The sequence below is a fragment of the Pyrus communis genome, chromosome 2, assembly GCF_963583255.1.
Source record: "Pyrus communis chromosome 2, drPyrComm1.1, whole genome shotgun sequence".
NCBI lineage: Eukaryota > Viridiplantae > Streptophyta > Magnoliopsida > Rosales > Rosaceae > Pyrus > Pyrus communis.
In genome coordinates, this window is record NC_084804.1 from 10,676,955 (window position 1) to 10,749,043 (window position 72,089).

General features: G+C 35.8%; 3 protein-coding genes and 2 long non-coding RNA genes across 7 annotated transcripts; 4 read left to right on the plus strand and 1 right to left on the minus strand.

Moving 5' to 3' along the window:
- The first annotated feature begins 1,110 nt into the window (after nt 1-1,110).
- Nucleotides 1,111-2,956, plus strand: LOC137725500 (cytochrome P450 94A1-like). Its single transcript, XM_068464213.1, has one exon. It carries the CDS (start codon nt 1,242-1,244, stop codon nt 2,766-2,768), a length of 1,527 nt encoding a protein of 508 aa, XP_068320314.1. The 5' UTR covers nt 1,111-1,241; the 3' UTR covers nt 2,769-2,956.
- A 19,967-nt stretch (nt 2,957-22,923) lies between these two features.
- LOC137725896 (transcription factor MTB3-like) lies at nt 22,924-25,286 on the plus strand. Of its 2 annotated transcripts, XM_068464733.1 has the most exons (3): nt 22,924-23,209; nt 23,339-23,433; nt 23,470-25,286. In XM_068464733.1, exon 3 carries the CDS (start codon nt 23,534-23,536, stop codon nt 25,040-25,042), a length of 1,509 nt encoding a protein of 502 aa, XP_068320834.1. In that variant the 5' UTR covers nt 22,924-23,209; nt 23,339-23,433; nt 23,470-23,533; the 3' UTR covers nt 25,043-25,286. The 2 variants fall into 2 exon arrangements, with proteins under 2 accessions (XP_068320834.1, XP_068320833.1); XM_068464732.1 differs by having other exon boundaries at nt 22,948-23,057; nt 23,339-25,286.
- Nucleotides 25,287-27,030: 1,744 nt separating this feature from the next.
- LOC137727113 (uncharacterized) lies at nt 27,031-27,792 on the minus strand. Its single transcript, XR_011067725.1, has 2 exons — nt 27,681-27,792; nt 27,031-27,583 (listed from the first exon to the last, which is right to left on the minus strand). It is a non-coding gene; the product is annotated as an uncharacterized lncRNA (long non-coding RNA).
- Nucleotides 27,793-41,809: 14,017 nt separating this feature from the next.
- On the plus strand, nt 41,810-42,265 carry LOC137724732 (transcription factor MTB3-like). Its single transcript, XM_068463445.1, has one exon. It carries the CDS (start codon nt 41,810-41,812, stop codon nt 42,263-42,265), a length of 456 nt encoding a protein of 151 aa, XP_068319546.1.
- Nucleotides 42,266-54,115: 11,850 nt separating this feature from the next.
- On the plus strand, nt 54,116-55,591 carry LOC137724075 (uncharacterized). 2 transcript variants are annotated; one of them, XR_011067168.1, is made up of 3 exons: nt 54,116-54,191; nt 54,741-54,831; nt 55,398-55,591. It is a non-coding gene; the product is annotated as an uncharacterized lncRNA (long non-coding RNA). The 2 variants fall into 2 exon arrangements; XR_011067167.1 differs by lacking the exon at nt 54,116-54,191 and adding an exon at nt 54,622-54,635.
- Nucleotides 55,592-72,089: the final 16,498 nt, after the last annotated feature.

A 72,089-nucleotide genomic window follows, 5' to 3' on the forward strand; every position in this document is an offset into this window, starting at 1 on the left:
GTTTTTTTTTTTTTTTTTTTTCAACAAACAATTGTATGAACACTAAGGAATATGAGAGTGAGCTAAGCGCTAGCCATAATAATGTTATTCAAATTCATTTTTAGCGTAAATTGAACTTATTAAATCTCTTTACTTATAAGTGAAAAAAATTTCTATTAGAGTATATTACTAAATGACACGTTTTTAGAGAATTAATTTCTTAGATTGAACTCCAAGTGGAGTTCACGTGGCAAGATAATAGTGTAAAAGGTATGAAGAAAAAGGCAAATAGAATGTAGTTAACATTTCTAAATTGGATGATGTGAACCCATATTATGGACAAATTGTGGAGAACAAAGGGTGATTAATTTTTTTTTCTTAAATTATTTTCTTACAATTAGTGTAACAGTTAGATAATTGGTATTAATACTTTCAAAATTTTATTGTGCACTTTAAATTTTCATAATCTCAAAATTTGTCGTTCGCTCAAAAAAAAAAAAAAAAAAAAAGAAAAAAAAAATTCATAGGGCCAAAACTCGCCGTCCATGTACCAGATGTCTTTATCAATTGGCCAGCCTACCAATTACGGTTTCGCTTACGCATGCATGTCTTTATATACTCCTAATTTTTTATTCTTTTATGCTCTCTTATTTGAACGGTTATAGTTAAGTCACGTTAACATCTTATATTTATTTTTTTTATAGAGATAATAAGATAAAAATATAATATATAAGAGAAGGAGATGAAAAATGATGAAAATAAAAGAGTAGAGAATTCTCCTTCTTTTATCAATTGGCCAGCCTGCCAATGACGGTTTCGCTTACGCATGCATGTCTTTATCAATGGGTCAATATCCTTCGTGCAAACATTTTATTTGTCAATTGACCCATTGGATAATAAAAAAAGAATTTTAATGAAAAACTTACAATACTGATTACTTTAACTAAAAATTATATTTTTTTATTAAAAAGTCAATCCTGATACTATTCATTTTATCATTTATTTTGTTATTATCATTAAAACTCAAAATTTTCAAAATATTTTCATTAGTTTTCCTTAATAAAAACTGCTTATCCCAAAAATTATTTTTTTTTTGAAATTTCAATGCAAAGTGATTAGTCTGATAATTTGCTTAAACAAAACAAACTCAGACGTTATAAATAGCATCCAAATCTTACACCAGAAACGGTACAATTTCTTCCGTTAAGCATTTGGTCAAACACCTTAAACCCTTCCATTTCTGTGCATTAAATCAGGCAGCCATGTTTCTTGAGCTCTTAACCTTCGCCTCCCTCCTCCTCCTTCCCATCCTTTTCTTCCTCTTCAAGTTTTCATCCCACCCCAACCCCAAAACCAGCAACCTCCCCAAATCGTACCCTATAATCGGCTCATTCCCATCTCTCTACAAAAACCACCGCCGCAGACTCCAGTGGTTCACCGACCTCCTCCGCGCCTCCCCAACAAACACCTTCACCCTCCACCACTCTCTCGGCCGCCACTGGGTCGTCACCGCCAATCCCACCGTTGTTCAGCACATCCTCAAGACCAACTTCCCCAACTACCAAAAAGGTGAGGCCTCCCGCTCCACCCTCGCCGACCTCCTCGGCGACGGCATTTTCAACGTCGACGGCGACAACTGGAAGTTCCAGCGCCAAGTCTCCAGCCACGAATTCAACACCAAGTCCCTGCGTAAGTTCGTCGAACAGGTGGTCGACACCGAGCTCTCTGACCGCCTCATTCCGATCCTCTCCGCCTCAGCCGCCAATAATTCCGTCCTCGACTTCCAAGACATTCTCCAGCGCTTCGCTTTTGATAACATCTGTCGAATTGCTTTCGGGTACGACCCGGATTACCTCCTGCCCTCTCTGCCCGAAGCCAAATTCGCAGTGGCTTTCGACGACGCCGTGCAAATCAGCAGCGAAAGATTCGGATTGCCGCACCCTGTGTGGAAACTCAAAAGGGCTCTTGGAATCGGGTCCGAAAAGCGCCTCCGTGCCGTCGTATCGGAAGTCCGCGAGTTCGCGAACACCATTGTCAGAGAAAAGAAGCAGGATCTGAGCGAGGCGAAAGCGTTGGAGTCTGTAGATCTGCTCTCCCGGTTCTTGAGCTCCGGCCACTCCGACGAAAAGTTCGTCACCGACATCGTCATCAGCTTCACCCTCGCGGGCCGGGACACCACTTCGGCGGCTCTCACCTGGTTCTTCTGGCTGCTTTCGCAGAACCCACGTGTGGAACAAGAGATCTTGAAGGAGATCAACGACACGGCGTCGTCTGAGTCGGCGGCGGGAGGAGGTTACGACGAGGTGAAGGAGATGGTGTACACCCATGCGGCGCTGTGCGAGAGCATGAGGCTGTACCCGCCGGTTCCCGTCGACAGTAAACACGCGGTAAACGACGACATTTTGCCGGACGGCACGAAGGTGAAGAAGGGGATGAAGGTGACGTACCACGTGTACGCGATGGGGCGCATGGAGGAGATCTGGGGGGAGGACTGGGCGGAGTACAGGCCGGAGAGGTGGCTGGAGAGAGGAGAGGAGAGCGGGACCCACAAGAAGTGGAAGTTCGTTGGTAGGGACACATATAGCTATCCGGTTTTTCAGGCGGGGCCGAGGATCTGTTTGGGGAAGGAGATGGCGTTTTTGCAGATGAAGAGGGTGGTGAGCGGGGTTCTGAAGAGATTTAAGGTGGTCCCGCGGGAGAGGGAGGGCGGGGATGAGCCGGAGCTGTTGGCCTACCTCACCGCGAAGATGAAAGGCGGCCTTCCGGTCACCGTTTTGGAGAGGGCTTAATTTAGTATATATTGTCAATGTGTGTGTCTCGTAATGATTACGTAGGTAATCATATGTATACATGCGTGAAGATGCTTATTATTTTCTGAATTTTACCTTTTAACTTTGCAATATTTGGTCTTATCATGTACGTGTATCTAAAGAGTTTGTACTCTCCATAGTTATATGGATGGATGTTTTGATGTTTTTGGGCACTTGGTCTATCCTTCCAATTATACAGCAGCATTACTAGTTGATTATAATAAACTAATTAGTAATAAATTAGGAAATTGTAATTGGCACTTCAAAAATCTCATTCTACACTCTAAATTTTCTATATTTGAAGAGAAATATACACTTGTGAGCAGTGGCAAAACCAGGAATTGTCAGGAGGAGGGGCGAAATTTAAAAAAGAAAGGTTCCAAACTAAATGTAGACAACCAAATTCTTTTATATAGTAGACAACATGAAATTCATTCATATATTTATCAAGACAAACAAGTTACAATTGTTGCCAACGAGACTTTATGTTGTAAATTTGCTACTCATTGATAGCTTTAAGTGAAGGGGCATTGCAGTAGTGCCCATCTCTTTGATCATAATACTATATGGCCTCATTTGGTCTACAGGATTGAATTTACATGTTTGTCCATTCAAATCCAATCTTAGAATCTAAACGAAGCCTATATTTGATACAAGCAACTCTAGTGTGATATGCCAAATGTGAAAAGAGTGAACCTTATTAGCCTTTTCTTTTAAGATAAAAAAAATTGCAACTTTAACCAATAGCTGATGTGTCAACCCTTTTCAAGCATCAAATTTTAACAAAATTTGAACTCTTTCGAATAATGGCAGCTAAATTTTGCCTAAAAATCTACGATTTTGAGGACCAATCTGACTCCCACAGTGAAATTAGTAGCTAAAACGAAGGATTTGGTGAAAAGCTAATCTAAATCAAAGATCAAATTGCAACAAAAATCACGCAAAAATATGAATCAAGATTCAATTCTTTAAATTCTAAGTAGGACAAACATATCCACTTATTCATCAATAATCAATGATTCGTATCAATAATTAATATGTATATTACGCTGTAATTCTTATAAAGAATGTCAATTAAGCAAATGATTATGTTAAATTATGAATTAATAATTTAAATTAAAATAAGGCAGAAGGCACGGTAGTGGGGTGGGAAGTAGGGAAGTGAATGTGTGAGTTAACGGGGGATGAGTGGTCCCCTTTCTGTGTGTCTTTTATATATTCGGTAGTGGGGTGGGAAGTAGGGAAGTGAATGTGTGAGTTAATGGGGATGAGTGGTCCCCTTTCTGTGTGTCTTTTATATATTTTTAATGCCCAAAACGACGCCGTTAGGCATCTATTATTTTTGTTTTTTCAAAGGGAAAGGACTCATCTTCTTGGTGGGATTGCTTATAGCAAAACACAGCCACTGCACAGATATGCAGCCTGCAACAGTCATGGCTTCACCTTGCAAGTTTTCCGACGATACCAGAGGGGGCGGACCATCGCTTATGTGCTTGATTTCCAGCCAGTGGAGAGGGCTGAACTAGAGCTCCAGTCGTGTTTTCCGGCGAAGGGCCGCCACTCCTCCCCCTCACGTGGCTTCGCCACTGCTTGTGAGATGTGTAGAATGAAATTTTTGGAGTGCCAATAATACTTCCCATAAATTAATAAAAATTAAACCATGAGCTAATCGCAAGCCACCTAACCCAGTTAAACCATTTTAAATGTAATTAATAAAAATTAAACCAAGAGCTAATCCCAAGCCACCCAACACAGTTAAGACCATTGCAAAAGTAATGTATCAGTCGCATTCCAATTTTTTTGTATTATATGTAAGAAGCGACAAACATGTATGTCATGCATTCTTGTCCAAACTACACGTTAATGTTGTTTTGCTCTATTGGTGCTCCCTTCACTAGTTTTTACACTGGACTAAAAGTTAGTATCTGGAGTAAAAGTTAGTATAATCCTGTGTTTGTTATTCATAAGGACTAATTTTAATAAAATTATGAGGAACTCTCCTTGACTAAGTCCCTCAATAGAAGTCTCAGCGAGACCCCTCAGAAAAGTAGAGGATTGCTAAGCCGCCTTTAATCTCGCCCTCTCCCTTCTCCTTCGTACCTTCGCTCCCTACTTCTTCCGCGTCGCACCGCCTCATAGACGTCCAACATGTAGAGATCGACAACAGACCTGCATCATTGCTGATGATCTTCGTTTGGTGCTTTCTGCTGCATCGTGAAATTGGAGTCCCAGCAGAGGAAGGAAAAGAAATACACGGATGGAGTCAGAGTGTGATCCGAAGACGAACAAGTTATTGGATTTGGGTGCCCTAACTTTTTGAATTATAAATTCTGAATTCGCTAGGTTTTTAGTCTTTCATGCCGATCTGTATTGAATGAAAGTTGGGTAGAGATGCTTGACATACTCAGAGTAGCTGAACAACGCGTTAGAGGTGACTCAACTCTGCCTCCTTTTTTCTATAGAATATTGTAGTGTTTGATTTCTTCATGAAAAAAGTTGGGGTTCCATTATAAAACAAATTGGCAATATAGGAAGTAGCCCAACCTCTTAAAAGCCCATGCAAGATCCCTCATCCTATCAATGTGGGACTTATGCTCAATACACCCCCTCACGTGTCGCAAATTTACAAGCTTAGCACGTGGACAACACAACAAGGTGACGTGGAGTGTGTGTAGTCATTTGGCTTCACATGTGGGACAACCTGCTCTAATACTATGAAAAAAGTTAGGATTCACCATAAAACCAATTGGCAATATAGAGAGCCTAACCTCTTATAAGCCCAGGTAAAGTCATTCCTCTCATCAATGTGGACTCATTCTCAACACTTAATGTTGTTTTGCTGGGTTAGTGGATTGGATTGCCATCTTAATTGTGTAATTATGATTTTGCTTCAAATTGTGGTTGTGTTTTTGGGATGTCTTCCGTTTCCCTTTTTTCGTATTCAACTACAAAATATGTTTGCGCTTTGCTGCGGGATTGAATGTATTAGCCGCAACGGGCATGAATAATCTCTACACAGAGTAATTTAAAAGACGGTGTAGCACCTAAGAACCAACAAAGTGAAACTTTGTTTGCTATATATGGATATCCATGGTATAAAAAAGCGTTCATTTGTAGATCGTTTACCATCACTATTATACTCATACTTTCAAGTGATCAGGCTACCACATGGGGAAAACACAGAAAAAGAAAAGCAGGAAAGTAGAAGACATAATATTTGACCATGTAATAATAAGTTTCTGAAAGAATTGCTAAATCATCTCACAAATTCAATCGTTAAACGTTGCACTGTGACCCATAATAAAGATAAGGTTTATGGCTCGTTCATAAATCAAAACAAAGAACTATCAAAGGAAAATGTTTAAGATGATGAAAATACAAAAGTGGACTGGGCAACCTTGCATATTTTCTATTAGTAACTCAACGAATAATTTAGAATGATTCACCCGATTCCAGCTCATCTGGTTCCTCTCATCATTAGCTCTGTATTTCAGAGGCTGCGTAGGCATGTTTGTAGAAGTTGTCAAATAATCCCCATCTAAAGATTGAGAATAACCCACATTTACATTGCACAAAATTTTATAGAAAAGGGGACAAATTAAAATATTTTAAATAAGTATTAAGATGCAAACATTCTTAAGATGAATGAGCAGAAAAATGAAACCAATCCAATGAAAATATAAAAGGAAAAGGAATTAAAGAAAAGTTATAATTTAAGTATTTCAAATTAGCGAGTAGTCAATGTCAATTGATCCCAAAAAAATTCATATCAGCTCTCATGTAACATGGCATCATACACACTACCTCCACTGCTTCGTCTGATCACAATACGACTAAGTTTTATTTGTATATAAATGAGTATTACAAACTGGGTTCGAGTCAGAACTATTACGTAGTCGAAAAAGGTAATAAATAGGGAGGAAAAAAGCATGAATTTTAAGTCACTGTCACTCTGTCATGTACAAAATGAGAAATGACTTTCTTTTCTGCATAAAAATTTACTAAAGAAACAGAACTTATGTAATCATGTTAACTACAAACTGCACTACAAAAAAATTGAAGTATTTCCAAATATGTTGAAATCTGAAGGGGAAAAGATGATAATTCTTCTGATTGCATAAGATTATACAATAAATATAAGATGGTGTGATCTCATAAAATTCAGTATTTAGGAGAAAAGAAGATATAAACATACGCAATTCGCTTTCAGACTTGCCAAATAGATCTCATAAAACTCAGTATTTAGGAGAAAGGAAGATAATCTTGCCAAATAGATCTCATAAAAGTTAGTATTTCTAATCCGTTTTCAGACTTGCCAAACCATGTCACTTTAACGGAAGAATTGACTGACAAATTGATGGAAGGTATGAAATTGTAATAAATTTGTAGATGAGGTATGCCATTAAAATATTTTAAAGATGAAGTATGAAACTGTGACTGACCTAATAATTGAGGTAGTTTTATATAATTTACCCGAGATTCTAAAGCAACACCCCGTAGAGGGCATGTTAGTCCCTCCCTGTTAGGGTGAATCATCGAGTCTAGACATGAATGAGTCAATTTATCATTATGCACCCTGTCTTGATGTTCATGGGCGTTTTGGTCGAAACAATGGAATACTGAGCATGCATAACCAACTGGTTTTAGCATGACAATTATAACTGTTTTTTCACATGTAATTCTTTCATAGCTTTACGCTTTAAAGAAAAATACTTCAAACACAATAGTTTAGAGAAAAACTCAACTCGACTGACATTATATAATAGGAGTGCGACACAAAGGAACTTCACATCTTGTTAATTAAAGCATGACATGTTGATAGATAAAGCCTTTTTGGTTCTGTCCTTTCGCTCCTTCCAATTGAGGCCTTCAAGGGTTTTAGTATGAAACTACCCGAGTTTTAGGCACAGATATGTACGCTAACCCAACTTTAGGTACATATATGACATATTGATACCATAAATCACACTAACCGACCTTTAGGTATAGATATGTACAGATAACTACCCAATTTTTAGGAGTGATCAAATTATTCCTAATTTTTTTAAGGGTGTGCTATCCATATACCTTTTTTTACTTCTCACATACTCTTCTAACTTTCAACCGTCAGATCAGATGAACTAAAGAAGATCAAAGGACATAAATTAAATAACTACCTAACGTTTTTAAAATTAGACCTCCGTTAGGCTACCGGCGTTAAGTGATGACTTTAACAACCTTAAGTAATAATATTTCTGCGTTAAGTGATGACTTTAACAACCTTAAGTAATAATATTTCTAGCATTAAATGATGAGATGGAAAAATACTAAAATGGTCTCTACTAATCATTGTCTTTGGAGCTCTAGTTCCCCAAAATCGACTCCTTTTAGTCAAGTTAAGTTGTACATTTTCTTAGCTAAATTGCATTGGTTTGGAGATTCAAAGCTCTGTAAATGACTTGAAAGTAAAAACCCACTTTAATAATTGTCCACATCACAACTTAATGCTATTCTTGGATAAAATTAGTACTTGAATTTTTTTTCAAATTAACACCATAACATAATTTATGGTTAACTGCATTTTACACCACAAAGTTTGAGGATCATTTGCAAAATAAGCCATGAGGTTTCAATTTTCGCATATTTCACCACATGATTTTTGTATTAAACCAATTTAACCTCTCTATCAACTTCACCATCTAATTAGACGTTGAACGTTGATGTGACATAGATTGGGCCTACATTTGAGGCACATGTTGACCTTCATTTTCATACAAGATTAAAAGAGTAAAGTACTAAATGATGAAATTGATGGTCAACATATGCTTCAAAGGCGAGCCTATACTATCACATATCAGTATTAAATATCCAATTAGATGACGGAATTGACGAAGAGGTTAAATTGATCCAATTCAGTAACCACATGGTGTAATATACGATGATTGAAATCTCGTGACTCATTTTGCAAATGATTACAAATCTTGTGGTGTAAAATGCAATTAACCCTTTAATTTAATGGAAGCAAAGTTGTCTTTGCACATTGCCCAAAAAGAGAGTTTTTTGGTATGTCCGGAACATGAGTTGGTATACTAAATGTCATGATACATGGAGGAATATACTTTTTAGTGTCCCTCCACTATATTTATAACACATTGTGTATCAGCTCGTGTTCTGAGTATATAGGAAAATTCTTGCCCCCAAAGGGTGAAAGATGAAGAGGAAATGCCTAGGCCAAAAGACGGCTCTAGTTCACCAAGGGGTCCCTTGTTTTGCATGGAAAACTTAAAAAAATTGGTGATTTTTATCACACATTTTTCGATTGTTTAATAATCTTTTAGCATGTGAGTGAGTTAAAGTAAGTGTGTAAAGGCCACAACCTAAAAAAAAAAAAAAAAAAGGAGTTTTAATGAAAAGGACTTGGACTAAGTTTAATTTAATAAAAAGACCACCCTATAATATTATTTAATCAAAAGGACAAAATTAATTAATATTAGGCCCACAAACATTAAACACACATGGGCTTAATTAAAAGCCCAAAACGAAATAAATTTTTTTTTCCAACCCTTGCCCCTAACGGAAACTCCATTCTGCTAACCAATTATGTTAGAAACAGACTTCCCTTTTTGGACAAATAAACAAGTGGAGTCAAAAGGAGATCCGAAGGAAGACCATTGGAACTGGAAGGCTGAGGTATCAGCGCAATGTGCCTCGCAGATTCAAGAGCTGTTTCAGAGAAGGTATTAATCAAATCATTTTTTGGGAGATTTTTATGGTCTTGCTCTGTTTGTTTGTTCTTCATTTGTTTTCTTTGGTTTGAGTTTTGTGCTTGAATTCGTTTTCATATTGGGAATTTTGTTTTGAATAGGAACCGAAGCTGCACCAAGGAATAAGGAAGCAGCCGCAACTGCTTAAGCCTTCTCAGCAGTCATTTTGATTGCAATTTGGGTACTCAACTACAGCTTTAGAAAGCGATTATGATTCTGCACAAGTTCAATACGAAGCTGTTTGTTTTTTTATTTTTTATTTTTTTAGTTATTTTTTTATTTTTAACCTTAAATATTAGTTGCTTTTTTGTGTTGGATGAGACTAATGTCAGTTGCCCTTCATAATTACGTAATGTTTTGGTGATGTGCAATGTCCTTGAATTTATAATGAGTCAGCTAATATTTATTATTCCAATTTTTCTCTATATTGTAAATTGTAATGCCTATTGTGCCCTTCAAATCTCGACAAGGTTGTAATTCAATATTTTTTTGGCATGGAAAGCTGCTCATTGAACTTATATATGCATATTTTGCAAGTGACCCTTTACCACAATGGTGAAAAGGTGTTGTGTCTGTGCATGACGGCGTGGGTTCGAATCCCGTTAGTGGCTAATCTAACATTTTCATAAATTGAACACTGACTATTTCTTAAATTGAATACGGTTAATAACGCTATTTCTTAAACTTAACCCTGACTATTTCTTAAATTAACATGGTTACTATCACTATTTCATAAACTGAACACTGAACCCTGACTATTTCTTAAATTAACATGGTTACTATCACTATTTCATAAACTGAACATTGATTATTTCTTAAATTGAATACGGTTACTAACACTATTTCTTAAACGTAACATTGACTATTTTTTAAACAAAAAAGGGGCACCATCATTATTTCTTAAACTGAACACGGGCACTATTGCTATTTTTTAAACTGAACACGGTTACTAACACTATTTCTTAAACTGAACTCTTTTACTAATACTATTTCTTAAACTTAACACTGACTATTTATTAAATTAACACGATTACTATCACTATTTCATAAACTAAACACTGACTATTTCTTAAATTGAATGCGGTTACTAACGCTATTTTTTAAACTTAATATTGACTATTTCTTAAACAGAAAACGGGCACTATCACTATTTCTTAAACTGAACACGTGCACTATCGCTATTTTTTAAACTGAACACGGTTACTAACACTATTTCTTAAACTTAACACTTTTACTAATATTATTTCTTAAACTTAACACTAACTATTTCGTAAATTAACACGGTTACTATCACTATTTCATAAACTGAACATTGACTATTTCTTAAATTGAATATGGTTACTAATACTATTTCTTAAACTTAACAATGACTATTCCTTAAACTGACAAGGGTACAATCACTATTTCGTAAACTGAATATTGACTATTTCTTAAATTGAACACGGTTACTAACACTATTTCTTAAACTGACACGAGTATTATCACTGTAGTATCCCACATCGCCCGTGAGGGCGTGGTCTTTGGACCTTATATGTCCATGCCTGCATGTACCTTTCAGTGAGGCCTTTTGGAGCTGCGGCTTGCAAAGACAAAACCGTGCGGTAGCCCTGCTGTCTGCGACTTAGTCCAGGGCAGGGAATGCCAAAGCGGACAATATCGCTGCGAGGGAAGGCGGGATGTGACAATTTGGTATCAGAGTCAGACTCACGGTCGTGGTGTGCCGACGAGGACGTCGGGCTCCCTAAGGGGGGTGGATTGTAGTATCCCACATCGCCCGTGAGGGCGTGGTCTTTGAGCCTTATATGTCTATGCCTGCATGTACCTTTCAGTGAGGCCTTTTGGAGCTGCGGCTTGCAAAGACAAAACCGTGCGGTAGCCCTGCTGTCTGCGACTTAGTCCAGGGCAGGGAATGCCAAAGCGGACAATATCGCTGCGAGGGAAGGCGGGATGTGACAATCACTATTTCTTAAACTTAACACTAACTATTTCTTAAACTAACACGAGTATTATCACTATTTCTTAAACTTAACATTGACTATTTCTTAAACTGACACATGTACTATCACTATTTCCGTATTTCGTAAACTGAACACTGACTATTTCTTAAACTCAACATGGGTATTATCACTATTTCTTAACACTAGTAATATCATTATTTCTTAAATTTAAGACTGATTATTTGTTAAACTGACACAGGTACTAACACTATTTCTTAACTTAACACGGGTACTATTACTATTTCTTATACTAAATATTGACTATTTCTTGAACTGAATACATGTATTATCACTATTTCTTAAATACTTCTTACCTTTTTTTGTTTTTGCTAAAAAAATTATAATGAGAATCTCGACAACAATTTAATTGAAGTTAAAACACATCGTTGAATATAATAAATGTAAACTTTCTCACATTATAGAAAATGACAATTATAAATGTATCAGCAACAAAATTAACTAATTAATTATTTTCTCAACAATGTGAGTTTGAATGTGTATAGAAAGAAAAAACCAAAGCTATTGCGCACCGTAATGAATTGGTTACATTGTGTGCATAACACATAAGAATGTAAAATGTGAAAGTTAAATAAAATAATAAATTGTAAGTAGTAGATTACTCTAATGAATAAGACAATTTCTCTTAAAGTCACTGAGTAGTTGGTTCAAACATTTCATTTCTTCTTTAGCGTAATTTGTCGTAAATTATAATGATGAAAATTTATAATTAATCAAGTTCTTTAACATGGTCGATCGATCTCCATTCGCTCTAAATGAAATGGGTTAAATCTCACTGTCTTAAATGGACATACATACGTAGGTACACACATAACAGCAGCAGTCAGTCCACACACACACAAAAACTACAAAAACAAATATTAATTCCTACCGTAAACTCAATTTACAAATTTAGTTAGTAAGCTTAATGTAGAAACTCAGCAAGTGTAGGACTCAACAAGCTCGTCCATAGACCCCAAGTGAGTCTCTGCATTCTTAAGCAGCAGAGTCAACAATTCCACATTAGAGTAATGTACTACTTGTGCAGCAGAGTCAATGATGATGATATATGTAATCACCATCTTTATTAAGCATTGATGATTTGGATAATAAAGGCAAATGTAATGGGCAATGTGGTATTGAAACGTATTGAGACATATTTGGCAGCATCTTTCATTTCACTTTAGTGTAGAAAGACTGACTAGTCACCAAAGGCTCTTAGAGACTCCCAGAACTCTCCTTCTTTGCATGTTTTGTTGCAGAAGATAATAGAAATTTAAAAAAATATGGGGATCAATCGTTTTCTTCGATCCAATCTCAGAACCCAGGTATCAAATCTTAAATCCCAAACACCCATTTGGTTTTTTTTGGATTACATCTTCCTGTATGTATTTTTTGATTGACAAAGACAGAAGAACAACAGAATATTACAAGCAACTGCATCATATCGAATCAAAACTCTGTTTTAACTTCTTCCGACTTCTTAATGTCATCCCAAAAATCAAAATTGCACTCTTCATCTGAGGATCGGTAAGAGATTTGAACAAACATCCCGTATCTTAGCTAGGGGGCCAAAAAGAGAGCAGTTATTAGTAATTAACAAGAATTGAAGAATTGAAAATTATTTCCGGTCTCTTTGTTTCTTCGCCGGGACCTTCTTGCCCATTTCTCTAAGATCGTCGTCGACTATTAGTAGTGGTTCCCTCTCGTCAGCTTTGCATCCTCTTCTCCCTCCGATGATTTTGTTGCCATCTCCTCTTCTTCTATGCTTGATTCTTTGAACAGGAACAAGAAGAAAAAGAACCTAATTTGATCGAGTTCCTAAAGCCCAAAAATCCTTGGCTGGATAACAGAAAGCAATCAAATCAAAACTCAGTTCTTCGATATGACTAAACTAATGGAAAACAAAACTAACATTACCCAAAAACGTCAGGGGCAAAATAGATAAGTCAATATGTTATTTTGGTTGGGCCATTTTAATTGAAATTGTTTAATGTTGGGCTTTGTACTAATCATTAAATAAAGTTATAGGATGGTTTTTCATTAAAACTCAAAATTTTCAAACCCTTTTTATTAGTTTTCTTAAAAAAATATTAAAATAGATTCCTGGCCGCATTATCTATGTGAATGGCCAAGATTAAAGGGTAAAGACAAATTTGAAAAGGATCTCAACCCAATTATTTAGAACCTTTTTTTCAGCTACAAACCTGTATCTCTTTTCAGGTAATTGGATCTTTGCTATTGCCTGGATTTTGGAGTTTTACTGAACCAAATTTGTGGTTCCAAAAATTTCTTCAGCTTTAATGTAGCAATAAAGTGAAAGGTTATAAAGTACTCTAAAAACTAGTCGGATGGAGGATGAGGGTCTAGCGCTTAGGTAGCAAGGTAGGGCTTGAACGAATGTAAGTAAATTTATTATATATCGTATAAATGAAATGTTTGCTTATACCTAAAAATTCATAATTTCATGAAAATATGAGGAACAATCATATAATGTGTGTTCATTAAAAAAATTTACTTAAAAATATAGAAACAAAATGAAAGTTATCTATTTTCTGTCTAAGTGAGAGTCGCAACCTAGGCGATTCTAGGAGGGCTAGGCAAGCGCCTATGTGGTTTAGGCAGGTGCCTAAGTAGGTCTAGTTGCCCTTTCTTAATTTTCAAACGCTTAAGGATTAATCGGGACGATGGTTAACTACTTAACGCCTAGGCAAGGCATATGCGACGTTAGGCAGAGATTTTTAGAACGGTGATGAGTTATGGAAGCTTTCTCAGGATATGCGACATGGGTAAGTCTAAATTTCTCAAATTTATCGAGTTCTAGTGTTGTTAATGTGATTCTTAAATTTTTGAGATTTGTCGAGTTCTAGCGTTGTTAATGTGATTTAAGATTGTTTTTAAGTTCATATTTTTCACAGGATCTGTTACATGGGTAAGTCTTACAACATTAGAGATTATCATTTTTAATTTTTAGATAGTACACCCCTATAAGAGTCATGTTACTTATATATGTGAATTTTATATCGTCCCCTTTACATTGGATCAAATATATATGTCATTTCCTTAAAAATAGTAATAATAAAATGTTATAATATAATGAACAACAAAATTAATATTTTATGACTCCAATTTATATTATTAATGTTATTCATAACATTGATGTAGATCATTGACACTGCGTGGCAATAAACCCCCGAAAATTCTTGAACTATAAAGTCCAAAGAAATGATGGGGAAGAACCCAAAAGGAGCCGCTCAAATTAGATGTAAATATCAATTCGATACCTTTTGATTTGATTTTGGATAAGCTTGCATGTGGATATGGAGCTATTTAACACGAACATGCACAAATCACAACAACATTACATGCACGAAAGAAAGACATATGGACATACCTCGCACAATTAATTGACATCTAGATCTAGCTATTGTCATCAGTCGAACACATCGGCATAAATACATTGACACGACTGCGTGCATGCTTGAAACTTTTAGAACCAAACTTGAAGCCCTCTAATCTATCTATAAATACCAACCCATAAAAGTTTGATAACACAAAATACATCAGTGTGTGAGAAAGAAGCTAGAATGGCAGAGTGTCCAGGTAAAACAACTATAATTGTGAGATTACTGGTCCTTCATCATGAGTTTATTTATTTGTTTTGTTATATATGTGTGTGTCTGTGTGGGTGCAGGTAAGAAGTCATGGCCAGAGCTGGTGGGAAAAAATGGGGAAGATGCGGCGGCAAAGATAGAGCAAGAGAATCACGGTGTTCGGGCAATCGTGTTACTGGAAGGGTCTGCAACCACCAGGGACAGAAGGTGCGATAGGGTCTGGGTCTGGATTAATGAACGCGGCGTCGTCACTAGGGTTCCTCGTGTTGGTTAGGAGAGCTATTAGGGTTAGCATTATAATATTCAATAATTATCTGCCACGATACTACGCGATGGTGTTCCACGTACTTTAATGTTCATGAATAAATTGCAACAACTTTACCACCATTAAATTTGATCTTGGTTTACAAGAAGTTTATAACTCAAATTGTTAAGAGCATTAACTCATACATTGACGGCTGCAGCCATAAACTAATTAATTTAGAGGTACACCTTGCAATATTCAAGTTTCGTTTGTGCAGTCACTTGATCTAATTCAAGTACGACGTGAGCTTTTAGTTAACCGTATCTCTTTGAGAGAGATGCATATTTTGGACCTCATCACTAATAGGTGAGTAGCAAACCATATGTTTGTAGCAAAAAAAAGAAAAGAGAGAGGCATTTGATTACTCTCACTATGAACGAAAGTAGAATATATACAATCTGTTGAGAGTTTGTATGGGATGAAGTTGTAATATAGGCTTTTTGAAAAGTGCCTTAATAATTGAAAACGTTTTAAGATAAAATGTTTAATGGTTTCAAAAGCACTTGAAGTTCTTATTGTAAGAAGCATCAGTTATATTCTTCTTGCAGAAAACACTTCAAGTGCTTTTTTAGATTCACTTGAATTTTTATTCCCGATTGGTTCCACAAACATTTTCATAAAAAATGGTTTCAGTCATTTTAAAAGCACTCTCAAACAAGTCATAGAGGTAGGTTTAATTAGAAGGGGATCCTCTTCGGATCATTTCCTCCTAATACACCAAGTCCATGGATCCAAGTCTTTGAAATTTGATCAAACGGCAACAAATAGGAGTCCACTTTAAAAATTATTTAACTTTAACCGTTGAATCAAATTTCAACAGTTCAGATCCTCGGAATTAGTGGATTAGGAGAAAGGGAGGATCCCCTTGCGGTTTAATTGACACAATTAGTAGTAAAATCACGAAATATTAGTTGTCAATTTTCCTTTAGGTTTTGAAATTTCTTCAACATATATAATCTGTCTACAGCGGGCGATTTATACTCTCTGCTGACTATATGGCACTCATTCAGCGATGATCCCACTTCGACCATAACTTTGCTGGGAAATTACTTCCCAAATTTATTAGGTTTACTTTTAGCACAAGTAAAAGCAAACCGAGTAGGCATATATTCAGGTTGACATTTACTTCCCAAATTTATTAGGTTTACTTTTAGCACAAGTAAAAGCAAACCGAGTAGGCATATATTCAGGCTGACATTTAAAAAAAAAAATGTCAACCACACAAAATAGCAAAACCTGGCTATTTCCAAATGCAATAATACAGACTGTACAGTAATGCATATCATTTTTTTTTTTTTTTTTCAATTAAAAAATGATTAGCTAATGCTTTCGCCAAGACAGTTCACCATTTTAGAGATTGAAGACTTATAGAGGTATTTCAACTTCATGTGGTCACCACTGTGCAATTTACCTACCCTAGAATATGAAGTCCGAACGTCATATGTGGATTCTTGGATTTACATTTTTTTTCCGATGCCTGGAACATTAATTAGATTATAGTTACTTGTAATCATGCAATTAACTAAACAAAATTTTGATTTAGTGTAAACATGAATTCAAGTAAGAGAAAATTACTTAAACAAAGTATCATCGAGCGCAGTAGATCTAACTTCTTTGCATTAAAATTATAGACAAGTTAATTACGTTTGTTTAAGGATTTTTAATTCTTTCAAATACAATTAAATTAAGCAAGGTTCGGCATCGTAAAGCTAATTTGCTTAACAAGAAAGCTAATCAATCTATTATATAATTGGGGTTTCAACTTATTTCATACGTTTTGACTTTGGTAATGTCTTAGGGGCAGGGTTCAACTTTTTCCCTTATATATATATATATATATATATATATATATATATATATTTCTCATTTGTTTTTCTCAATTGCGAAAATTAAATTAAAACACAAAGTCTCCAGGGCAAATGTTACGTCAACGAGAGTCCCAAAACAAAGCTTGGCTAGCAAAAGGAGGAACGAAATCTAGCCCAATACAATCATAATTTTGCGAATAACCAAAATTAGGTTTCCTCTTCCTCGTTCGTTTTATAATTGGTCGTTGTTGTTTTAGTGACTACTACTCACTAGTTAATTAACTCATTTATCTAAGTATAACTTTTGGACATTTTTTTTACCTATCATTTTATACACTTTGTTTATTTATGTTTCTTAATTTACCTAATTATATATAACTAGAACCAAACATAAATTTATGTATATTGAAGAAAAAATGGAAGTGCAGAAGTTATTTCCATTCTTTTATAATATATACTAAAATATGGGCACACACAAAGTGTGTGAGAAAATTTTTTATTTTTGTTTTTGAAATAGAAGGAGAGAGAAAGAGAGTGATAGAGAATATGTGGGAGTGTGAGGGTTTTTTTTAAAAAACAAAAAAATATAATTAGATATATGTTAGGATTACATGTATGAGGCTTCGAAAGAAAAAACAGCAAAATTTGGTTGTGTGAAATTACATGTCTGCCCCATATTTCTTATTCATGTTTTGTTTTAATTAGAACGTTAAACTTGTAATTTCATATAGTTTTAATTGACAATGAGTATTCTATTAATTAGCAGAGATACGTGAACAAATGTGGATGTACCGAAAACGTTTAAACGCGGGGGCCTGCAAACTAGTGTTAAAAACTTCCAGCAAATTGCAAGGGAGTTGCATAAATTGAGTTTTTATTTCAACTAATTATCTAAGTTATGACTTGACAACTGGGTTCGTGCAATGAGTCAGCGACCTTTTTCCTAGGAGTTTCAACCTCCGTCCGTTTCTGTATAAGAACATCACACAATCTGCAGCGTAAGCACTTTGCTCATCACTATGTCACCACAGAAAACAAAGACCCCTTCTAAGTACTTTTAAAATAACTGGAAACTATTTTAATAAAAATAGAGAATCAATTAAGTAAAAATGTAAATAAATTAAAAAAAAAATATTTGAAGTGCTTCTTGCAAGAAATACATAATTAATACTTCTTGCAATAAATATTTCAAGTACTTTTAAAATTCCAAAACATACTCGAAAAACTTCTTAACGAACCTGCACACTATTATCGTAAAGTGTATAGCAAGAGTGTCATTTGTGTGAGGGAATTAAAAGCCCAAATGCCAAAATCAAACTAAAACAAACAAAATACATTGTGCTAGGGAGGTCAATATGAACAGAATAATGTTTCCCACAAAAATAACCGAGTTTATTTTTAGCACTAATTATAATTAAACAAAAGCCACACGTCTATTAAACTGATTCGGCACTCATAACGTGTATAAACGTAGGTTGACATTTTTGCATGCGATGAAAAATGTCAAACACCGACACCTCATTGCAGGGGAATTTCAATTTCACGTGTATTGACTTTGGTACGAAGTTGTAACTAGAGAGCATGAAATACATTTTGTTTTTTCATTTTTAGTTTTCAGTTTTTTGTTAAAAATAAAGAGAAATATAGTGAATCAACGACGGGTACAAAAAATGTGGAAGAAATACATTTTTCTTTGAGTTTTTAGAAGCGTACACAAGAAGAAAATTGATTTAAACTCAAAACTGTTTTAAGCTTTTTCGCTTTTAAGATTTCGTATTTATGCATTTTTATTTATTCTTTTCTCTCACCACTTCTTCTCTATTATTCTTTTTCCTCGTATATTTTTTTATATCTGCAAAAATCCCAAATTTAAAAAAAAAATAGATATCAATGTGTACTGAGTTTTGATATACGCTTATGACTTGGGTTTTCCTTTTTGTCCTATTGCTTCTCGTTTCCAAAGGAAGTAGTTCATAAAGTGTACGCGCTTGAGTTGCCCTGGTTTACATAACACATTACTTTGCAAAGCTCTCCTAGGTCGAAAATGCGCATGAAAACTCTATCTAGCAATCGCTCTAGATTAAGGTTAAACACATATCTATCACTATACTTAGATACATAATCCTAGTGTGTAGTAACACTTATGTATATTGAAGAAAGTTGGAGTTTAAAGCTAATTGGCGATATGAAGAGTAGTTCAACTTCTTACAAGGTTTCTCCTTTCATTGATATGAGACTTTTTTACCTTCACATCTTCACACGACCCCTCACGTATAACGAATTTTCAAGTCAAACACTAGGACAATAAGAATTGGGTGACATGGAGCACGTGCTATGATATCATGAAGAAAGTTGAGGTTTCATCATAAAACCAATAAGCAATATTGGGAGTAACTCAATCTATTTCATTTCACGATGTGAGACTCTTTTACTTTAAAATCCTCATATATAATATATATAATTGGTTTCTTTTGACCCGAGTGGCGGGCTGAAAAAGTGTAAACAATTTCCTCATAATTAAATTGTGTAATTTGGCTTCCTTTTTTCCTTGACTTTATCGTTAAGAATGTCTCAAATTGTGTAACTTTCATGCAGTCAGTCCCTCTTTTCTTAGGAGTTTCGAAGTTGAATTCATGTTCCACTTGTAGTTCTTAACTCAATCTCTATATAAATTAAGCACAAGAAAGCTTATTCCACGCACCTTATCTTCCATCTATCCATAAAGAGAAAGCACTTCCGACATCATTTTTCGGTCACCATATAAAACCATGCACGCTATGAAGTTATTGATGCTTATTCTCTTGATCATTTTCACAGCCAAATTACCCTCTGATCATGTAGCAGCTGCTGCTCGACCTCTGGGCTGCACGATGAAGCCGAAGACTTTTGTTCCAAAGACGGCGTTTCTGCCACAAGCTAGAGGTTCAGTGCCACCTACTGGCCCCAATCCGTGCATCCCCTGAACGCGGCAACGGCCATTGCAACTGATTATAATCAACGAGTGGAAGCTCATCAGAGATCATCTCAAGCACCTACACTAAAAAAGTCACAAGCAAGCGATGAAATGTGCATAATATATATATATATATATATATATATATATATATATATCTGTGTGTGTGTGTGTATTTCTAAGCAGACAGACTGGGAAAAGGTTCATGCAGAGGTTACCGTTTATATTTTTGGGGTGGTGCTATTCACATGATCCTGCCTCTCATACCCTCCTTTTAATGTTAAGCCGTCGGATTCAATGAATTGAAGAAGATCTAAAACATAAATTAATAAAGAGTGTGTGGTAGGTAAAAGTAGGTGTATGCTTGGCCGTGTATGTGGATGTTGGCTGTATACATGTATTTTATTGCATATATATATTTAGTAAATTCTAATTAACCAGTAATATTTGTAAATTAAATAGGTAACTTCAACAAAAATCTCATGGTACTGTTCACTTTAACGAAAAACCACATTTTTACACTAAAAAATCAATCTTGGTACTATTCACTTTACCTTTTATTTTGTTCTTATCTTTAAAACTCAAAGTTTTCAAGCCATTTTCATTAGTTTTCCTAATTAAATAAGGAATATAAAGTTTTTTTTTTCATTTTTTATTTTTTATTTTTTATTTTTAAGGTAATGTCCTTAATCAAATAAAATGAAAAACATCATCCATTTGGAATACATTTCAAACACAACAAAAAGACAACACAAAACTTATCCTACGTAACCACATCTAACCAAATAGAAAGAAATGCTCATGTGGACAAAACCTTGCATCTTTTTTCTTATGAACTTACAAAAGATGGCACTCCTTCAGCAAAGATGCCTTGCTATGAGACATCACGAAGATGTCGTCATAGTCCTTTGTTAGGTGTACAAACAACAAAACCACAACCAAAACAAACAAAAAAAATGTCAAAACATAAAATAAACTCCTTAGAAGTACGATTTCTCAATCACGGGAGACCCGCTCCTAGTGAATAGGAAGGATAAGCTCACAAGGTCTAAGCCCTAGGAGCCTTACGTAATAACACCGTCAAGACACATAAGTTAAACATCGTACCATCACCTGAAGATTTTGCAACGACAAGAAAACATGATTGTGAATCCCTTGAACCACTAAAACGACCACACGAAGGCAAGACCGCGTCACCCTTTGATGATCTTGTAATCGTTGGTAAAAACCTTGCTACAAGTCAACTCCAACAAACGTCGAGTTTCTTTTGCATAATTCTTGCCAAGCACACAAGCAACACAGTCACCACCTCAAAATTTTGAACAACAATTGTTCCTTTAAGATCTGGGGTTGAGTAATAAATCATAACCGCTACAGTGCCGTAAGCTCTCCTCCTCAAAGAGAGAAAGTGACCACAATTACCAAAAGGCTCTCCTCGACAAAGTGAGAGAGCGACCACTACCTAAAATAGGAAAAGAAAGACAATGAAGAGATGAAGAAGGATTGCTACCGACTCAAAAGGCAAATGCTAACTCGGGGGTAGCGGCTTAGACAAACTTTAGCCGCAAGAGGAGGAAAAAAAAAATCTCGCTACCGATCATTCTCACGTGATGGTGATGCTCATCACCTAATTTATCATTGTTGGATGAGTTTAAATTTGAAATTTGTATAGTAGATAGACATAAATCTCAACATTTAAATTCATCCAATGATAATAAATAAAATAATAAGCATTACTATCATTTGAAGGTGGTGAACAGAAATACACCTAATCGAGAAATTGAGGTTATTGCATGCAAGCTTATGCTGCTTATCAATGACCAAATTCCGTGCAGGTATTGGTCCACGAAAACTTATTGGGGACGCTGGTTTTGCTTTATCATGGTAAATTAATATCATATTCTCTACAAATCCTCATGCAAATATTTATGGCCCTACTTGCTAACTTGTAACCAGACAAACTCCTTTAGGAAACAGGAATATAACACCGTGTAAACGTTTCAAATTTAATTGCATGCCATGTTGAAGAAATTTTTTGACGTGACAATAACACTAACACGTTGTGTTATATGAAAAAGGATTTTCTCCAGATTTCTTTCACTTAATATTTCTCATCAAACAATCCGGACCTTTGAAATTTAATCGGTTATAGTTATTATAATTTTTAAAGTGGGTCCTTGTTAACTGTTAGATCAAATTTTAAAAATCCACATTGTTTGATGAGAAGGATTAGATGGAAGTGATTCGGAGAAGATCCCTTTCCATGTTATATGTCCACCAATGTTATAGTACATAAATCTATTTATACATATCATACTATAGGCTCGTGTAGTATCAACCTTGCCTATCACCCAATATGCATGTTTAAGGTTTTAATACATAAATATGAAATATTACGTGATCACGTGACCGTCAAATTTAAGTTTTTCACCTTGGAGTGACATGTTTGCGTGTCCTTTTTTTTTAATTAGCATTTTATTTCTAATGGATAGTGAATTTCATATCTCATTTTTCATGTTGCATTTTTTTTCCTATCCCTTGATTATATTTGTTTTACTTGATGGGCTGGTGGCTATTTTGGCCTTCTGGGCCATTCCCATGAAAGATTCCATAAACTTTTCACCAAAAAAATAAAGGAACAGAGAGGGACACACATGCTGCCACGATTTTGGGTAGTGAGGGTCCAAAGAAAGAGTCACATCTGGAGGGATAGTGATACTTTTAATTTAACAAAACAATTAAAAAAAAAAAAACCCTAAATTTCAGATCTTGGATTTTGGAGTTTAACTTTCCTGCGCACTTGCACTGAGTTGGAATCCAAGTATCTGCTACAAACCCATATCAGTTTTCAGGTAATCGGATGTCTGCTATTATTCTCTGCCTGGATTTTGGAGTTTTTCTGAGCCAATTTTGTGCTTCCAAAAACTTCATCAGCTTTAATTTAGCAGTAAAGTGAGGGTCTTTGTATATAATATTTGAAGTTTTCTTAGGATCAGCTAATTGGGTAAGTCTAAATTTCTCGACTTTTTCGAGTTTTAGTTCTGTTTGTGTAACTTAAGGTTGTTTTTTTAGTTCATTTGAAGTTGGTAATTTTTGTTCGAGATATCTTATCAAAGATGTTATATTTGTGTAGAATTGATTCCCTGAGATGTGTTGAAAGTTCAGAACTTTAATTGTGATTCGAGCAGTAGATTGATCCGGTCGTGAATTTTTGCGAAAAGATTGCGAATTTCTGTAGTGGGAAATTTGAGAGCTGTGTTGTGCATTTCTGTAGTTATAGCATTTTTGTGTTGTTTGAGCTAGTTGTGGAAGGAGAAGAGAAGTTAAGATGGGTGAGAAATTTTGGGTGAATGAAGAAGACAAGGTCGTGATGGAGTCGGTACTGGGTACCGAAGCGTGCCAGTTCTTGATCTCACTGGCTTCCGAAAATGTTTTGTCAGAATTGATTAGGCCGCCGGGTAAATTGGGTGTGCAGCAGGGGCTGTGCCAGCTTGTCAATGGGTCGAATTGGAATTATGCCATTTTCTGGCAGGCTGTTAGCAAGAAATCTGGTGGATCTGCCTTGATTTGGGGTGATGGGCATTGCAGAGACACCAAGGGCGGTGGAGCTGGGGACGTGAATTCTAGTCGGGATGGTAGTTTGGAGGCAATGCAGAAGAAAGAAGAGGTGAAGAAGTGGGTGCTTGAGAAGCTCCACGCGTGTTTTGGCGGTTTGAATGGGGATATTTATGCAAGGAGGTTGGATGGGGTGTCAGATGTGGAGATGTTTCATCTCACTTCAATGTGTTATGCATTTCAACTTGATTCGATCTCACACTGCGGTCCTGGGGAGTCGTACAAGTCCGGAAAATCAATTTGGGTTTCGGATGCCGGTAGTTGTTTACATCATTACCAGTCGAGGTCATTTTTAGCAAGATTGGCTGGGTTTCAGACAGTGGTGTTTGTACCGATGAAATCAGGAGTTGTGGAACTCGGTTCGGTCAAATCAACTTCGGAAGAACAAAGTTATGTGGATATGGTCAGAAGTGCATTTGGGGAATCTAGTCCTATTCAGGCAAAGGCATTTCCAATGATATTTGGACGTGAACTAAGTCTCGGGGGTCCAAAATCACAATCCGTCAACATTTCCTTTACTCCAAAAGTAGAAGAAGATTTTGCATTTCCTCCAGAATCGTTTGAATTACAATCAGTAGGCACTTCAAATGGATGTCGAAGTGAGGATAGTGAAGTAAAACTGTTTCCGCAAATGAACCAAATGATGGTTGATGGTTTCAATGTTCAGACAAGAGTCTCAAGTTCGGAGCTGCTCAAGGATGACTCCTCGGCACCAATTGATGAGCGGAAACCCAGAAAGAGAGGGAGAAAGCCTGCCAATGGGAGAGAAGAACCATTGAATCACGTGGAAGCAGAACGGCAGAGGCGTGAGAAGCTTAACCAGAGGTTCTATGCACTAAGAGCTGTTGTTCCTAACATATCGAAGATGGATAAAGCCTCTCTTCTTGGTGATGCCATTACCTATATCACCGATCTACAGATGAAGATCAGAGTCATGGAAACTGAAAAGCAGATGGTAAACAACAAGGGAAAGCAGTTGCCGGTTCCAGAGATTGATTTTCAGGAACGCCTCGAGGATGCAGTTGTGAGGATGAACTGCCCATTGGATTCTCACCCGGTTTCTGAAGTCTTCAGAACACTTAGCGAACATAAAATTGTAGCTCAAGAGTCTAACGTTTCCATAACAGACAACGATAAGGTTATTCATACATTCTCCATTCAAACTCAAAGCGGTGATGCCGAGCAATTAAAGGAGAAGCTGGTGGCCTGTCTTTCAAAATGATCTGACTGTAAAGTTGTTTCGTAAGTTATTACCTGTATCTTTATGCATCTGCCTGATATAAACGTGAGTTTTCTTCTTGTTGAGTAACTGATCAATGTCTTTATCTCGTGATGATTTGTTATATAACTTCGGATTCATATTATTGTACGAGTTGTTTAGTTTATCTATGAAAAAAAGCTCGTTGTAATTTTGAACTTGTTCGGAAGAACCAAAATGGATGCTATGAATTTATCTCTCCACGTCGCTATCCTTGGAAGGCTTCTGAGTTACTGTTTTACAGTTTATGCATGCATGTTTAGAGGAATTGGCCAGAGCCAGCCCTCAAGTAAGGGGAGATTCCTGCACGTGACGTGGGCACGTGATGAGTGCTACACGGTGTTGTGGATATATCCTGGTTACACCCAAGTTTTTCTCGTCGTATGATTTACTATTTCAACTCCATAATTTAAAGGGTGTTGAGTTTTACTGATAAATATATACCCCTTGTTTTGGGGATGCTGGGAACCTTTGGTCATGGCTTCTCTGCCGGTCAAGACTTGTAAACGACTAAATCAAAATCAAGAAAAAGGGAATTTGTTCAGTCGTGTTAAAACCAGCTCATGGGTGGCTCCTATTCCCCCGCTGTGTTAAAAATATTGTTTGAATTTGACTCTCTGCGTTATGCTTTCCTGAGGGCTTGCATCGACTACCAAAAAGTCTTCTTTTAATTTCTTCTTCTATATGCCTTGTAATTCAAGGCGGATTCTTGCATATGTCACGGCGGCTATATGATGTTTCCCTGTCCGAGTATAACACTCATTGTGTCCTTGTCAGGTGTATTCCCCCATTTGAGTATAAAGCTCATCACGTCATTTTCATAGACGACTATTAAAATTTGAATCATTGCTTTGCACCCAAACTACAGTGTGTCACTGTTTGGCGTTCAAGTTAGCGTGCATTGATTCATTACGGCTTGGTTTGGTATTGCTGTGCTTTGAAAAAAAACTGCTGTGAGAATAAGCGGCTGTGCTGTGAGAATAAGCGGCTGTGAAATAAAGCCAGCAAAGTGTTTGGTAAACTTTTTTGTAAAAGTGCTTTTGGAAAAAAAAGCAGTATCATAGTGTTTGGTAAACTTTTTTGTAAAACAGCTGTGATTGTGTGAAATGACCAAAAAGGGTATATTACTAGATGTGCTATTAATTTAATTTTCTTAACAAATAAAAGTGAATTACAAAATATATTTTATTTTTAGAAGAAAAATATTTATAAACTTTATCTTAAATATTAATTAGTATGACAAACTACTTTAATAGAAATATTTTAGAGTGAATAGTTAGGATTCATTAGTACAATATTGTTAATGTACTTGAAAGTAGTCTAATTAGATGCATTCATCAAACTTGTTGCTATTCTATTTCTTAATGCCTCTATCTCATGTGATCCTTCAACTTGATAATTTTGATATTCATCATCATCATCATCACTACTATCGCTTTCTTCACAAAAGTCCCTGGGGTCATCAAAATGACGATCACGTTCAGAATACCTCCGTATGTAGTTATGAAGAGCCATTGTAGCAATGACAATCTTCACTTGCTTATTGAACGGGTAATTAGGCATATCCCTTAAAATTGCCCATCTTTTCTTCCATACCCCAAAAGTTCGTTCAATGATGCTCCTAAGAGAAGAATGCCTGTGGTTGAATACCTCTTTGTGACCCGTTGGTTCGGCACCCCTACGAAAGTCCGGGAGGTGATATCTTTCACCTTTATATGGTCCCAAATAACCTCTCATTTGTGGGTACCCCGCATCTACCAAGTAATATTTTCCTGACAATTGAAAATTTGTTTTTGTATTGTAATAATTATACAAAGCAAGTATGTAAAATGCTACTCAGCTCCGTCTAGCAGACTTTCCACATCACAAACATTGGGCAAGCATCCAAGCAAGCAAACATTCTATGTCAAGATTCAAACTATCAAAATAATACTAACGGTCACACATTTGACTAGTGAAATAGAAGCTTTCATTTCTCTCCCAATTTCACAAACACAAACTACAAGCCACGATGCAGACAATAACAGCAGTCTGCATTTTCCTCCCAATTTTAGTTACTACAACGACAAGGTACACCGCTTCCTTCTACAGGCCTACACAACATTCTAATACAACACTTGTAATTTATACCTTAAAACTCGATGATGATGTCCCAAAGGTGCAGTTCTTTCTCCGGCACCCTCAAATCAGTGGTGAGTAAACCAGACATGTCTTCATATCCAAACTCAGTTTCCTCCGAATCAACTGTTACCCTCTTGGGTCGAGCTGATGAGTAGGCTCCAAATGTGCCACATCCACGAGCTTTCACGACAACTGTTGTGCTTGTGTTAGGTTCATCATATTCTTTTATGGCTCCCCCAGAGTTCAACATCTTGATTAGGCCTATGGGAGAAAATTTTACGCCGTTGGACAGTTCCTTGACAGGAACCACTGTGAAGACTTCATATTCCCGGGTTTTTAATGTTATTGTCATGGATGCATCCTTGGGAAGATAAGACACCTCTCCTGCAAATTTAATCAATGAATTTGTTAAAAACTCTAAATAGTATGGTCTACTAGTAAAGCGTCAAGACTACACGAACAAATCAAATGCTATACTTACTACCAAGATGAGAAAATACGACAACATTCCCAGACCATTTCTCATCTGCAACCTTGGGCAGATAATCAACATCTTTAGCCCGAATAACCCCGGTAATTGTACCTGGTTCCAGGTCATGGATGAGGTTCGTCTTTCCAACCTTACACCACCCAGCTCCCTGGCAATTGAAGACCCCCACAACTCCAGTAACATCGTTCAGATTCCATATCTTCAGAAGACTGTAATAACATAATTTAGATTAGAAAACACACATTATTTGAAGAGACAAAACTACAACTCCAAAAAAAAAAAAAAAAAAAAAGAAAAAAAAGAGTCCATGAGTATAAGGTGCCATGATTAATAATTGGCTGGACCCATCACTAAGGTCCGATTATATGTGTTCAGAGACTAAATTGACAAAGATAAATCATCAGAATCTACCTTCTCCTTACCCAGATTGCTTCCTATCTCTCGGTGCACTTTTGTCATCCAATACCATGTTTAAACCAAAATTTCATCATCGACTCCCAATATGTAGAACTAAAAACATCTTGAAACAGGGATAATAAACCCAAACATCATGGGGGTATAATATTGCAGCTCTAAATGTACCTAAAATTAAGTTCAATCTTTGTACAAGTAATGCCAACACGTGATACCCATCATCGTATCAGCTAGTTTGTCTCTCAAAACAAAAAACACTTATTGCTCTGCATCCTCTTACTACTAAACTTCCTCCAATGGCATCCATTTTGGTCAATAATAGACAACCAATGAACCCCAAAAGATTAAACTGTTAATTAATGAGCTAACAATGCATTAGCTAACAAGTCAGAATGTGTGAAGCCTTGTGATCATACTTTTAACAGTATGACCATACTTTTAATAGTAATAGCATTACCTGAAACGTTACCAGGTTAGATTAAATCCGTTCCTTTCTTTCTTGTTTTCATGTTTTTTTTTTTTCAATTAGCATTATGTTGTTCACTTTGTTTATTAAAATCTGATTGCACCAAAAGACGGCCTTCAGGAGTGCACAAACTACTGAAAGTAGGAAACTCTACTCAGAATTTAGACCGTACCACAAAAAAGATAATGCAGACAGCATGAGAACACACTGAGAAAAACCAGAAACCAAGCAATCATGGAACAATGGACAGAAACAAATCAAATATCACAAATAATTAACACATGTCTTACAATCTCCGCCAAAGAATCAAATATCACAAATAATCAAATATCACAAATCAAATATCACAAATAATCAAATATCACAAATATCACAAGTAATCAAACTTCTCTCTCAATTTTTTTTTGTTTCCTCCACAAACCCTAATTTTTTCCCCAATTAATTTTTTCCCAATTAATTTTTTCCACAAACCATATCACCTTCCCCAATTAATTTTTCCCCACCCTCCATCCCCAATTGTTTTTCCCGACACCCATACCCTCATCCCTTTGCTCTTCCCACCCCTCTTTCCCTAATCTCCCCATCCCTAATTTGAAAAATCCAAACAAATAAATGAGAAGCTTACCTGGAGAAACCTGGAGAACGAGAGAACGAGTTCGCTAGTTTTTGGAACGAGAGAACGAGAGAACGAGAGAGATCGCTCTGGTTCAGGTTATGCGAGAGAGCTCTGAGGTGAAGAGCGTGCGAGAGAGCTCTGGAAAGGTTAGAGCGTAGGTGAAGGGAAAGGGAGGGCAGTTTTGGGTTATTCATATTTCATTAAACGTGTACACTGTTCACCCGTGTGTGGGTGAAAATAAGCTGCTTTTGGAAGCTGCAAATTGCAGCTTCTTGTCATCTCCTGGTTTTGGGCTTTTTTTCACCCTCAACTTTGAAACAAAGCTGTTTTTCAAAGTTTACCAAACACCAAAAATTTTCATAGCTTTTTTTCATAGTAGTTTTTTTTTTAATCACCTCAATCCCAAACAGGCCCTACGTATGAACCACTATGCCATGGTTGAACCTTCAAGTTCCATTGGCCCAAGTCAATTTCAAGCTCCGAATTAACATTATAGCTTATGTACTAATAGAGGGCATGAGCAATTTGAAGTTTATAGAGCCGTATATAACATGTCTCACCTCCACCAGACTTCATCTCAGATTCTATTTCCTTATTACAAACTATTGTGAAAACTCATTTTCACTTTCCAAAGCAATTTTCCCGAAAATGGGTCTGTAAAACGTTACCACACGAACATGGAAGGAGCCAATGAAGGCTCGTCGGGGACATATGCTCCTACTCAAGTGATTCGTTTGTTAAGTTACAGACTACAATTATATAACACACACGCGTTATTTTTGAAGAAAGGGGTTTTTTGATATGGGTCCAAAGTAACTAAAAATTGGACCTATTTCAAAAGTCAAAAATCACTAAAAATTAGACTTATTTCAAATTTTTCCTTGAAGAAAATATATGTAACTAATATCTAACATACCTTCATACTGCATATACTCCATATCAAATGTTATATGAGTTGTTCTATCATTCAGACCGAAAAACCTCTCCCCTAAGTAATCATGTATTAATATTTTCTTATCACTTTGTCACTTTACACTACTAAATGAATTTTTTGTAACAATGGAATTGTGATACATCATCATTTAAAATCATCCCTATTATCATATTGGGTATAAACCATACGATAACAAAGCTTCCTTAGTTGATTTTCAGGTTGGCCCCACTAGAAGAAATTTCTTGCTCTGTCCTCGATCCCTAAAGTTCCATTTGAGTATCAAAGATGAGGTTCTGTTACAGGAGGACTTTCTAGCTCTGTCCCAATTATACCCTCTTTCTCCTTCTCGCTTCCCTTATCGTATCAAATCGTCGAATCCGATTGTTCGAGAGGACGAGGTCCCTCAGCGAGTTAAGTCTGGAACTTGATGCAAGCTAAAGATATACGGGATGAAGGAATGACTGTTGATTACCAAGGTCGAATTCAGAGAGCTCCATTTCACTGACACGGTCGAATTCAGAGAGCTCCATTCATTGACACAGAGAGACAGCTCGTGAAAACCCAGGTCGAATTCATCATCTTGAGCCTGGAGCACGCGGATTTGAACGACAATTTCTTTTCCAGCGCCCCACGTCGAAGAAGCCCCGCCATTGAAGTTATTTAGACCCCGATTCCGGGACGATGGCCGTCGGTGTTAGCGGTGAAGGCGTGATAGCGCTTAGTCGAGGCCGTCCCATTAAGACCTTGCTGCGACGGCGGCGTCAGGAGCTCTCTGTGGAGAAAAGGCAAGGGTGGCGATTGCACTTGCTCGCCCTCCAATGGTAGCATACCTTATGGTTCTTTGACGGGTCGGATTGCTGCCCACCCAATCTGTGGAAGACCCGTTTGCTTCCCCCTCCGTCTACATCCATTAGCTACGGATTCGAATCTCTCTGTGGCTACATACTTTGAACTGAAACTCAAAAGCTTCGATTTTCCCTTTTTTTTTTTCTTTCCATTTTTCTGGGTTTTTTCAAAATTGATTGGATGGATTGGCTGATTGGAATCCGATCATGGAGTTGGAGAGATTCAGAAGCTCGGAATTTCTTGCTCTCTCTCTCTCTCGGGTCAGCGATTTTGGTGATTGGGAAGGGGAGAGAACATTGGGTTGGAGGGGAGGGATTTGGATCTTAAGCTGTGACATCCGCCGGAGATTTTGGTGATTGGGAAAGAGAGAGAACAGAGGGTTGGAGGGGAGGGATTTGGATCTTTGAGGTGTGACCCGAAAAATGATGAAGATTGAAGATGAAATTATAAATAAAAAATAAAATAAATTATTATCTCACATTTAATATTATACTCTTTTAATCATTTAACATAGTTATAGTAGTTTTATATAAAATTTACCAATCACTTGAACATTATTTTTTTTGTTAAAAGCACTTTTACAATAAAAGTTTCCTAAACACTTAATTGCTTTATTTTACAACTGATTATTTTTACAGCACAGCAGAAGTAATTATTAAAAAACATAGCAATACCAAACTAGTCTTAAGTAGCCTTTTTGTTTCTATAGCATCATGCCCCTATGCATTAAACTTAAAGAGAATACATACATACATGCGCTATATTTTAAAGATTGGGTGTTTTTTTTTTCAATGACCTTGGACATTGACGAACTCCATTAATAGTTCTTTGTATTCCACAATTTTTAATAAGGATAACAAAGTAAAAAAAATATTTATAGCTGCACCTCTAGTAAGTAATAACCTCCCTAAAGTTTTAAAATCAATTTGGTTCCAACATTATGGCCATATACAGATTTTACTGTACTAGAAATTAGAATAACCTCTAACAAGTGGTTAGTTTTCTTGTATTTTGTTTTTCTTACTTTATGAGAGGTAAGGTTTTTGTCTTCCTAACTAGGTGTAACTTTTTTTTTCATATCAATAAATTTCTCTCATACCTTACGTCGAGGTTTTCTTTTACAAAAAAAAAAAAAAAAAAAAAAAAAACCATAGATGGCAAGTGACTTTTTACACAATGATAAGAATGAGTTGAGCCATTGTATGCCATTTGGTCCACAATATAGTTAAACCCTAAAACCAAAACCCTTGCGGATATGACGACCCATTCAATTCCAAGTCTTTAGCATAGAATCATCAATTAACAGTCAAAACAACGAAACAAATAGATTTATATTGAAAAATCAAAGTCATATGAAAGTTGGTCTTAATTGATGCATATAAAAAGCCCCATATTCCTCATCTATTCATTCATTCAATTCATTCATTCCTTCAATCCTTTCTGTTTTTCACAGACAGAAAAAAGAAGCAAAATCTTTGCTTTCCCTAGAAAATCTTTTCTGTATCTTCGTTCATTCATTTCTTCCTTCTTCTACCGAAATTAAAAAGAAGCGAAATAATCTTCGTTTGCCCAACAAAATGAAGTTTCTAAAAATATTTTTGGTGGCAGTGTTTTTAGTGGTTTTTCTTATTAACATGCAATCGTCCGAAGCCTGCAGAGTGTTGCATGGGGAAGAAAAGTTTATGCATCAGATGAAGAATGATGTTTTGCATCAGATGGATCGTCCCTTCTTCCCTTTGATCAGGCAAATACTTGCGGGCACTACCCCGTCCGGAGGTCCTAATCCGACCACCCCTTGAAGTAGTACCAATTCCAAAGATTCTACATCGAAGTGCAACATCAACGAAAAGCACTAGCAGAATTAACTTTAAATCAAATTAAACATTTTATATATTTTCTTAGCAGTGAATAAGTACAGGAGAATGCCTGCAGTCTAGCTATAGGTTTTTTTTTTTCCCTTACATGTAAAAATAAAGTGTATGCTTCACAATGCATATGAAGTTGACTGAATAATACGAAGTATAGAATAAATTCTTTATTTACTTTTTTTTTTTTGGGCATGTATGCATCTGTAGCTCTAGCATGAGTTTATTTACCTTTTAATTTAGGATAATGCTATTCACACATCTTTTTTTTTACCTCTAACACATCATTTTTATTTTTGTCCATTAGTCTTCTTCAATTCATTTTAATCTGACGGCCAAAATTAAGAAAGATTTATGAGAGATAATAAAAAATGTATAGATATCACTGTCCTTAATTTAACAGTGAGTTTAAAAGTAATTGCTATGTTATTGACAAGAAGTTAAACTGCAGAATTGCGAAAAAATATCACCTGCTCTGCAAAAACCTCTAACAATGCTTGCAGAGAGATACGTATTATACCATATATGTGTGTGTGCGCGCATAGTGAAGACTCTGCATCTGGTTTAAAAGGCACCTTTGAGGCCAATCTTGGAGTGAGACGGCTCCACCGTCGCTTGGTGTTAGTACTTCGCACGTTATAACTTAATGGATAAGTAACACACGTGACAATGTAACTATCATATCAAAAAAATTACTCATTCGGTATAGTAAAACCCTTTTAGTTATACATGATATCTAAAATTAATATGCATCGACGTGAGTCCTGCGAGCGTTTTCTTTTTACAATGGCATGCAATATCATGAATGATAAACCTGTGGACTGTGGACCATCAGAATATATATCAAACACTTGGCGTGCACTAATTGAATACAATTCATATGATCTGCCCCAATTGCGCATCACCAGGGAAGGAAAACCTAGAACCAGAAGAACTGCAGGAACCCAGAACTTCTGAAGGGACCAGAGGGGCAAAACCACTATTCATGTGCATGATTTTGGACGAGGGGAGGGGCGGCCACCCCTCCTTGCTCCTATGTAGCTTCGCCCTTGCTCCTCCTTGAGCTAGTTTGAGTTTAAACTAGTTAATGTTGTTTTGCATCATTTTAAATTTTGGACATCATCAAGAAAATTTACATGCAAAAGAGATGATATGTAATGAAATAAAGAAAAGTTGCATGTCAGAAATGTTGTCACAATGCAAGTGATGAATTTGCTTTGGTGAATAGAGTTTTTCTCTTCAATTCATTGCGTTTCAGGTCAAACTTTTTTTCTTTCTAAGTGTACATAGCTTAGAGTGATATATTATAATTTTCATTTAAAAAAAGTTGTCACAATACATTACTCGAAATTATTGAGAAAATCTTTAATGTAACTGTTATATCACCACTTGATATGAATTACTAATCAATTCTCTGTTATAATAGCAATCTCACACATGCTATGCATGTAGGAGAAACATATCGAAAGAGAAGTGGGAGAAAAATATGGAAGAATTTTAAATAAAATCCTATTTTAATCTTATTATATTAAGGTTATTTATTGCAACTAAGGATAAAAAATGGGACTGTGGGGACATAAATGGTATTTTTATAAAAAGAAAAAAAAAAGTCTTACAGAATGTGTGCTTTAAATAATAGTAAAGAATCGCTCGGAGCTGAATGAAGGTATTTCCTTTGGCCTGGGGATTCGACTTACCTTTTTTGCTTTTAGAACAGAGGGGGAACCTGAAGTTTGGCTGAAAATCCGAATCATAGTTAGCAGTTTGAATAGAGTTAGTGTCGTAGTCAAGAAAATCAATGATCTAGTAGAAATGTCGTAAAATTTCAAATCATGTATGCTTCGTGGTCTTGAGTTTGAGGTTCGAAGCTGGCAAAATATAGATGATTTTTTGGTTGAAAGCTTTAGGAAGATATGTGACATTTGATTGAAGCCAGCGGTTAGGTGAAATACTTTAGTATCTACAGGCCTCACTAAGAATTAATCTTATCTTTTGGGATGTGAGATACCTCCGGATTTGACTAAAAAAAATAAAATAAAGTAGTATAGACAACACTTCAATTAGTAATACCTTATAATTTTCCAAATTTTAAAATGAGGATTTATTAAATAATAATTTATATTCGCTAAGACACTTTATTCTCTCTCCTAATAAAGCATGATAAATTATTTCAAGGTCAAATGGGACTTTAGTGACCAACGATAAAATTCAATTTTTTTGTCTGAGTATATGTCATGTCGTGTAAAAAAAGGTTTGCATACTACAAACATTCAAACGTTCTATGGGAGAAACGTACTGAAAAAAGATGGAGAAAAACGTGGAAGAATTCTAATTTAATTTAATAATTTAAATCCACAAAATTCCTATTTTAGTCTTGTTATATAAAGGTTATTTATCGCAACTAAGGAAAAATAGAATAAAATGTGGGGACATATGTGGTATTTAAAAAAAAATTATGACCAAGTTTGTTTTCTTGATAATAGTATAAACAACAACCACGGCAAGTGGTCTAGTAGAAACATGGTAAAATTTCAAGTCATGTATGCTTTATGGTCTCTGGTTCGAGGCACAAAGCTGGTAAAAACATGAGTGATTTTCTGGTTAATATTGAAAGCTTTGGGAGGAAGTGTGGTATTTAACTGTGACTGGGGATAGGCTGGACTGCCTTTAGCCTTTTCAGGCTCCACTAAAAATTAGTCCTACCTTTTGGAATGTGAGATATCTCAAGCTTTGGCCAAAAAAATAAAAAAAAAATAAAAAATTTAGACAACACTAAAATTAGTAACTACTTATATATGATCATATAACCTTAGTAAGGCCTATGATAGGGTGGAGTGGGCCTTTTTGGAGGCTATGATGTTGAAGTTGGGGGTCAGATAGTAGATGGATGTCAGTGGTGATGAGGTGTGTGACATCTATGTCGTACTTGTTTTTGGTCAATGGTGATGCTTGTGGGTATGTGTAGCCGTCCCGTGGTTTACGTCAAGGGGATTCGTTATCGCCTTACTTATTCCTTTTGTGCATTGAGGGATTGTCGGCACTCATTGCACACAAGGAGCATATGGGCGTCCTTGGTGGGATTCGAATTTGTGAGGGCGCGCCAAGTATCCATCATTTATTGTTTGCTGATGACAGCTTCTTGTTTGGTAAAGCTAATTTGGATGAATATGCCGAGGTTCAACATATTTTGGATGTGTTCTCCTAAGCGTTAGGGCAGGAAATAAACTTGGGGAAAAGTAGTATTGCTTTTAGTGCGAATGTGGGGGTCCGAGAGCAACAAAGGCTTGATAACTTTCTAGGAGTTCAATTGGTGGAATGGCATGAACATAATTTGGGCCTTCCTACGTTTGTGGGGAAGAATAAATGCCAAACTTTTTCTTACATCAAGGAATGGGTTCATAAGCGGTTGGGTGGATGGAAAGGGAAGTGTTTAAGTAGAGCGGGGCGTGAATTGCTTGTGAAAGAGGTGGCTCAGGCGTTACCTTCTTATGCTATGAATTGTTTTCTACTTCTGAAGACGTTTTGTGATGAGTTACATCAACTAATGGCTCGATTTTGGTGGGGTAGTGATTCATACTCGAGGAAGATCCATTGGAAATCATGGGACAAATTGTGCATTGCTAAACCGAAAGGTGGTATGGGGTTCTAGAATCTTTATGTGTTTAATTTGGCGGTTTTAGCAAAACAAGGTTGGCGAATTGCCCAATATCTAAACTCCTTAATGACAAGATTGTTGAAAGCTAAGTATTTTCCCAATACTTCCTTTTGGGATGCCTCGTTGTCGTCGTCTTCTTCCTATTGTTGGTCTAGTATACTTAAAGCTAGAGTGGTGTTGGAGAAGGGTTCGAGGTGGTTGATTGGGGATGGAGCTTCAGTGTGGGTTTGGAAGGATAGGTGGGTGCCTCGACCTTCAACCTTTCGTCCCATAACGTTGCCACCTTCCTCTCAGAAGGAGATAAGGGTTTGTGACCTCATTGATGTGGACAGGAAGGCATGGAATGACACTTTGTTGAATGAGCTCTTTGAGGAGGAAGACAGGGAGCATATTCGTGTTCTGCCCCTTAGTTATCGATTTCCACCTGATAAACTAATCTAGCACTATAATGATCGGGGTATTTTCACTGTTAAGAGTGCGTATTGGGTTGCTTGGGGATATGGTGTGGAGAAATACTATTATATTTTAAATGTATAAAAAATTATTATTTTTTGTCACGTGGCACAAGTTTGGCAGCCACGTCAGCTTTTAACGGATCAATCGATGGAAAATGTAGCAAATGTATTATATTGAAATAAAATTGTACTTGAGGTATGAAAGTGAAATGTTTTGAAGATGTTGTATGAGGTTGTAATAGACCTCAAACCTAAGGTGGTAAAATGTAATTTACCTCCAATTTAATTATGTTTTCCATCAAAGGGAGGTGGCTAATCAAATCTAGTCATTGGAAAAGTTCTCTCTCCGATCAAATAGAAGAAGAAAAAAAGTTGACGGATGCTAACCATAAAAAATGTTGCTGGAGTTGGATAAGACGGCTGCACTTACGTGCAAAGTGCACCAAAATGGTGCCGCTGTTTTCTTGAGAAAAGGACCGCTGTCAACTTTGGAAAAGAACACTGCATCGTTTTGCAAAGTGTATCAATCCAAGAAGAACTCATCCAAGTTGTTCATCTTCAGCAACTCGGATTTACTCGTCAAGAATCTTCTCGGCGCAACAAGTCTCTACATAGGTACGAAGGTGGTGAAAAGTGATCTTTACGGGAAAAGTTGAAATCTACTAGTCAAGGAATTTTCTCGGCACAACATGTCTTCACGTAGAGACGGAGGTGTCGGAATATGGTCTTTACAGGGAAGGTCAAAATCTTCTGGTCAAGGAATTTTCTCAGCAAAACATGTCTTCACGTAGAGACGAAGGTGTCAGAAAATGATCTTTATGGGGAAGGTCGAAATCTGTTGGAGAGTTAACCTTTGTAATTAGCTTAGTTACCTATTTGGGTCCTTGTAATCAGGATGTAATTAGGATAAATATTATTTGGTGTTTCTTTCCTTGTAAATCAATCTTGTACAATATATATTTCCCTCCATGGTGAGGAGAATAATATCAGAAAAATTAAGCCCCAAAGATAAGCTCTAATTAGCATGGTATCAAAGCAGAGATCCTAGGATTTCAGCTCTGCCCGTTCCCTCAAGCAAGCTCGACCCTCCCATGGAGAACCTACCATCACTCTATGGTGAAAACAACCTCATCCTAGCTGATCCTACCCTTATACTAAACACTACAACCCTAAACACTACTACCCTAACTGACCCTACCATGAATCCTCTTCCTGTTTCGAGTTCTTCAGACATGCCTCCGGAGTCCTCAGGTAATTATGGTTATGTTTTTAATATGAATAATGGTGATACTCAGTCCGGTTGGATCATTGACTTCGGTGCCACATACCATATGACCTATGACCCCACTGATTTAGCTTGTGATATTGTTCCACTTCGACGAAATATTACTAATGCTAATGGTGTCACCTCACCGGTAACTAGCGCTGGCACTGTATGCCTTACGCCTACCCTTTCTTTGCCGCATACACTACTTGTACCTTCACTAACTCATAAATTGATGTCTCCTGGCCAAGCTACTGAGTAATTAAACTGTTGTGTACTATTGTATCCGAAGTTTTGTCTCATTCAGGATATTCTCACTAAGGAGATAATTAGTCGTGGTACTAAGAAGGGGGATCTTTATTTTGTGGATGATGTCAGTACATGATGGGTCAATCTCGCTTAAGGAGCCGTTGATCACAAGCAGCATCAGATATGGTTATGGCATCACCGTTTGGGTCATCTGTCTTTCAGTTATTTACAACATATGTTTCCGGATTTATTTGTTGGTTGTTCGATTTCAGACTTTAAATGTGACACTTGCGTATTTGCCAAGAGTCACCGTGTTTCTTATCCTTTGAATTCTAATAAAAGTGTTATTCCTTTTGGTCTTGTTCATTCGGATGTTTGGGGACCATCTCCGATTACTACTTCATCTGGTATTAGGTGGTTTGTAACTTTCATAGATGATTGCACACGGATGACAGATGACATGGTTATACCTTCTTAAGCATAAAAGTGATGTGTTTCTAGCGTTTAAGACATTCCACACCATGGTTCAGACACAGTATTCTACTACAATCTGGATTTTGCGTTTTGATAATGGTGGTGAACATGTTAATAATGATTTTACACATTATTTAACTAATCACAGAATCCTTCACGAGACTACTTGTCTTCAGACTCCTCAACATAATGGGGTGGCTGAGCGCAAAAATCGCCATCTATTAGAAATGGCTCGATCGCTATTGATTGGGGCGAATGTTCCCTGCTCCTCTTGGGATGTTGCTCTTTAGACTGCCACTTACCTTATCAACCGCATGCCATCCAAAGTATTGAACTTTCTTACACCTTTGCAAGTTCTTGTTACATTCGTGCCTCTACCGTCCGTTTTAGTGCTCCCACTGCGAGTTTTTGGATGTGTTGCCTTTGTTCATCTACATAAAAGTCAACGGACAATACTTGACCCATGTACCATCCGTTGCGTTTTTATGGAGTATGGACTACATCAGAAAGGGTACCGTTGTTACCACCTTCCTTCAGGTCGGATGTATACTGCCATGGATGTTACTTTTTCTGAGTCTGAGATGTATTACTCTTCGGCTTCTTCCAACCCTCCTCTTCAGGGGGTGACACTGCATGACGAACAAGTTTGGACCATGGCTGCTAGCACTGATCTTCCGCTGCCACTATTAGCCGAGCCTGCAGTGGCTACACTGCCATCCCAACCAACAGAAGCAATATCACTGCCCACAAAACCAACGGCAGGTATGGCAGTGCTGTCCTTACCCATGGCACCAGTGCTGCCACTTGCCGATGTTCCGAATTATCAATTACCTTTCAGGCATAACCGGGGAAAGCCACCCAATCAATATTCACCGGAAACAACGAAAGACTCTAAATATCCCATTGCTAACTATGTGTCATCACATAAATTATCAGAACCTGGCAAAGCTTTAGTACAACAAATATCCAATGATAGCACACCAAGTTCATTGAAGGAGGCACTATCTGATAATCAATGGACCAAGGCAATGGAGGAAGAAATGGATGCACTTCAGAAAAATCAAACATGGGATTTAGTTCCGCTACCTCGAGGAAAGAAAAGAGTGGGATGTCGATGGGTGTACACCATCAAGTACAAAGTTGATGGGTCGATTGAACGATACAAAGCACGATTGGTGGCCAAGGGATATACTCTGACGTATGGTGTTGATTATACAGACACATTTGCTCCGGTAGCAAAGATTAATACGGTAAGAGTGTTACTTTCGTTGGCGGCTAACTTGGATTGGCCATTACAACAATTTGATGTGACAAATGTTTTCTTACATGGTAATCTTAAAGAAGAAGTGTATATGGATATTCCACCTGGTTATGCATCGGTTTCACAACCTGGAATGGTTTGTAAGTTGAATAAGGCATTGTATGGATTGAAACAATCACCTCAGGCATGGTTTGGTAGGTTCCCAACGGCTATGAGGAAGTATGGGTTTAGGTAGGGCAATTCCGATCATACACTTTTCTTGAAACGTCGAATGGGTACATTGACGACACTTATTATTTATGTGGATGATATGATTGTTACGGGTGATGATAAAGAGGAAATCTCAAGGCTGAAAGATTACTTAGCAATTGAGTTCGAGATGAAAGATCTTGTTGGATTGAAATATTTCTTGGGTATAGAAGTAGCTCGATCTAAACAGGGTATATTTCTATCTCAAAGAAAATATGTTCTTGACTTGTTAGGCAAAACCAGAATGCTTGATTGTAAACCGATTGACACCCCCATAATCCAAAATCACCATCTTGCCGTGCACCCTGATCAAGTTCCCACTAGCCGAGATCGTTATCAAAGGTTAGTTGGGAGGTTAATTTATTTATCTCATACCAGGCCTGATATTGCATATGCAGTAAGTGTTGTTAGTCAATTTATGCATTCCCCGAGTGACACTCATATGGGTGCGTTTGAACGCATTCTACGATACCTAAACTCCTCCCCGAGTAGAGGCATCATGTTTTCCAAGAATGGTCATTGCCAGATAGAAGGTTATACCAATGCAGATTAGGCAGGGAATATTACTGATCGACGGTCCATATCTGGATACTTTACATTTGTAGGGGGAAATTTAGTGACTTGGCGGAGTAAGAAACAGAAAGTGGTTGCTTTATCAAGTGCAGAGGCGGAATACAGGGATATGGAAAAAGGAGTATGTGAATTATTATGGCTTCGGAGGTTACTCGCAGAACTCAGGTGTCCTTCAATGTTGGCTTCGAATTTGTTTAGTGATAATAAAGCAGCCATTGATATCTCATACAATCCAATCCAGCATGATCGCACAAAACATGTAGAAGTTGACAGACACTTCATTAAGGAGAAGTTGGATGGGAATATTATTCATTTCCCGTTCGTAAAGTCAGAGGACCAATTAGTGGACATCTTAACTAAAGGTGTTACTAGTCAAGCGTTCTACAACTCTCTCGTCAAGTTAGGCATGAACAACATTTATACACCAACTTGAGAGGGAGTGTTGGAGAGTTGACCTTTGTAATTAGCTTAGTTACCTATTTGGGTCCTTGTAATTAGGATGTAATTAGGATATATATTATTTGGGGTTTCTTTCCTTGTAAATCAATTTTGTACAATATATATTTCCCTCCTTGGTGAGGAGAATAATATCAGAAAAATTAAGCCCCAAAGATAAGCTCTAATTAGCAAAATCTTCTGGTCAAGGAATTTTCTCGGCACAACATGTCTCCACATAGACACGGAAGTGGCTGATCAGATCCAGTCGCTGGAATCGTTTGAATTACAATCAGTAGGCACTTCAAATGGATGTCGAAGTCAGGATAGTGAAGTAAAACTGTTTCCGCAAATAAACCAAATAATGGTTGACGGTTTCAATGTCCAGACAAGGGTTTCAAGTTCGGAGCTGCTCAAGGATGAGTCCTCGACACAAATTGATGAGCGGAAACCTAGAAAGAGAGGGAGAAAACCTGCCAATGGGAGACAAGAACCATTAAATAATGTGGAAGCAGAGCGGCACAGGCGCAAGAAGCTTAACCAGAGATTCTATCCACTAAGAGCTGTTGTTCCTAACATATCGAAGATGGATAAAGCCTCTCTTCTTGGTGATGCCATTACCTATATCACCGATCTCCAGATGAAGATCAGAGTCATGAAAACTGAAAAGCAGATGGTAAACAACAAGGGAAAGCAGTTACCGGTTCCAGAGATTGATTTTCAGGAACGCCTCGAGGATGCAGTTGTGAGGATGAACTGCCCATTGGATTCTCACCCGGTTTCTGAAGTCTTCAGAACACTTGGGAACATAAAATTGTAGCTCAAGAGTCTAACGTTTCCATAACAGACAACGATAAGGTTATTCATACATTCTCGATTCAAACTCAAGGCGGTGATGCCGAGCAATTAAAGGAGAAGCTGGTGGCCTCTGTTTCAAAATGATCTGACTGTAAAGTTTTTTCGTAAGTTATTACCTGTGATATAAACGTGAGTTGTCTTGTTGTCGAGTAACTATTCAGTGTCTTTATCTCGTGATGATTTGTTATATATATAACTTCAAATTCATATTATTGTACGAAGTTATTTGTTAATATATGAAAAAGAGCTCCTTGTAATTTTGAACATGTTCGGAAGATCCACTGAATGGTCGTTATGGATTTATCTCTCTACGTCGCTTTCTTTGGAAGGCTTCTGAGTTTACTGTTTTACAGTTTATGCATGCATGTTTAGATGAATTGGCCAGAGACAGCCCTCAAGTAAGGGGAGATTCCTACACGTGACTTGGTCACGTGATGCGTGCTACACAGTGATGTGGATATATCATGGTTACACCCAAGTTTTTCCTGTCATACGATTTGCTATTCAAACTCCATACTTTAAATGGAATTGAGTTGGACTGATAAATATGTACCCCTTTTTATTGGGGATGCTGGGAACCCTTGGTCATGGCTTCTCTGGAAGTCAAGACTCAAACGATTCAATCAAAATCAAGACAAAAGGAATTTGTTTTCAGCCACGTTAAAGCGAGTTCATGTGTGACATCTATTCGCTTACTGTGTTAAAAATATTGTTTAAATTTGACTCTCTGCATTATGCTTTCCTCAGGGCTTTGCATCAACCACCAAAAAGTTTACTTTTTAATTCTTTGGTTCTATACGCCTTTGTGATTCAAGGCGGATTCTTGCATATGTCCTTGTCGGGTGTATTCCCCGTCTAAGTATAACGCTCATCACGTCTTTCTCGTAGACAACTATTAAAACTTGAACAATTGCTTTACACCCAAACTACATTGTGTGACACTGTTTGGCGTTCAAGTTAGTGTGTATTGTTTCATTACATATGGACCACCATGCCATGGTTGAACCTTCAATTTCCACTGGCCCAAGTCAATCCCAAGCTCCGAATTAATATTATAGCTTAGGTACTAGGCGAAGGCATGAGCAATTTGAAATTTATAGAGAGCCATATATAACAGGTCTTACCTCCACCACACTTTATCTTAGATTCCATTTCCTTATTACATACTTCTGTGAAAACTCATTTTCACTTTCCAAATCAATTTTCTCGAAAATGGGTCTGTAAAACGTTACCACACGAACCGTAAAGTTCCATATGGGTATCAAAGATGAGGTTCTGTTACAGGAGGACTTTGTTCTCAACTCTTTTTGTTGTCCTTGTTCTGTTTTCTTGCCTGCAAGTTGGTGAAATGAGGCAATTGAAGGCAGAACAATGGGCTAGCAAGTAGCAACCATGGTGTTATACTTGTGTTTCGGTCCCTCCAGAGGGGTCGACCACCACCAACTGGCCCTAATCCCTGCACCCACATCCCCGGCCGCAGCTCGGGTGTTTGCACCTGAATGAGATGAATATAGCTTTACCACTTAGTGCATGAAGCCTTCTTAGCCATGCCATTCCTCACCCTACCAATACCGAGAATTAACGTTCAGGCCGGCGCTATTGAGACTAAGAAACGGGAGCAACAGATGTTATAAAGTTCAAAATGTGAATAATGTTTAACTAGATTAGCATCCCTGCAGTAGAATTCATGTATAATAACCCATTTTTTTCATTATTTTTGTTGGTGAATTGGCTAAAAAGTTTTGGTTGTAATTGTAACCCATGAGACTATATTATAACTGAACTCATTCTATTTCTTTATTTATTTATTTATAGTATATACTAAATTCAATTAAATTACGGAAGTAATTCTAACTTTGTGCAGATGAGAGCACGCAACTCTGACTAACCTGGCTATACCCATATTTGCATTCATTCTATTTGTTGTATCTGAATTCTAATGAGCAGATGGATGAACAAATCTCTTTTTTTTTTTTTTTTTTTTTTTTTAATAAATCATGTTATTAATCAATTGCTAAAACAGTAAAACCCCACAGATTAGTGAGGTTGCATCTGCTACACAAAACGCAAGATAAAACATCTTAATACATTGAGAATTGTTATTAGCACTTCAAAAATCTTATTCTACACTCCTCACAAGTGTATTTTTTTTCTTCTAATTATAGAAAATTTGAAGTGTCAAATGAGATTTTTAAAGTGTTAATAACAATTTCCAATACATTATATATATGTATATATTTATTACCAGGAAAGGTCTTGGCGGTGATACAAACTATTGAAGATTTTGAAACTAATGCATGATAAAAAGTTGTCAGCAGTGATATCATTTGATCCAAACTATTCCTCTTCAACATTTCTTTGAGGTCAAATCAACTAATTTCTACCAAAATTTTCTTGCACGTGTAATTAAGGACAACACCATCTCTTCATTTTCCTCCAATAATATTTTAATACACTTTGTTCGCTCATTACCGTTCTGGATTAGTGGCACCTGATTATCATTTTTCCAGAAAAGATTATAAGTTCAATTTTCACAGGGATCATTTTAGACAACCTTTCTAGACATCATGACTTATTCTTATTCAATTTTATCCTATAAAACTAAGAAACAACAATACTAAGGTCTGGCTAGTGAATTAGAGAGGTAATTAGTTTTGAGATGTCTTAGTTAATTAAATAAACACGCCTGGACACATTTGAAGTCAAACAAGACTTTAGTCATCACAATATGATTCAATTTTTGTGTGTGTATGTGTGTCAAAGTATTCATGTCGTGTAAAAGGTTAGCACACACCGATACTACACCAACAGCGTACTAAAGCTTCAATTAAAATAGTCAACGTTCAAACTTCAAAGGCCTTATACACGCTTTTACTTGCATGCCAAACTCCAATCTCAGTTCAAAATTGCGATGCAAGAAAATAGTAACAAAAACTCTACGAGAGTTGGTCAAAATACCTCTATAGTATTAGTAATTGTTAATAAAACTAAAAGAAAAAATAATTGAATCAGGACAACTTAATAAAAAAATAGGCTTAAAATATATATAGTAAAACATCTTTATAATAATGCTCTATTTAAGAATAACCTTCTTTATAGTCATAAAAATTTATGGCCCAAACTTGGAGCCAGTTATGTATTGTAATAAGTTATAACTTTTATATGTCCCGTATTAAGAAAACTCGCATCCATATGATAATAATCGTCCATAAGTACAAAAATATGCAATATCACAAATAAACGTTTAAGATGAACTAAAATATTTCTATATAATTATTTGAGACAATATTTTATTTTTTAGAGTTGATATCACGCTTTTGAGCTTATAAGTACGTAATACCTCGTCAATATGGACAATTTCTTGTTGAAGCCCATACTGGTTTTAGCTTCACAAGCATGTTTATAGATAGGCATTTAACTTAAAGAAAGTACTACATACGTACATACATGCAATAGATTTTAAGGGTTGAGTGTATTTTTTTTTCTTTCAAATTTTAAATTTTGGAAACCGACGTACTCCACTAATAGTTCTTTGTATCTATACAATTTTAATTGAAGATAACGAAGTAAAAAATAATAATATTTTTTTAGTTGCACCTCTATTAAGTAATAACTTGCTTAAAGTTATAAATTTGATTTGGTTTCAATATCATGACTATATAGAGGTTTTACTATACTAGAATAATTAAGTAAAAAAGCTATATAGCTCAGCTTAAATTATGAGTAAAATGTTTCTTATAGGAACTTAAGAGTAAAAAAAAAAAAAAGTGCTATTTTTGGGCATCAAGAAAGGATTGTGTTGTTATATAATTAATTAGCTTTGATTTATTACAGGTCCACAATATAGTGAAACCCTAAAACCAAAACCCTTGCGGATATGACGACCCATTCCATTCTAAGTCTTTAGCACATAATCATCAATTAATAGTCAAAACAACGAAACAAATAGATTTATATTGAAAAATCAAAGTCATATGAAAGTTGGTCTTAATTGATGCATATAAGAAGCCCCATATTCCCCATCTATTCATTCATTAATTCCTTCCTTATTTCCTTCATTCCTTTCTGTTTCTCACAGACAGAAAAAAGAAGCAATATCTTTGTTTTCGCAACAAAACCTTTAGCTTTATCTTCATTCATTCATTCATTCCTTCTTCCGCAGAAAATAAGATGCAAAATAGTCTTTGTTTGCCCAACAAAATGAAGTTTTTAAAAATATTTTTGGTGGCAGTGTTTTTATTGGTTTTTCTTATGAACATGCAATCGTCGGAAGCCTGCAGAGTGTTGCATGGGGAAGAAAAGTTTATGCATCAGATGAAGAATGATGTTTTGCATCAGATGGATCGTCCCTTCTTCCCTTTGATCAGGCAAATACTTAGGGGCACTACCCCGTCCGGAGGTCCTAATCCGACCACACCTTGAAGTAGTACCAATTCCAAGGATTCTACATCGAAGTGCAACCATCAACGAAAAGCACTAGTAGAATTAATTTTAAATCAAATTAAACATTTTATATATATTCTTAGCAGTGAATAAGTACAGGAAAATGCCTGCAGTCTTGGTGTTTTTTTCCCTTACATGTAAAAATAAAGTGTATTAGCAAAGAAAAAAGGGTGTGTGATAACACTGCCCTTAATTTAACAGTGAGTTTAAGAGCAATTGCCATTTTATTGACAAGAAATTAAACTGCAGAATTGCAAAAATATATTACCTGCTCTACAAAAACCTCTGACAATGTTTGCAGAGATACCTATTATACCATATATATCTGTGTGCGCATAGTGAAGACACTGCATCTGGTTTAAAATACACCTTTGAGGCCAATCTTGGAGTGAGATGGCTCCACCGTCACTTGGTGTTAGTACTTTGCACATTATAACTTGATGGATAAGTAAAATCACGTGACAATGTAACTGTCACATAAAAAAAATGACTCAATCGATACAATAAAACCCTTTTAATTATACATAATATCTAAAATTAATATGCATTGACGTGAGTCATGCAATAATGAATGTTTTCATTTTACAATGGCATGCAATATCATGAACGATATGCCTGTGGACTCTGGAGCATCAAAACATATATCAAACACTTGGCGTGCGCTAATTGAATACAATTCATATGCTCCTCCCCATTGAGCTAGTTTGAGTTTAAAGTAATTAATGTTGTTTTGCATTGTTTTAAAATTTGGAAATCATCAAGAAAATTTACATGCAAAAGATATGATATGTAATGAAAAAAAGAAAAGTTGCATGTTAGAAAGATGTCACAATGTAAGTGATGGATTTGCTTTGATGAATAGAGTCTTTCTCTTCAATTTATTATGTTTCCGATTAAACTCCTTCCCTTTTCTAAGTGTATGTAGCTTAGAGTAGTATGTTATCATTTTCATTTGAAAATAACGTTGTAACAATATATTACTCGAAATTATTGAGAAACTCTTAAGTGTAACTTGTAATATCACCACCTGATATGTATGACTAGTCAACTCTTTGTTATAATAGCAATCTCACATATGCTATGCATGTAGGAGAAACATATCGAAAGAGAAGTTGGAGAAAAATGTGGAAGAATTTTAAATAAAATCCTATTTTAATCTTATTATATTAAGGTTATTTATTACAACTAAGGATAAAAAATGGGACTGTGGGGGCATAAATGGTATTTGAAGAAAAGTCTGGGAGAGTGTGTTCTCTAAATAATAGTATAGACAACAATCACGGTAAATGGTCTTGTAGAAACGCAGTAAAGTTCCTAACCATGTATGCTTCGTGGTCTTTGAGTTCGAGGCACGAAGCTGGTAAAAACACGGATGATTACCTAGTTGAAAATTTTAAGAGTACATGTGTCATTTGACTGTAGCAAAAAGTGGGGTGAAATGCCTTAGTTTTTACGGGCCTCACCAAGGATTAGTCTTATTCTTTAGGATGTAAGATGCCTCCGGATTTGACCCAAAAAAAAAGAAAAGAAAGCATATACAACACTTAAATTAGTAACACCTTATGATTTTCCAAAATTTTACAACGAGGATTTATTAATCATAATTTATATTCGTTAAGACACTTTATTCTCTCTCCAAATAATGCATGATAAATTATTTCAAGGTCATATGGGACTTCAGCGGCCAACGATAAAATTCAATTTTTTCGTCCGAGTATATGTCAAGTCGTGTAAAAGGTTTGCATATTACAAACATTCAGTCGTTCTATGCATGTGGGAGAAACATATTGAAAAAAGATGGAGAAAAACGTGGAAGAACTCTAATTTAATTTAATAATTTAAATCCAAAAAATTCCTATTTTAATCTTAATAGATAAAGGTTATTTATCGCAACTAAGGATAAAACAATGTGGGGACATAAATGGTATTTAAAAAAAAAATTATGACAAAGTCTATCATCTTGATAGTAGTATAAACAACAACCACGGCAGGTGGTCCAGTAGAAACACGACAGAATTCCAAGTTAGGTATGCTTTGTGGTCTCTGATTCGAGCATAAAGTTGGCAAAAATACGAGTAATTCTCTAATTAAAAACTTTGGGAGGAAGTGTGGTATTTAATTGTGGCCAGGGATAGGCTGGACTGCCTTTAGTCTTTCCAGGCTCCACTAAAAATTAGTCCTAGCTTTCTGGGTGTGAGATACCTCAGGGTTTGGCCAAAAAAAAAAAAAAAAAGAAATTAGACAACACTTGAATTTGTAACTACATGTGATCATATCCAACAAATTTTCAAAATTTACAACGAGGACTTTTTAAACCATAATTTATATTCTTTAAGACACTAAGTTACTCTCCATATAATGCATAATACATTATTCCAAGGTCAAATGGGACCCATTCAATTCTAAGTTAAAACCAAAGCCCTTGCGGGTATGACGACCCATTCAATTCCAAGTCAAAACAACGAAACAAATAGTTTTATGTTTAAAAATCAAAGTCAAATAAAAGTTGGTCTTAATTGATGCATATAAAAGAGGCCCCCATATTCCCCATCTATTCATTCATTCCTTCAATCCTTTCTATTTTTCAGACTGACAAAAGAAGCAAAATCTTAGTTTTTCAAAAAACCTTTATCTTTATCTTCATTCATTCATTCCTTCTTCTTCCACAGAAAAAAAGAAGCAAAATAATCTTTGTCTGCCCAACAGAATGAAGTTTCTAAAAATGTTTTTGGTGGCAGTGTTTTTAGTGGTTTTTCTTATGAACATGCAATCGTCCGAAGCCTGCAGAGTGTTGCATGGAGAAGAAAAGTTTATGCATCAGATGGATCGTCCCTTCTTCCCTTTGATCAGGCAAATACTTAGGGGCACTGTCCCGCCCGGAGGTCCTAATCCGACCAAACCTTGAAGTAGTACCAATTCCAAAGACTCTACATCGAAGTGCAACCATCAACGAAAGGCACTAGCATAATTAATTTTTAACTCATATCATTTGATATATTTTCTTAGCAGTGAATAAGTACAAGAAAATGCCTGCAGTCTAGGTTTTTTTTTCTCTTACATAAGTTGTGTAAGAATGTAAAAAAAAGAAGCTGTATTAGCTTCCTAATGTGTATGAAATTGACTGAATAATACGAAGTGCAGAGGAATTATATTATATATATATATATTAATTTCTTTTTGTGCCTGTGTGCATCTGTAGCTCTAGCATGGGTTTATTTTACCTTTTAATTTAACAGTGATTTTAAAATCACATACCATTTTGTAGACAAGATATTAAACTGTTGAATTGCGAAAATATATTACCTAGTTTACAAACACCTCTGACAGTGTTTTGCAGAGATATAGATAGATAACACCAAAATTACTCGTGCTGAAGAGAAAAAAACCCTTTCAACTAAACAGTGCCATTCACAACACTACTAGAAAATATAATTTTGCCGACAAATTATAAACCAACAAAGCAAAATTTTGTCGGCACAAGAGTCCTTTCTCGACGAAAATTTTAATTTGTCGGCTAAATACTCACGATAGAATCAATTTATAACACCAATCTTAGCCGAGAAAATTGGAACGTTAGCCGACGATCATTTTGTAGGCGTAAATTTGATGCCCTGACAAATTTTGTTTTGACGGGTAAACTTTGGCGGGAACTTTTCCCGTTATATTGAAATATTAGCTGATGATGTGAGGCAACAAAGTATTTCATCGGCAAATTGATTAAAGAGGCAATAAAGTATGTCATCGGCAAGGTAATAATAACTCTACGTGAGAGGTTTTCACTAGTGCACCTTTCCATTTTTTTCCGGGGAACGCAATCAAAGCTCTTGGCGACTATTTATGCTCTCATTCTGTCTTTCTTGTTTCTTTGTACGGACGGGAGCATATATAGATAAAGAGATATCTAGCATTTCATATTTCTGGATTGTAGTTTTATGCCATCAATAATCTATATTGACAATTTGATTTCATAATATGTGAGTGTTTGGAAAAATAAAAAATTCCTTATAGTATTAGTCTTGCAACTTAACCCAATCTCTTTATGTTCGCTTCCATATACATTCCATGCAAACTAACTAATATTCTCATGCGAAAAGTATGTTGTAAAACTGTAAATCTAGATCAAGTAGTGAAAAAGTTCTTCTTATCAATTCTGACTCCAAACTACTTTCTAGCAACAGATAACTTGGTTTAGGTTATGATCAATTATTAGTCAATTAGTCAATTACAATTGTAAATTTGAATACGGTTGTATGTAATCATCCATTATAAAAACATAACATATAATTATAAGAACAAACTTATAAATTTGCCAAGGCAATCCAAACCTACATCCCCCAATTGCATGATCTCCCTCCCATTTCTTCCTAATCCTATTTTGCCGCCACATGATCTCCCTCCCATAATCGGTTCACATCCCCCAATTGTCGGTTCACATCATGATCTCCCTCCCAGTTGCATGCTAATCCTATTTTGTCGCCTCATGATCTCCCTCCCAATTGCATGCTAATCCCGACTTCCCTCCCATATTATTCTCTCGCGCCATCCGATTTCAGTTTGATAAGGATTCTTATTTATGAAAAAACTTAGCGGGGTCTTTACCGCTCAAAAATAATTTTAACAATTTCTATCGTAGGTTTAGATTATGAAATTCGTGCGCCTAATAAACAAACATCCATACACTACTAGTCTATTACAAAATATTAAATGTGCAAAGATATAATAGATTCACTAACAATTAAGAGTTTATTCATACTTTCATTAAGTATAACATAAGATTTTGTGGTATCCACTAGTGTAAATATTTTAAATTGAAGATCAAGTTCATTCATTGCACTCGTATAAGGTCAATGAGTGTAGCTGTAAAAAATCATCAAAATCGGAGTTAAAATAACCGTTAAATCATGATTTTTCGTTGATAACCGTCGAAAAGTTTTGTCCCATTACTTGATCACTCAATGTTTGTTTTTTGCAATTTTTGGCATATGAGATCTCGAAGTATATACAAACATGTTTGACGGTTGGATCATTGAAACTAGTTTCGTAGAATGCATATCCCATCAAAATAATAGATTCACTAACACTTCAGAGTTTATTCATACTTTCATTAAGTATAACATAAGATTTTGTGGTATCCACTAGTGTAAATATTTTAAATTGAAGATCGAGTTTATTCATTGTACTCGTATAGGGTCAAGGAGTGTAGCTGTAAAAAATCATCAAAATCGGAGTTAAAATAACCGTTAAATCGTGATTTTTCATTGATAACCGTCGAAAAATTTTGTCCCATTACTTTATCTCTGAATGTTTGTTTTTTGCAATTTTTGGCGTATGTGATCTCGAAGTATATACAAACATGTTTGACGGTTGGATCGTTGAAACTAGTTTCGTAGAATGCGTATCCCATCAAAATAATAGATTCACTAACACTAAAGAGTTTATTCATACTTTCATTAAGTATAACAAACGATTTGTGGTATTCACTAGTGTAAATATTTTAAATCGAAGATCGAGTTCATTCATTGTACTCGTATAGGGTCAAGGAGCGTAGCTGTAAAAAATCATCAAAATCGGAGTTAAAATAACCGTTAAATCGTGATTTTTCATTGATAAACGTCGAAAAGTTTTGTCCCATTACTTGATCGCTGAATGTTTGTTTTTTGCAATTTTTGGCATATGAGATCTCGAAGTATATACAAACATGTTTGACGGTTGGATCATTGAAACTAGTTTCGTAGAATGCATATCCCATCAAAATAATAGATTCACTAACACTAAAGAGTTTATTCATACTTTCATTAAGTATAACATAAAATTTGTGTGGTATCCACTAGTGTAAATATTTTAAATTGAAGATCGAGTTCATTCATTGTACTCGTATAGGGTCAAGGAGCGTAGCTGTAAAAAATCATCAAAATCGGAGTTAAAATAACCGTTAAATCGTGATTTTTCATTGATAACCGTCGAAAAGTTTTGTCTCATTACTTGATCGCTGAATGTTTGTTTTTTGCAATTTTTGGCATATGAGATCTTGAAGTATATACAAACATGTTTGACGGTTGGATCATTGAAACTAGTTTCGTAGAATGCATATCCCATCAAAATAATAGATTCACTAACACTTAAGAGTTTATTCATACTTTCATTAAGTATAACATAAGATTTTGTGGTATCCACTAGTGTAAATATTTTAAATTGAAGATCGAGTTCATTCATTGTACTCGTATAGGGTCAAGGAGCGTAGCTGTAAAAAATCATCAAAATCGGAGTTAAAATAACCGTTAAATCGTGATTTTTCATTGATAACCATCGAAAAGTTTTGTCCCATTATTTGATCTCTGAATGGTTTTTTTTTTTTTTTTTTTTTTGCGATTTTTTGGTGATGCGATCTCGATGGATATACAAACAATTTTGACGGCTGGATCATTCAAATTAGTTTCGTAGAATTTGTATCCTATCAAGTTCAATGGTGTGTGTGTGTATATATATATATTTATTATGTAGATTTAAATTTATTTATTTTGTACGTATAACACTTACGAAATTTAATAGTATGTATGATATGAATGATTTGTAAAGATAATTGTTAGGGTCAAAGCACATAACTACTAAAGATTATACATAACAAAAAAAAAATTGAATAAGAACCGTCTATTAAAATTAGAAATCAGTACAAGACAAAATTTAATTGCATGAATCGCTAGCCAGTGCTATTTGAATGTAGCATGCATAGCATGTCACTCACAATTCTAAACTTTAAGAAAACAGTATTTAACAAATTAAAAGGAGGCGCCGAGTTGAAAAAAAAAAAATTAAGAATTTAGTCCATGAAGCAGTTAACTCTCTCCGTCCCACCCTTCTCCCTCTTCCTCTCCCGCTCCACCTTCATCTCCTTCTCCACCTCCATCTCCGTCGTTGCAAATAGACAGACCGACAGCCTTCTTCCGGTGGAAATCGAAACCATCGTCAAAGTCAAAGCCTAAAAAGGTTTTTCCCTCCTAATTGTTATCTTCAATTTACGTTTCTGATGGATAAACCCATCAGTTTTCTGTGTAATTCTCTTAGGGTTTTCAATTTTCTTTTTCGATTCTTTTGCAAGTATATTGTGGGTTCTTCCCCTTCTAATTCTCATCTGCAATTGTTTTACCTTCCATTCAATTTTTTTACTGGGTTCTTTTGCGAGTATATTGTGGGTTCTTTTGCGAGTATATATTGTGGGTTCTTCCCCTTCTAATTCTCATCTGCAATTGTTTTACCTTCCATTCAATTTTTTTACTGGGTTCTTTTGCTAGTATATTGTGGGTTCTTTTGCGAGTATATTGTGGGTTCTTCCCCTTCTAATTCTCTCTAAATTTGTTCAATTTTCCTATACAGAGGGCGGTTACAAGGCTGGGCTTATATACTGAAGAATCTGATTATATTCTAGGCTAGCTGCTTTCTTTGGTAAGGTATGTTGTTACACCGTCACCCTCAGCCTATCTTATTCATTGTTTGATTGCTGGTCCTAATGAATGTTGCATGTAAAATTAAATTTGTAAACAGGGAGTAGATACTTTATATGCCATGGACAGGGAATGGATACGAAATCCGAATCGAGTGATCTGGATTATTAGTAAGTCCGTATTTATTTTACTCATTGTGTTTTTGTCTAAATAATTTCGTCATTTTGTATATGCATTTTCCTTATCACATTAGTTTGCTAACTTGTTTGTTTGTTTTTGTATTTGTTTTCCATGTTTTTATTGCAAAATGAAATAATTGTATTTGCTTTGATTGAATCGCATATATGGATGAAAAACATGTTCTTAATTGAACTATTTCATTTGGGTTCGAGTTTTATGATCTAGGTTTCCAATTTTTGGTTGATTTGGGCATCCATTTGTATAATATTGGTAAAAACAATGTCCCTTGACTTTAATTCCAGATTTCCAATGTAATTATTCGATATTGTGGTTTAGGTTTGACATATTTGTTTTTCCTTTCTATAACACTTGCAGGTTGTCTATGGCTAAGTGGAATTCTGAGCTAGATAGCTTACAACTGATATCAGCACGGCATGGAGACCAGTGTGAGGATCATTCATGCCAGGTAATTTTGATATTTGAGGATTAACTTGATTAGTAGATGTCTATATCTTCTTGTTTACACTGATAAAGATTATAAACAGTGATGAATTAGGGTGCTTTAGTATCGTTTATTTATGTTTCCAGGTGCATATGCTTATGTTCTAGAGTTATAACCTACTTAGCTAGGTTGGTAGTGTTATGTTTATATACATTATAGACCTTTCAAGGATTTATATCATCTACTTATCATGTTGCCTTGTTTACAGAGTGTGAGAATCATGTTGCCTTGCTGTTATGTTTATCTTGTTGTTTACAGTGATGAATTACGTATAAGTAGTTGATGCTAACTTGATTATTACCTGGTATCTATTAAACATGTAATTTTTCTAGGTTGTGATGCTGCATGGTGTTGGTAAGTTAACTTGATTAGTAGATATCTTTATCTTGCTGTTTACACATTTATGGTTTCATAAGTTATTTGTTTAGAAATACCACTCTAGTGTGGCCTTGCATTTCCTTAGTGTCAATGATATTTAGCACCCTTAAAGTTTGCTAATCAAGTTTTTTTAATTTGTTTTTCTTCTACAGTTGTTTGATACTGGAATGTTTCATGATGATCCTAATCGTTTCCCATTTTCATGATGCTGAATATCAACGTGATGAGGACTATAGTGAGAATGGTGATACTTAAGGATATTTTATCTATATTATAGTAATGTCGAAATGAAAATATAGATTTTTTTGTATTTTGTAACTAAACCGAATTGTGAACCTTACATTATTTTAAATTACATGAATTTTGTGTTGTTCCTACATTAATTCTTCATTCACGCCCCTTCTCGATCTCTTAAGCTTGCTTGTTTGTGATGGTTAAAAATATTATTAAAAACAAATGTGAATAAAAATTAGAAAATATTGGACTTGACATGTTTTGTCGGCACAAAAACAATTAGCCGACAAATGTTTTTGTTCACAAAAGATTCAACCAACTAATTATTTTGTCTACACAAGTAATTTGAGCCAACAAACCAGTTTGTTGGCATAGGACTACGTAGCCGAAAAACCATTTTGTCGCGACAAGATTACTTAGCCGACAAAATGTTTTGTCGCGACAAGATCACTAAGCCGACAAATAACTTCATCGTGAAAAAACAACCTATGTTGACAAAATATTTTGTCACAATGTTGGTTTGGTGACGGGCACAGTTTGACGGCTGAGATTTGTCGCCTTAAAAATGAGCCAACGAAATATTAAGATTCGTCGAGAAAGATCTTGCGCGACATGCTTTTAGCGACAAAATTGCCGACAAAATTTTTTGTTGGGAAAGGCTCTTTGCCGACGAATTTTGACTTTTGCCGACAAACTAATTTTGTCGGCAAAGTGGAAATTTCTAGTAGTGCAATTTGAAGCCAACACCAATCCTTTCAACTAAATATTTCAGTTCACAAAAAGTGCATGTACGACAGTACCTAACATTACATGATATCTGAAATTAATAAGCATTAATAACGTGAGTCATGCAATAACATATGAACGTTTTCTTCTTTTACAATGTCATGCAGTATCATGAACTATATGCCTGTGGACTGTGGAGCATCAAGTTAAAAATATATATCAAACAGTTGGCGCACGCTAGCTGTTAGTTGAATCCTTGGTTTTGGTGTTAATCCATACGCTCCTCCCCATTGAGTTATTATTATTTTTTTTTAGTATATCGATATTTTTACATTATGGGAGGGAGAGTTCGGCTAAGCCACATAATGGGAGCCTAATTTGGTGTCGAATTCTCTATCCACGAGATTCAAACCTAGACCTCTCACTTCTAAGCGAAGAGGAATACCACCAGACCGTAGTGCTGAGGGGCTCCTCCCCACTGAGTTTGATTTAAACTAATTAACGTTGTTTTGCATCATTTTAAAAATTGAAAATAATCATTAACAATGGTGGAGCCACCTGCAAGGCTTAGGTGGGCTATAGCCAAGGGAGGTTTTTTGTAAATTCATGCTTTAACTATTTATGTTAATGCATGTAGTCTATATAACCCACTCAATTTTAATGCAGATTAATATTTAATGTATACTTAGTGCATGATAGGTAATAAATAATACTTTTTATGCGAAAAATAAAATGAGTTCTCTCTCTATTCCCATCCTTTTACAGTGGTGGAGAGGAGTGTTACCCTTGCACCACAACATGGATTTGAACCCTGTTAGCTTCCTAATCTAACATCTAATCTAACTAATATCTCATTTGACAAAAAAAAAAAAGGAAGAGACTTTTTTCACTATGCAATCTAGCCATTGTGCTTCTTACTCAAGGAAAAAAAAAGATTTTTTTAATCAACCATTAAACCTATAGCTCCACAATTTTCTTGCTTTTTGTTGAGATTTATATGGTTCTTGAATTTGTCGATTAGGTTACAATTTTTAGAAAAGTTTATATTTTATCATTGTTGTTTCATGTTGATTATTATATAATTTTACATAGGCAAAAAAAAAAAATGAACATATAATTATGTGGTACTAATTTCAGCTAGTACACCCAAGAAAAAATCCTGGCTCCGCCCTTGATCATTAAGAAAATTTACATGCAAAATATAGGCAAGTAAGCAAAGTCAAGTCTTTTTTTGGGTTATAATATTAAGTGACAAATGTGATCACTTTGTGTATGCCATGTGTCTCCATATTGTGAGGTGATTAGTTGGGATGGTTAATATATTTATAGGATAATGCTAGGGACCAAAATTTTAAACTAAAATTGCAAACAAAATGATGTCACCGATAAGATTGAAGCATGCTAATCAATGCTTATGTAATAACCTAATCATCCACATCCACATCTACATCATTTGGTTTACAAAATTTGGTTTAGCAATTTGATCTCCCTAGCATTACACATATTTATATGTGTTCAGGTAAATAGTGAATTGCCTTTACAGATAGGGCATTTTTCTTTAATTCACTCCGTCTTGGGTTCATACCCTCTCCTTTCTCCTTGGTGGCGTTAAAGGAGAAATATCGTTTGTATTAAGAAAGTTAAGAAATTAAATAGTTTCGATATTTATCCTTTAACGTTAAAAAATTGAATAGTTTCGATTATAAAATTTATATAATGAAAATACGTTATCTGAAAAAAGGTATGGTGTGTGCATTTCCTCGTGAGAGTGCAAGAGTATTATATAGTTTATTACACCAAATCATAATAGAAACTAATCTAGTCATTCTTCATATCATGCATGACATATTAATTTAAGGTCAAATGGGACTTCAGTGATCAACGATAAAATTCAACTTTTTTATATTCATGTCGTGTAAAAGGTTAGCACACCGAATACTACAAACTTTCAAAGGTCCTTGTAAACGCTTCCCCACCATATGCTTTAGTTCTCAGTTCTCATCAGTTTGCCAAGGAAGCAAATGAATTTGATCAATTCCCAAATTTCTCACTCGGTTTACTATGATCCATAATAATATTGGAGATCCATGACAAGTACTATCACATCCCAGCTCGGGATCAATTTTTGGATCGCGGTGTGTCAAGTACAATTTAATTATGTATTACAAACAAAGAAAAAAGTTTCTATGTATTGTAAGTCTCATTCCATCTGAGAGATTTTAGATATAAAAAATTTCATTTTAATCCTGGGCAAAGATGATTTTTAGATTAAAATCATAAGTAAGATCAAAATCTAATTTTAGTCCCTTGATACATTAATTACCTCATTTATTAATTATATTTTGATTTTTTAAATTATTTCTCTTTTTCTTCCTAATTTTTAATGTATTAATTTTATTTCATTATAATTTTCATTTTCATTTCATTTATCGTAATATATTTTGTTGTAAACATTTAGATAAACTAATTTATGTTATACAATATATTTCTATGTACTTTGTCTTCTTCATTTAGGTACATTAAATTCATTATAACTCGGTGTATACATTTAGATACACACATTTCAGTACATACATTTCAATACAAACATTTAGTTACATTAATTTAATATAATACATTTCGGTGTATACATTTCAGTACACACATTTAGGTACATTAATTTAATATAAAACATTTCGGTGCATATATTTCGGTACAAACATTTAAATACATTAGTTCAATATAATTCATTTCGGTACTAACATTTAGGTACATTAATTGAGTCTTTCAAGTTTGAAGAATGTTAAATAAAATTAATAAATTAAAAATTCTTTTTTGGTCAAAAAAAATAAATTAAAATTTGTATGTTAATAAATTTAAATATTTAATGGAAAACATTAAATAAAATGCACATTAGTTATTTTGAATTAAGGACACATCAAGAGATTATACAAAGAACTTATTTCACTTTCTATCAGTGGGGAGTTTAATGAAATCAATTGACTTTTTGTTGACTAGAAGTTCTTGAGGAAAAGAAAAGGTATTCTTTGTTTTATTATTGTTTGGGTAATATTGTTAGCGAGATCATCTATTTAAATTATATGTTGTAAACCATATGACGTGGTCATTGAACATTAGGTTTTTATTTAAGTTTTGATTAATGTGCTTATTTCTTATTAGTAAGTTGTGACACATCATTTTTGTATTTTTGTATTTTTGCCCATCTCTCCGTTACCGGACTTATCCTTTGGGTTTAGGTTCTCTCCCCATTTTTTAGGATTAAGCTATATTCCTATTATAGTTTGGAAAGCTTCAATTTTTCTTAGCCTAAGTGTTCCTTTGCTTTTGGGAAAGAAAACTAGCCTATAACACACTACAGTGTAAATAAAGGTCTTACTATTGTCAAAACATCTACCTTTAATTTTCTTGAGTACTTGGCTTTTAGATGGCTTTAATTTTCCTTGTGTTTGTTTGTTGGGGAGTAATGTATGTTTTAGCTTGTTTCGGTGATAAAGATGCCTGAAGTAGGTTCAAGAATTCCACTAACTTTAAAAAAGCTGATTAATGTGATCGGAAAATGTGCCATACCTGCCATCACCGAAAAAATATCGACCTCCCAATAACATAGTTGAGCCTAAGGAAGTCCCAAAACGTGATTATAATAAAAGCTTCAATGAAGGGGCTAATTGAGTTAAGTATTTTATAGCTCACAAGAGAAGGATGAAATTCGAGTTAAAGTTAATAATTAGGATTTAAGAGTTTGAGTATTATTATATATGTTACTGTTAGGATTTAATAATTGTTTTATGGTAGGTACAAGAAGTCATGAATAAAAATATCTTAAGTAGAATTTTTTTGTCGAGCCTTTCTCTGTAGGACTAAGCTGTCCTTTCTCTGTAGAATTTCGTTCGGCAATATTCTGAAGTAGGTAGTACTGCCCGGCGGCTCCTACACACCGATATCTAATTGGCTGTTGAGACTAATTTGGTAAGCGTTCTTCTGCATGCAGACAACTCAAAGAACTTCTTGAACATATTTTTCTGATATTCCAGGGTTTTTTTTTTCCCTGCTTAATGTAACATTCGTTAACTAGAGATGACACAAAACATACTAATTGGAAGTTGAAGCGAGGTATAACTTAATGATCAAGGGAAAAATTTGAAGTCAATTTATGTAACCTGAAAAAATTGATCAAGCTCCTCCTTTTGATCTCTCAATTTCCAAATCAGTCAATGTTGTTCCTGAAATCTACCACTGCACATCAATTTCGTCATTCTGTTATGATTTCCTCAAATACTCTATTAGTACGCATACGTGGCACAAAGATGAGACCCTCTGCTCCAATAATGTGATAACACATTGGAAGTTTTGCAACTAAAGAGAACGTTTTTTCCATAATGGGATGCAGTATTTTATTTCGTGTACAAAGATATCAAAACCTGAAATCCACAGCTTGTCCAAATATCAAAAACTTGGTATCGGCTATTAGTTGAGTCCGGGGAGATTTTAGGATATGATTGTCCACCGTCATGGTATTATCGATCCACTTGTGTCATGGTATTTTCAAATTTCTTAAGTTTGAATCTCTCCTTACATGTATTAGCACGAGTCTTACAAATAATTTTTCATTATATTATTGGCATGCATTTTGAGGCACAAAGAAATCAAAATCAGACCACAATATATGCTTCTTTGCACTTACTATGAACCTTGCAACACCTTCACTTCGAGACATACAACAGAGATATCTCTTTACGTTTACAGGTCACATGATTAGTGTCGTAGAGATATATCATTTTATGTTTACATGTCACATGATGAGTGCAACTAATACAAAGGAATGTATCTCTGGCAAGAAAGCAGATTCCCTCCTTTTTCTCCGGAACGTTTGACCAAAATGTTAATAAAATATTTTGGGTTGACTTGGTGGTTGTATGTTAGGACTTTGAATTTACTATATCTCAGGTTTGAAGTCATAGATGTATAAAAATGAAACTTGCGATACATGTTGCGGTTTAACGCTGTATCTGGTTTGAGTTTGGACTTATACACCATTCTTCACGGCCAGTCAAGTCTTCTTTAGCCGCACTAGTCGCCTCGTCATGTATTACAAAATTGGGGAACTCAACAAACTTGGTGGAAACGTTTCTTTACTTGGAATCTCTGCATTTTAGTCTCAACTTTTGCCCACGCTTCACTTGTTACACGACATTCTTTTTTTTTTTTTTTTGGTTGAAATTTCCGAAAAGACTTCATTTGATGGGAAAACGACTACAGTTTCTAACACGAGCCGTTTTACTGTTCTCAAAAGGGAGGGGGAAATGAGAGTCTGATTCTGTCCTTGGTTGTAAAGTATCATAAGTACGGCGGAGTAAATACTCGATGAAGCTACAAACCCAGAAACCGGACTTGGAAATCATAATAAACAGATCAACTATAGATGTAACACGAAAAGGGGAAAGATTGATTGGTGAACAAGCAACAAAGCTATTCAACAGGACTTAATTACACACACACACACATGCACACATATTTATCTGTTCTCTAGGAAAAGAACTCATACAATATATGAAACTCAAATGTATTCAACCTTATCTAATTACCGCTTTACTAACAGGTGGGGTATTTGTATCGGTCTGCTAGCTGTACATTCAAGACTATACAAATATGCTAGCAGCAATGACCTCAATGAACCAATATAGACAGCGCTGCACATCAATCGGTACAATTATCAGCACAACACAAGTACAAGCAATACGAATCGAGATTCACAAGCGAATGGTGCCCATAACTGCAGTATTGAAATCCCAGCTGTAATGGAAAGGTGACTTTGTTATGAGAGATCTCCATGTCTTCTTCTTAGGATGGTAGATTTGGATGTAAGGTGTTCCCGCTCTCTTATGCAGTTGCGACCTTCGGATTTCTGCTGATTCAGCTGCCTTCAAAAGGGTTATTACATACGACTCTCCATTCAATACAACAAATCCAAATGCTGAGTCGCATGGGACCTGTCTTGGTATACGTGACTCCTTACGCCAACGGTTTGAAGCCATGTCACATCTGCAATGCGGTAGACAGCAACACTTCAACTATTATGTGGAAACAACATAAGCAAAAAATAAAATTAACATTCAAAGATCATATAAATAACAACGGGGAAGAAATTCAAAGGACATAAACTGGGGGTAGATGCATGCGTCCAAAAAGACATCAATAAGCATACACAAAAGTGAACATAAAAGAATGTGATCCCATAAGAGAATTGCTTGTACTAAACTACTGATAGTCCCATAAAACCATGCATTTCTCAATACTTTAAATATATTACTTAAGAAAAACAAGATTTTCGCTTGTGTGAACCACAAGCAATCAAATAGGAAAAGTAAACTAAAGCATCACTGCGTTATGTCCTGGTAGAACGTGTGCCATTTAAGTCATAAATTTAAATTGCCGTAACCATCCAAACGAAGTCATCACGTATCCCTCAAATTGTGAAACTTTAGAACTTTTCTGTAACCAGAATAATAAGTTTTTCGTAGTTCAATATAAATGAACACATGAAGATTTCAAGCTCTATCCTCTGCATTCACCTTGTGGTGAAAATAGAGATAGCATTCATCCTGAAAAAGTATAAACACAAACGAAGTCATAGCAAATCAGAATGACTTCAAGAGCGTTCCCTCTCTTAGTTGTTTCTTTCCGGAAAAATCCACAGTATTAAAGTGGAGTCATATATCACATACGGCCAAGCCACCTAAAGATTTCCAGCAAGCCAAGTGCCTCGGATATTCTCACAAAAAAAATCATTAAGAGCTAGTATTAGCACATTAGGTTTCGTAATCAAATAAAATCTTGATACTTTCAGTCAGATTTCTCTCTCTCCGGCTCTCTCTCACGCACACTTACACATACAATGTAAAGTTTTGTGAATGGCAATGTGTGACAATTGGTTTACTTGAGGAATAAATCACTTGATTATTCAATGATGTGCAATTCGAGTAAATTAAGAGTCCTAGTTAGATAACAATTGTGGAGTATTGGAAGGACTCAGTCAAGGTGATAGGGTTGACCTTCTTGGCTGTTAATAGGCCGGCTAATAAGGAACCCTAATGGTATATAAATACTAGGTTAAGTCCCTACTTCCATACGTTGAATTCCTCAAAATACTAAAAACCTATTCATATAGTAGTGAGATATTTTAGAGTATTGGAAGGAGAAGACAACCTAGAGTTTATCAATGGCTTCATCTTCATAACCATGTCTCCGAATTCTACAGATAAATTTATTTCCTTTTCATGTCGATTTCGTTACTGTATTTATGATCCTAATGTCTTGTTATTGCTCTTATGATTTCAAAATATATCTTACATACAACACATATTTTTCCCATGGTGCAAGAAAACAATGGCCATACTCAATCCAAATTCTTATACCCTGATTTCACGACATTTATAACAAACTTATTCAGGAAAGTCCCTGGGTGGGTACTTGCTGTGGACTAGACCATCGTAGTAACTCTGCATGCTGATTTCCCTCCCTCTCCGAGTTACGGAAAAGCGTACACTCCTCATTAACATGGTCTAGTAATACAGATTTGGATCCTCTCCTGAGCTAATGGAGAGGATCCTCCTAACCCATCATCGTGGGCCGTTGGATTTTTATCCAACGGTTACAAACAATGGGGTCCCTTTAAAATTATAATAATTATAACCGTTTGATAAAAATCCAACGGTCCACGATGATGGGTCAGGAGGATCCTCTCCATTAGCTCAAGAGAGGATCCAAATCCTAGTAATACAAGCATTTAACCCTATATCCCCAATTACGGAAATCCAAAAAGACAAGTTTTTGGCACACCTCTCGGTCAAAATTCTGTTAATCAACAAAGATAAATTCCTCAACCAGTGAGGTCTCAGAAAATGTAATAAGCATCTATACACCCAGAATATGAGGCAGCACCAAGTACTTCCTATCTAGATCACACATTTAGTTCATTCGAAACCCAACTCTTACCAACTAAACTGAACTTAATTGACATCCAATTCAAACAGATCCAATAATGATACCGACAATGCAGAACAACAATACTTCAACTTGAAGCCTTGTATAGATATTTAATGCGGACAGTAACATTAGATTAGCATGAACAATCTCAACCTAATTGGAACCAATTGTCACTAGCGGAACAGAACAAACAATGTTACTTCAAGCCCGAGCTTAAACAATTTTCCTTGTGTTTGATTGGTGCGAAATAGTGTACACTTTAGTCGATTTTAATTATCAATTTGTCTGAAGTAGGTTCAACAACCCCAACAACTAAAGGAAGCAGATTAATGTGACTACAAAATGTGTCATGCCTACCAGCACCGAAAAAGTACCGACCTCGCAATTAGGGAGTTGATCTTAAGAGAGCTCCAAAACGTGATTTGAATAAAAGATTCAATGAAGGAGCAAATTGAGTTAAAGAAGTAATATTAGGGCTACCAAGAGAAGGATGGAGTTTCAAGTTGAGATTATTTAGAACTTAGGAGTTTGATTCGTTATATCCTACTTATGACATAATTTTTTGTTTGTTTGTTTGTTATGGGTGCGTATGTAAGAGGAACTGATAACAGTTTTGAATAAAGATTTTACTTGCTGTTTTATGTGATGGGTTTGACATATCTATAGATCCAAGAGAAACTCTTGAGTTGATTAAAATTATTTTTGCAAATATATGTTGGAATTCAATTAGTTGTGGTACTGTGCCATAGTACTGCCCGGCAGCTCCTTCGTACCGATATCTAAGACCAATTTGGTAAGCGTTCTTCTGCATGCAGACAGCTCAAAGAAGTCCTTGAACAATGTTAACTTGATGATCAAAGGAAGAATTCAAAGTCTAAATAACTTAATGATTAATTAATGTCAATCATATCTCGCAATGGTTGAACACAAATACTAGTACATAGGTAGTACTTCCAATAAAAAGTACTCTATTTTACAAATTTTACAATATTTATTAACCCAACCAAATAAATTTGAGACCATTGCCACCCAAATAAATTTGTGTTTTCCCCAGTCACAGCTTCATAATTAACTAAGCATGGAGCTTAAAGGGTTCTAGAACAACTTCAGTTTTGCCCTGCTTCGTAACATAGTTCATAATGAATTCTTTGTATTGAAAGGGTCTAAAGAGTCGTGGATTGCTTGCATTAATAAGATCTCCAGCAGGTTCTACAATGCAATCGTCTGAAGGTGCGATGAAAATGCAGCAGATGTCCGGGCATTACTTGAACTCGTCACTGCCCGATGTTCAGCACTTTTCAGCTTCCCATTACTGATTATCTACATCCCGTGTCATCAAAAAAATAGTTTGTCATATGGTAATTAATGATAGAGTGTAGCAATTGATGTATAGGATTGAGCCAAGTGTACGTAGATTAGAGGTCCAGATAGTTAGTTACTACTCATGCATGCATGTATAAATAGCCTAAGCTTGTATTACTTGGTCATTAAGAAAGATATTAAAGAAGTTAGTTTCTCTCTCCTTCTTCTTCTCTAAGATTCTCTATGAGCTCTTGATTCTTAATGGTTAACATGGTATCAATCGCCTTGATCGCTTAACCAAGCTTCTTTGGTCCTTGCATTGCTTCCGCTACCGTCATCATCATCTTCATCTCTTTCTTTCTTCGTCTTCCTCTGCGATCTTCTGTAATTCTTCAATTTTCCCTGCAAATTTCTGGATTTCTTCTTCGATTTCTTGAAAAGATTCATTCTCGGTGAGTTCTAGGGTTTTCTATTGTTTCTGCAAGCCCTGATCTTGGTGCAATATGGTGATTGCATCGCAACTTTAGCTCCTCCAATCTTCGATCACCGCTCTTGTCTTAATGATTTCAACGTCGGTTGATGTCAAACTTGATGATTCCAATTACCTGAATTGGCAATTCTAGATGCAACTCCTTCTGGAAAGCAATGGCATTCTTGGGTTTGCTGATGGTTTGACACCTCGACCGCCTCAACATTCATCCGCATTAGGTGATTTTGGTACTGATTCTTCTAATTCATCCCCAATTCCTGAAACTGATGAGTTTATCTTATGGAGAATGCATGATAGGGCTATTATGCAATTAATCATTGCTACTCTTTCACCTGTTGCTTTATCTTATGCAATTAAAAGCACTAGTTCAAGAGATTTATGGATTCGATTGAAAGAACAATTCTTAACTGTTTCTAAAACTAGTATCTTTCAAATGAAATCAAATCTTCAGACTACTAAGAAGGGTGCAGACTCTGTTTCTCAGTATTTGCATAGAATTAAGGAAGCCATAGACTACTTATCTGTTGCTGGGGTTTACTTTCTTGATGAGGACATTGTTATTCTTGCCTTAAATGGGTTACCTACAGAGTATAATACATTTCGAACAGTTATTAGAGGCCGTGAAAGTGTCATTACTCTTAAGGAATTTCGATCTCAGTTGCTTGCTAAAGAGATCATTGTTGAAAATTCTACAACTGCCCCATTAATGACTGCAATGGTAGCTACAAATCAGTCAAATGGTTCTCGAGGATATAGCCAATCTAACTTTGTTAATGGCGGTTTCAGATCTTACAATGGCAATAAAAATAGAGGTAGAGGGAGATATTATAACAACTTGAGGTCATTTGCACCTAAATAGATGCTTCCAACTCAAACACATGTGTTTCCTACACCAACTCCAGGTGTACTTGGTCATTCTCCAACACAATACCATGGGGCTTCCAATGCTCTTCCACTGAATCCATGTCAATTGTGTAACTCTGAAGGCCATACTGCAACGTTTTGTCACTCAAAACTTCCTGAAATCCACTTGTAACATATATGGCAGACATAACCACAGTACTTGGTACTGCTTCTACAATGAAAAGGGCCCTAATTTTGTTGGTTACCACAATTCTGCTCATCAATCTCAGATGATAAGTTCATCAATGCAGTCTTATTCTCCACACTTACATATGGCAGCTTCACATCCTCATACTCCATTTCATCAACAACAATATCATCCACATGCTTTACATACTATGATGTCTCAGCCAAGTCCCTCTACACAGCTCCATTGACCTCTCATGTTTGGCTTACTGATTCAGGAGCTACCAATGACATGACTGCTAATTTGAGCACCCTATCTTATCCAACAAAGAAGTCATTCAAACTGCTAATGGTGAAGGTTTGTAAGTGTCTCATACAAGCAGTACTATACTTAAGCCATCTATACATCCAATCAAACTAAATTTTATGCTCTATGTCCCTAAACTGACACAAAACTTATTGTCAGTGCATATAATTTGCTTGGACAATAATTGCTGGCTAATTTTCGATGCATTTTGTTTTTGGATTCAGGACAAGGCCACAGGAAGGATTCTCTACAAAGGAATGTGCAGTAATGGTCTATATCGCATACCTTTCCTTGCTTCTGCAACCACCAATTACAAAGCCCCTGCATTTCTTGGTCAACTTTTTTACTTCCACTCTTTGGCATAACAGATTAGGTCATCCAACAAATAGTATTGTGTCTCTGTTGTTAAATAAGTCTAATGTTTCATCTCCTAAGAACTCTTTACCTGTAATGTGCCACAATTGCTTGGAAGGCAAGTTTTGGAAATTGCCATTTCACCCTAGTGTCAATAAGTCTATACACCATTTTACCTGTATTCACAGTGACCTTTGGGGTCCTACACCTTGTGTTTCTATTTGAAGGTTATAGGTATTATGTAACCTTCATAGATGAATGTACAAGACACTATTGGATTTTCCCTTTAATTAATAAATCGGATTTGTTTGCTACTTTCAAGGCTTTTCATTCATATGTCTGCACTCAATTTTCTGCACCTATTAAAGTTTTTTAGAGTGATTGGGGGGGGGGGGGGGGGAAGTATATCAGTAAAGCCTTTCAATCATTCTTGGTGAGCAAGGGTATTGAACACCATAACACCTGCCCACATACACCACAACAAAATGGCCTTGCTGAGAGAAATCATAAGCATATTGTTGAGACAACCATTACCCTATTACAAACAGCTAAACTTCCACCTTATTTCTGGTTTCATGCTTGTCGAACAGCTACATATCTTATCAACAGAATGCCTTCTCCAATGATATCCAATAAGTCACCTTTTGAAATCTTATTTGGTCAAGTACCTGTTATATCTCACCTTAGGGTATTTGGGTGCACATGTTTTCCTCTCATCCGACCATATAATTCTACCAAACTGCAACAAAAAACAACTAAGTGTATTTTTCTGGGATATGCCACCAAATACAAAGGATATATTTGTTATGAAGTGTCTAAGAAAAGGATGTACATTTCCAGGCATATTGTCTTCGATGAAACTGAGTTTCCCTATACAGCTCTATTAACTCATTCTCAATTCAATTGTATCACATCAGAGAAATAACAGTCTCATATTTTACTACCTGCGGTTACTTCAAATAATGTAGTCACTTCATATTCTTCACAGTCACCTATTCCATCATCAGATATCCACCCTCGAACTGAACCATCTACCTCTTCACCAGTGTCACCCTTCACAGGTTCCTTATCTTCTCCCTATCCAATACAATACCCTAATACCATTTCTCCATCACCATCCATTACTGGCACATCACATTCCTCTTCTCTAATCCTTATGGTTCACGTCTATGCTTCTGAGCATTCAGTTATCACTTTTGCATTTCAGCCAGATTCATTACAAATGGTGCTCGACATTCCACCACTCAATATTCATCAAATGCAGACATGAAGTAAGAGTGGTATTGTCAAGAAGAAAACTCTTAGTGCTTCACTCCAACAATCTCTCACTTCTGATCTCTATATGACTGACCCTTTATCTTACAAGAAAGCACTTCAGGTTCCAGTTTGGTTACAAGTTATGAAGGAAGAGATTGCAGCATTACATCAACAAGGCACATGGACATTGGTTCCTATGCCACCTGAAAAGAATCTAGTAGGGTGTAAATAGGTGTTTAAGTTGAAGAAGAATTATGATGGTTTAGTTGTAAGGCATAAAGCCAGGTTGGTAGCAAAGGGATTTAGTCAAGAACCAGGACTTGACTATGGAGAGACTTTTAGTCCTTTTGTCAAACCAACCACTGTGATATTAGTACTGGCTTTTGCAGCTTATTATGATTGGCATCTCAAATAGCTTGATGTCAAAAATGCTTTTTTACATAGGATGTTGCAGGAAGAATTGTATATGGATCAACCACCAGGCTTTGAAGATTCCACCAATTCCAATCTAGTTTGCAAACCGCACAAATCTTTATATGGCTTGAAACAGGCACCTAGAGTTTGGAATGAACGATTTACAACTTTTTTGCCTCAGTTGGGATTTCAGAATACATACTCGGATTCATCCTTGTTTGTTAAGAAAACTGATTCTGCAATTGTAGTGCTTCTGCTATATGTTGATATAATCATCACAGAGATTGACAATGCTTCTATGCAACATGTTATTGATTCCCTTACAATTGAGTTCGATATTAAAGATCTTGGCTTGTTACATTATTTCTTGGGGATACAAATTACCAAGACTGCATCTGCTTTGTTCTTATCTCAGGCCAAATATATCAAGGATTTGTTGGAAAAGACTGAGATGTTTGAGTCAAAGCCTTGTGACACACCTTGTCTACCCTACAATCATTTATTGAAGGATGATGGTGAAGTTTATGGGAATCCTAGCCTCTATCAAAATGTGGTTGGTGCCTTACAATACCTTATGTTTACAAGGCTTGACATAACCTTTTATATTCATCAAGTCTGCCAATTCATGCAACAGCCTATGGTATCTCATTTCACTACTGTTAAACGAATACTTCGATATCTCAAGGGCACTATGGATCATGGTATTTCATATCACAAAGGTGATTTGATGTTAAAAGTATCTAGTGATGCTGATTGGGCCGGTGATCCAAATGACCAACGCTCTACAACTGGCATAGTGGTGTTTCTTGGTTCTAATCCGATTTCATGGTCTTCAAAGAAGCAGTTCACAGTATCTCTATCATCAACTAAAGCTGAATATCGAGCACTCTCATCTACCTTTGCTAAACTCGATTGGATCAAGCAATTCTTACAATTTCTGCAGGTGCCTTTCTTTAGTGTTCCAGTGTTGTTTTGTGACAACCTATCAGCAATTGCACTATCGTTTAATCCAGCACAACATCAAAAGAACAAATACATTGAGATTGACGTGCATTTTTTTCGTGAATGAGTAGCTAAATGGTAGCTTGACTTGCAGTTTGTCAGCTCAAAAGAATAGTTTGCAGACATCCTTACAAAATGGTTGAGTGCGCCTCTCTTTCATACTCATTGTAACAATCTTATGCTTCAAATATTGGCATGAGGTTGAGGGGGGATGATAAAGTATAGCAATTGATGTATAGGATTGAGCCAAGTGTACGTAGATTAGATGTCCAGATAGTTAGTTAGTTACTACTCATGCATGCATGTATAAATAGCCTAAGCTTGTATTACTTGGTCATTAAGAAAGATAATAAAGAAGTTAGTTTCTCTCTCCTTCTTCTTCTCTAAGATTTTCTTTAAGCTCTTGATTCTCAATGGTTAACAATTAAGAGAAGATTGAGGAACTTAGTTATGGAACTACCATTAGGCCCTTATTTCGACATGATATTGACAGCACTATGTAATCAAGTATAGACAGTAATATAGAATCAATAATAACCAGCGAAATAATCTTCAGCGTAAAGAAGGGTACTAAATCTACTAATGTACCCATAACTGATAGCCTATATTAATCACAAGTGCATCAGAAAGAAGCTTCACAACAATCCATTCCCTGAAGTCCATTTACGTGTTCTTGAAGTAAAATGGTTATGAGGTGTGGATCACATGTAACCCCATTGTTTTCTTTTCACCCACTGATGTGGGATTCCAACAATGCATGCAGAATAGATGGCCGAGGGATTCATGCATGCCATGGTCAAGTGATGTGCAATACTAACATGGGCATCTAGATATCAAACTTAACTAGGTTTTTAGCCAAAATGGTCATTGAAATTTGCATAACTCATCACTTTGTCCCTGAGATTTGAATTCAATAGAAGCGGTCCCTGAGTTTGTCTACCATCAATCTTTTTGACCATTTCTTGAAAAACTCCATTAAATAAAGATAAAATGACAAAAATACCCTTAATTTTTGTCAAATCATTTTGGCCTGTTGTTTATTAAATTGAGGTTATTTTTGTCATTTAATCCTTATTTAACATATTTTTATAAGGAATGACCAAAATGATTAATGGTGGACAAATTTAGGGACCACTTCTATTGATTTCAAATCTCAAGGATCAAAGTGATAAGTTATGCAAATCTCAAAAACCATTTTGAATAAAAAAACCAACTTACCAATTGAAGATTTTCATTTCAAACGTTTAATTAATTGAATATATTCTTTCTAAAGAATAATACATTACAGGAAAAAAAATTCTTTTTTTCTTTGATAGTTATTTTATTTTCGCACATATTGTATAAGTACAAATCTTATGTTTGTAACTTTGTTATCTTTTGAGCGATAGAAAAAATAATACAACGAACTTATTTTACTTTCTGTCAGTGGGAGTTTATCAATCAGTACATTATCAACACAAGTACAATCAATAAGAATAGAGATTTACAAGCGAATGGTGCTCATAACTGCAGTATTAAAATCCAAGTTGTAATGGAAAGGTGACTTTGTTATGAGAGATCTCCATGTCTTCTTCTTTGGATAGTAGATTTGGATGTGACGTGTTCCTGCTCTCTTATGCAGTCGAGACCTGCGGTTTTTTGGTGATTCAACCGCCTTCAAAAGGGTTATTACATGCAACTCTCCATTTAATACAATGAATCCAAATGCTGAGTCGCATGGGGCCTGTCTTGGTATAATTAATTAGT

What these genes read in the sequence shown, in the direction of transcription:
- LOC137725500 (XM_068464213.1), top strand. Translation starts at nt 1,242, where the DNA reads ATGTTTCTTGAGCTCTTAACCTTCGCCTCCCTCCTCCTCCTTCCCATC.
- LOC137725896 (XM_068464733.1), top strand. Translation starts at nt 23,534, where the DNA reads ATGGGTGAGAAATTTTGGGTGAATGAAGAAGACAAGGTCGTGATGGAG.
- LOC137724732 (XM_068463445.1), top strand. Translation starts at nt 41,810, where the DNA reads ATGGTTGACGGTTTCAATGTCCAGACAAGGGTTTCAAGTTCGGAGCTG.